Source organism: Falco peregrinus, chromosome 4 (assembly GCF_023634155.1).
Source record: "Falco peregrinus isolate bFalPer1 chromosome 4, bFalPer1.pri, whole genome shotgun sequence".
Taxonomy (NCBI): Eukaryota; Metazoa; Chordata; class Aves; order Falconiformes; family Falconidae; genus Falco; species Falco peregrinus.
This window is the reverse complement of record NC_073724.1, coordinates 20,308,459-20,380,547: the sequence shown is the minus strand read 5'-3', so window position 1 is coordinate 20,380,547 and position 72,089 is coordinate 20,308,459.

Genomic DNA, 72,089 nt, shown 5'->3' with positions numbered 1-72,089 from the left:
ATTTGATATTAATATTTCTTCCCTGGTTTCTGGAAACTGCTGTTTACTGGTAAAATATGTCAGCACTGAAGAGCTCACTGGAATTTTCCCAGTTGTGCAAACCAAAATGCAACTAATAAGCAGTATCACATGTAAAAAATAATATTTATGGACATATAGTAGTCATAAGAAATACACCACACCCCCACCCTACCCCACCATCATCACCTGGGGGGGAAAAAAAAAAAAAAAAAAAAAAAAAGCAAGCTTGATATTGAGAGCAAATTAAAATCCTAAGCACCTTAAAATGTTTGACACTTCATTTCATATCTTCAGGAGAAAAAAAATGCAGTCAGGAGGCTTATAAAGTTACTACCACTAGTAAAGAGTAAGCTTTCGGTATCAGATAGGGAAGGAACAGGTAAGAGAACACTTAGATAAATCGGCTGATTTAAAGTTCATTGAGCCTTATAGTCTTCCTTTTTAGAATTTACAGGCACAGTAGCTGATACCTCCAATCCTAGTTTTGTGGAGAATAGTGAAGGTACTGAAAAACAGGAAGAGGACAAGTCTTAACAGTGGATGGAGAATGTTCTTATTAAAAGTTGAAGTAGGACCAAACAGAGAGGCTGCTAGCACATAGGTTGATATAAACAGAGCTCAAAATGACTCTTTAAAAATTCTGTCAATACCCTGGAGAGGAAAAGGCCGTTATTCTTTAGAATTAAATACAAATTTCTGTGCAGAGAAAGGAATAAGCAGCAGGTTTCCTGATATTTTTGTGATCAAGTAGTATTTCTACAGAAAGAATGTAGAGGTTGTCGTAAATCATTAGCTTATCCTCAAAAAGGATGTCATGATGTTGCAAAAAGGTAAAGCAGGTTGCGGTGTGTCCAGAGATATGGGCAAGAGGTGTGTGTGGCATACAATATAGTACAGTCCTGAAAGATGGGACATCAAAAGCTGTTGTGCAAACCATTCCCTTTCACTGAGTCAGAAGCAGCTTTATCTAAGCAATTCCTGACATAGTTGGAAATCTTTAAACTCAAATTAAACAAATTAAGGTTGCTCCAAAACTACTGCCCCAGGTAATTTAAACCTGTTACCCTCACTGCAGCATCCTATGACGCAGAAAACAGACTGATATTTTATTCCTCATAGCACTCTTTGAAAACTGGTGTCCTGTCCTGTTTTTCCTTAGTCTTTGCCTTTTTAGACAAAATAGTGTCAACTACTTCCATTTTCTCTTGCAGGCCATATTCTGTGACTCTTCTTGCAAGTTTAGTTCCTGTTGGTCCTTAAGTTGCTTGAAATACAGCACCTGTCACCCCAAAACTGTATCAATTTTCCAATCTGAGCATTTAAATGCTAAGCAGGGAGAAAGTTTTAGGGAAGGACCCAATCAGATCTGATTCTGTGCTGAAACCTGAGTGAAGAGGAGTCAGGAGCTCCTGAGCTACTGCTATTAGTTTTGGGAGATGGCCCATGTAACTCAATGGGAGTTACACTATGCTAAATGCTAAACGTGTTGATGGTTTTTTTTCTTCCCCCAAACCATTCGTTCTTTCAAAACATAAATCCCAGAGTCAAATTCTAAGTTTTCTCAGAAGAGTGACAACTGTACTTTGGTGTTCCCACATCTATTGACTTTATTATGTTGGGTTTTTTTTTCAAAGTTCACGTAAAATACAAGCTAGAAAAATTCCCTAAACTGTTATCTAGAGGGAGCTCTTGCCTTTGAATGGAAGCTCTGTGTTTCATCACAGAAAAATATACAAACTTGTTTGAAGACTGCATTATTCCTTGTTTTAGATGTTTAAATGGAATTATCATTTCGAGGAATACTGTAAATTATTAGGTATAATCAGATCTTATATATCTCATTACATGCATATATATATATATCTTCCAGGCTGAGAGGTTCCAATCTTTTTAAAGTATGAAAGTATTGGATACCCAGTCCTTCAACAGATATTGCTTAGTTCAGTAGATTTTTTTCTTTAAAATAGCAGCTAGATACAAATAAAAAGTCACATAAACATCTTTAAAAGATATTACATAATATGAGATCACTGCCATTACCATTCATGATCTGTTTACTTAGTGCGTATGTGTTGACATCTATGAGCAATCGGTATGCATATGTGAATTATTTTCTCCCTTTATTCAGGTTCTGTTACTTCTACGTGATGTTGGGCCCTGTGATGAGCTCTTATACAGGAATTGATGCGCTGTGGTCTAATAAAGCATGCCGAGCCCTACTGAAGTTGTGTGAGAAATGTGAGGGTGTTTGGACTCAACAAGAGAAGAGATTTAGTTCTTTAGCTAAAAATTTTCTGTGAATAGGGGAAAAAAAAGCCAGCATCAAGAATTTACTTGATCTGTATTCAAAATCCTCAGCTCATACCAGGAACAATCTGGTGAAACCTCCCTGACCACTCTGCGATCAAGCTGCATCAGTGAGAGCAGGCTGTATGAAACAGTGGAGTGGTGCCTGGCTGTAGTTGTGCTCTCAGGCACCTTGCTATCAATTTTACAACTCTTTCAGCTCTCAGCCTCAAAAGGTGATTATGGAAAGACACTTAAAATGTATTGCTTTTATTAAAATTATAAGAGCTAGAGTTATGTTATAAAATTTAAGGAATATACATGCATCTTCCAGTGACCCAGTTTTATGAAATCAAATATTTCTTCAGCAAAACAATTTCTGAGACAAAATTTTAGCTACATTTTCCTGAGTTGAAATCAGTGTTATATATACATTTTCCATTAAAAAAAAAAAACAACAAACCACAAAACCAAAACCAAACAAACAAAACATCACTTGACAGATTCTTTCTTCTCTATTGAAGTAAAACAGTTCTTGATTGCTAAGTTGAAATGCACCTATCAACCTGGACCAAATAAGAATAGGTTGTTCAGATTCTAGAAATGAAAATATTTAATTATCAGTTGAAAAACTTCTGCTTCCAAGTTGATTTGAAGGAACAATATATTTATTTTAGTGAGGGGAGACCTTATGCTGTCTCATCAGCCCCATGCTACCGTCTCTATGACTGGACACTGGATGAGACTAGATTTCAAAATACAGGTGAGCAAAGCCATCAGCAGTTCTGGGATTTCTCATTTTAGACAGTTTTCAGGCCCAGATAGGCCCCATTCTAGTCATATTTATCAACATTTTCTTTATATTCATAAAGGTAAAACATGTCCTACGATGCTGAATGATAGCTAATACTCTGGGCTCTTCATGCTACCCCCATAGTTGATTCCTTGCCATGTCTTTGGGCTTGTGGAGGACAGCAAGGCCAGGGCTGCACTGTTTCTCAGGGTCACACTCATATGCACACTCTGTCTTCCCTGGAGCAAACTCCTGAGCAAAGGCAAATGGAGTGGGTACCCAGGCTGGTGTCCCACACAGAGCCAGCCCCGGCTGCAGGGCTCCCCAGACGACACAGGACTGCAACACTCTCTTGAGACCTCCTTCTGGCTGGAGAGCACCTGGCCTAGGTACTCCATCCCAAGATTGAGGACAACTGTACTGCCCTGTGGTCATGTTGCCCTTCATAAGCAGAAAACTCCAGTGCCATTTTACTATAGAGAGAGTGCTTTCCCAGGTTTGTTGGCTCCATCCTGCGTCCTTGCCTGGCCAAACAAGAGGGCAAGGACCAATTCTGCCCCATAAAATTTATCTTAGACAAGACCTGGATCACACCAAGAGCTAAAATGGAATGGGTTCTCATTCTGTTTTAAATAACTAGGTATGTTTCTGTTTGCTTGGAATCAGTCAGGTACTCTAACATGTTCCCCAAGCTTTAGAGCTCAGGATAAATAGCAAGTCCTGCCTTTGCAATGCCTTCAGGCCTTTACCAGGGTCTCAGTAGGGGAGTGGAATACAGTATATATGCTATTAATAAATCTTTCCAGTGTTGGTTGTGGGGTTCATCATGGTCATTGTCTCCCTTCTCTTTCCCCTTCACGTTCAATACTCCATTACGTACTGTTATGTAAATGCTATCCGGCTCTTCCTAGATTTGTGGGGCTGGGGGCTGAATGATGCTGCCTTTGATCTTAGTCTGCCTGCCAGTTGTCTGCTGTCTTGTACAGTCTCAGCTGTTCACATCTGTGATCGATATCGTTTTTATACACATAATGCACAATACTGGTTGTACATGCATTCTGTGTAATTTCAGGATTTCAGTCACATTAGCATATTTCCATAAGGCTTGTAGTTAACTAATATATATGACAGAATTGACAGCTATGCACTGGGCCCAAACTGATTCTTCCTATGGTTTCTATTAACTAGACTGGATTTGGTTTCTTTGTGCTAATGATTCTGTTTCAAGCAACAGACCATTACCTTTTTAAAAAAAGATTTTTGATTGAACTGTATTGCTCTATTGACATTCTGAAAAATGTGCCTAATTTTACTCACCCATATGATTTTCTTGTTTCCCTGAGAGGACTACTGTGCAAAAAGTTAGGTGTGCTGGCATGCAGGCAGATGAATCATGGCTAAGTATGGTTGAGAATAATAGAACTGTAGAGTATTTTAGGTTGGAAAAGACCTTTAAGAACATCAAGTCCAACCATTAACCTAGCACTGAGAAGTCCATCATTAAACCATGTCCCTAAGTGCCACATCTACATGTTTTTTAAATATCTCCAGGGATGGTAATTCCACCACCTCCCTGGGCAGCCTGTTCCAATGCTTGATCACCCTTTCAATGGAATTTTTTTTCCTAATATAGAATATAAACCTTCCCTGGGGTAACTTGAGGCCGTTTCCTCTTGTCCTGTTGCATGTTATCTAGGAGAAAAGACCCGACCCCCACCTGCCTACAACCTCCTTTCAGGTAATTGTAGAGAGCAACTGAGACTCCTTTTCTCCAGACTAAACAACCCCAGTTCCGTCAGCCACTCCTCATAAGACTTGTGCTCCAGATACTTCACCACCTTATTGCCCTAAAATTCTTAAATTGAAGTTGTTTTATTATTTATTTACCAGGAAAATACAAAGTCCATGCTTTTAGAGAATAACATTTTCAAATCTTTAACTGTCCGATTTCCTTTTTTACTCTTAACTTTGACAGAAAAATAAATTTCAGATTTTACTGTTAGCCAACAAATTTCTCCCAATATTTTATGTAAAATCATATTGCATTGAGCTAAGAAAAATATAAAAACAACAGGAATCAACTATATAGACAATATACAGGTGTCATCTCTTAAGGAGAGGAAAATTTTAGAACGGAGCTTGCTTCAATGTCTTAGACTTTTGATGTAGATTTGACCATTTTCTGTTTAGTTCTTATAATTTTTTTTCAGCTTTTGGTAGCCTGTGTAAACCAGAACAGTTCTTTTTATCAACATGATTTTAAGAAGGAATTTCTCCAAGTTTCTTAAAAAAAAAAAAAAAAAAAAAAAGAGAGAGAAAGCATCTACTAATATAATCTCATCACTATTTCATTCTTAGTCACACCCACATTCACCCTCATGTTTCTAAAATCCATTTTTTTCCTATATTGCAGTTCAAAGCTTCCTAACAGTACATGAACAATTCAGTTCAGGCTATACTGACAGCTGCTTGTGATGGATGTGAAAGTATGTGGTAATATGATGCTTGTCATATAAACTAAAGCTATCTTAGAGCACTTGAGAATTTGAATCTGCTTTAGTAGAAAGCATTTGTGGTATTTTAGACAAGCATACCATGAAGGACAACAGCTTCTGGGTTTGTGGCAGGATTAACTATTGGAAAGCATGATCAACTATGGAAAGTCAAAATGCAGAAGACGTAGGCTCAGAGAGAAAGTGTGTTATATATATGAGCCATTTCACTCCATAGCTTTGTATGGTATGGATGTGTATAGGACCAGGTGCAATAACATTGTGAAAGGAAGAATGTGGGCTGCCATTTCTTTACTACCACATGCCTGGGGGTGTGTGCTGCACTGGGTAGGTTCATGAGGGCAATGGCTAGAGTTCTTCTGCCCACACGTGTTTATTCACCACTTCCTCTCCTTACAGTATTTGCGTCTGTACAAGTCATGTAATATAAGACCTTTGCCCTGGAGAATATTGTCAATTGCCTGAAATCAACTTTATCAAGATTGCTGTGAAGCTCTTTGTGAAGATGCAGGGTAAAGATACTTTTCCACAGCTTGAAGTCAGTTCAGCTGAGCCTCCTCTTCCCCTCTTTGCTTGCTTTAGAAATATCTTTCCTTTTGGTATTGGCAATCTGAGGAGAAATCTATGGTTTTCCTCTTGGCTCACCAGTTCCAGTTGTTCAACTGCATCTTCTTTCTTCTTTGGGGAAACAGAGTTGGAAAGGGTACTCCAAAATCAACTACTTTCTTTGCATTGCTTTGTGCCTGGCTGTTTGAACTAGCTGAATTCCAGGCTTCATGGAGGTCACTAGTAAGCAATTTGATTTCTGAGTGAGTTCTAGGGTTTTATTTTCTCTCCATAAATGTTTCCTCAGAAAGACAGTTCTGCTGCAGAATTACTGAGCTGCAGGGATCCTGGCTTTTTTGCAATTCTAATACTATTGTGATATTAACTGTTAAGTAGGTTCCAGATGCTGGGTTTATTTTAGTTTCCCATTGACTGTTTTTTGGAGAATATGTGTGGTAAAATCATCAGGCAACAGAATTATTGTTTAGCATATGTTGTGATCAGCCACTTGCAGAGGCTGTAAGTCCTATTTAGTCCTGTTTATTGGGGACAAGAAAGGCCTAAGACAAAATATTGTTTAAGTGCTTAAAATAGGGCTGTGCATGGACTTCACTGTTGTAGAAGGGTTGATTGGTCCTCTGTAAAACAATGCATGTTGCTCAGTCAACATTTAGGATATCTAAGGGTTGAGTTTGCTCAGGGTTCTGATGGGCTGCTTCTTTAACTTCTACCCGTCTACCTCAGTTAAAGTGCTGCACTGACTTCATACCTAGGTATTCACTCATACAGACATTTTGTAGATTTTAAAATGGAAAAGGCTAAAAAAGGAAATGAATTACTTTTAACGGTGGATTATTGTTATTTTTGTGTTCTATCAATTACACAGATACAATCCTGACATGTTTATTATGCTCATGCATGACCTACATGTATGGGTTATGGAAAATAAACATGATTGTATGATTCCATTAAACCCAATAAAACTGGCTAACAAAGTGAAAGATGTGATACATATTCTGATCCCAGTTTTCAGAAATAGATCTATAATCATCTACTCTGCAAACTCCGTATCTAATGTCTTTTTTTCTTCTTGCTAGGAAACAAGGTGTCTTGCCAAAAAGGTTGTCACTCAACAATTTTGGATAATTTATTCCTCCCCTCAGTGTTGAGGGTTGACCATTTAATTGGTATATGTGCGAGGCAAAAAGCAGAAAAGTTCAGAATAGTGCCTATTGCTTTACATAATTGCTGACTGGTTTTAGTCTTGGATGATCATGTTCAACAGTAAAAGGAAGTGTCCTTACTAAGGTTCTTAGAGAAAAATCTAATAAAATATCTGAAACGCTACAGCATCTTTATGCCCTCCAGAAGTGCATTATGCAATGCAAATTAACAGTTCTCTTTCTACTCCAGGAGGAAGAATTACATGCCAGTGTCTGTTTGCACAGAATGGATATTGTGATCCTGCACACACTGGGCTATGTTATGCTGCAGTGAACACTGGCAGGCCTTTTGCTTCACAGGACAGAGAAGTTTTTAGAGATATTGACAATTTCTTTCTACAATTTCAGATCAACTATCGAAGAAGCCCTGTCTCTTGCAGAAGTCTGCTATATTGTGGTGTTCTTCCTAGGAAACCTGGCCTTGGCAGAAGATCAAACTCTATGGAAAGAGGTTTACCCTTAAAGAAGAAAGTACTGCTGTGCCTGAGGGGTGATATTAGCTGTGCATGTAACTAAGCACAAATCATTGTTCAACAGGCAGCAGAGCACGCTCCTCAATTCGAAATGATAGAAAATGGTATGTGTGACACTAAGAGTTTAGTACAAGATATCCAAAAGTATTTTTAAGCTATTAATTCCCTTTACAAAAGGTGGGTATATGTCTTCAGTTATTCCCTGCATTATGACTGTAAACTTTACAAAGCTATTTTCTCCTGCCCACCAGCTGCCTTCCTTACCTTCAGCCTTGTCTGGCATCTTAGTTCCTCATCTGGACTGTTTCAGGCATGGAGCAGTTCTGAAGCCTAGGTCATGGACAGTTTAATCTGCATATTTCTTCCCACTTCTTTCCAGATTATTTGCAAATTATCTACAAGTATGTTTTTGAATAGGACCAGAAAAAGAGGCATTTATTTTCTAGTAATCTAACAAGAACACTTTAGCACATTTCCCTAGACTTTTGCCTCTTAGATGCTTAAAACCCCCTGACTTTTCATGCAGCCAAACATTTCACTGAATAGTTAAGAATGTTTCCAGCATGTGTTTGCAGAGTGGTTTGATCTTTCAAAAAACATTTTATAGATTGACCTGGTTAAATGGTTTGAAAATCAGACTAAACTGAGATTCCAGACATTTCTTCTCAGTTGCCTTGTTACCTGTACTAGCCATGGCTGTAATTAAATACACCTTTAGAAACTCAGCTGGAAAAAGAAAGTGAACTGCTTTCTAGCAATGTAATTCTGTACAACACAACCACTCAACTGTGAGACCAGGAACAAATTTTGAAACCCAACAGAAAACTGTTACTATGTCACAACTTTTTTGTTCCTTGTTCAAGTCTGTGATGTACAATGTCCTGCCAGAAGTATTAGTGTAGGATGCAGTGGTAAGAATATTTATGGGTCCAAGTTGTCTTTTCTGTTGTGTATCTAATTGGCTACCTAAACAGGTATATCATACTCACTCTGTATGACATACTGGTGCTTTAGTTTTAATGTTAATATTAAATTCTGACAAGTTGACTTCTAAGTTGCATTCTAAAACACTGCTTATAGTAACAAGTTTTGTAGAATCAATTGTATCTAGATATCAAGGCGTAGATCTGTTTTGGTGACTAAATTCTGGATTTTTGCTTCTTTCTCAAAAAAACACTGTTATTCAAAGAAGTTTTCGTATGATTCAGTCCCATAGAATAGAGCAAATGTGGTAACAGTCATAAGACCTTGTTAAGTGTGTAGCACTGACAGGCTGGAGTGCTTTACTAACTACAGTTTTCCAGATCCCTACTCTTACTTTTTTTTTTTTTTTTTTTTTTTTCCAAGATAGAGCCTACATGTGCCAAGTTTATTAGACCCGTATCTCCCAGATGCATTCATTAGCCAAGATCCTTCCTGTCTGGAAGGGTGTTCCCGGTAAATGCAGCTTGGCTTGCAGTTGCTATGACCTGATTCAGAACAGGAAACTTCAGAACATTATCCCCTCCTCTGACGGCATTTGAACTGTTCTGGAATAGAGATGGTCATGAAGTAATCACTAATGACCTCCAATTCCCTACTTGAATGCCATACAATTTCAAATTACCAAGTTATTGCTGTGGTTTCTGTAAGTCCAATTTTTATTAAAAAGATGAATAATCAATTCAAGAGCCCATCTTAGCTTTTTGGTTTTAATTTTGAAGGAAATCATGATTATCCACGAGTTAATAGCTATAGACATCCCTCACATGATTCATAATATCAATACATGAGGCAAGAGTTAAACTCTCAATGACCGCACTTTTTAGCACTTTGGAGTTTATGTTTAAAAAAAAAATAAAATAAACAATAAAAAAAAAAAAGACCCAGATATTATGGGGAAAGGGCTTTTGAAAAGGAACTTTTGAGAGGGAACTGACAAAACTTCCTGTGATTAAACGGGGCAGGGAAATGAAATCTATATTTACGAAAACCGTAAGGTCACTGGGCCAGGACTAAGGCCAGTGATTCCACAGCCACACAAGTGGGTAGAACCAATTTCCAAAATCCCCAGACTTGCAGCACATAGGGCACAAATTTAGCATCCTAGCAGAAATTATGAAGAAGAAATAATTAATTGTGAGGATGGTTAATTTTTGATTATTAATTAAGATATAGCTTATCAGGAGAAATTCAGCTGAATTTTTGCAGAGGAAATAATGCCTGAACAACCTGAGAGCTCACTACAAAAGAATGACTGGTTTGGTAAATGAAGGGAATGCAATGTATATTGTTTACCTTGACCTCTGCAAGGCTTTCAACCTTGTCTCTCCCATAACATCCTCACGGACAAACTGATGAAGTATGGGCTAGATAAATGGACTGGGAAGTGAACTGAAAACCAGCTTAACTGCCAGGTTCAAAGGGTTGTCATCAGCTGCACAATGACCAGCTGAAAGCCAGTCATTAGAGATGTACCCTAAAGGTCGATATCGGGTCCAATACTGCTTAATGTCATCATTACTTATCTGGTCAATAAGACTTTGCATCCTCAGGAGGTTTGCATGTGACCTGAAACTGAGAGGAATGGCTGACACAAAGAGGCTGTGCCACTATTGACAGGGACTTTGGCAGGCTGGAGAAATGGTCTGAAAGCAATTTCATGAAATTCAACAAAGGTAAGTTCCAAGTCCTTCCAATGGGAAGGAGTAACTCCATGCTCCAGTACAGGTTCAGGACCAACCAGCTGAAAAGTAGTTCAGTAGAGAAGGATCTGCAGGTCTTGGTGAGCACCATGCTGAGTATGAACCAGAAATGAATGCACACTCACAGCAAAGGCAGCCAGCAGCATCCTGGGTTACATTTGGCAGTGTGTTGCCAGCAGGTCAAAGGGCATGATCCTTCCTCTATGGTCAGCACTGGTGTCGTGGTTTAGCCCCAGCCGGCAACCAAGCACCAGGCAGCTGCTCGCTCACTCTGCCTCACCCAGAGGAATGGGGAGGAGAATCGAAAAGGAATGTAAAACTCAAGGGCTGAGATAAGAACAATTTAATAATTTAAACAGAATAAAAAGATAAGAACAACAATAATAACAATAGCAACAACAATAATAATAACAACAATTATAATGGAAAGGTGGGGAAAACGATAAAATCCAAAGGAAAAGGGAGAAAGGAAAAGAAGTGGTACACAATATAGCTGCTCACCACTCGCCGACCAATGCCCAGCCAGTCCACAAGCAATGATCTCCCCCAGCTGACCCTCCAAGTTTTTATACCAAGGATGACGTCCCATGGTCTGGAATACCTCTTTGGCTTGTTCAGGACAGCTGAGCTGGCTGTGTCCCTTCCCAGTTTCTTGTGCCCCTCTAACCCTCTCACTGGCAGGGCCCAAGAAAATGAAAGGTCATTGACTTAGTATAAACATTACCCAGCAACAACTGAAACCATCAGTGCATGATCAGCATTGTTCTCACATCAGAGCCAAAACACAGCTCTGTACCAGCTACTAGAGAAGAAAGTTAACTTCGTCCCAGCCAAAACCAGGACAATTGGTGAACACATTTGGAGTGTTGGGTCCAGTGCTGGGCTTTCTAGTACAAGAGAGACAGGGATTTACTAGAATGAGTCCAGTGAAGGTCCACAAAATTGATAAAGGGACTGGAACATTTCTCCTATTAGGAAAGGCTGAGAGAACTAGGACAGCCCAACCAGGAGCAAAGGAGGCTCAGGGAGATCTTACCCATGTGTATAGATACCTGACAGGGGCAATAAAGGAGATGGAACCAGGCTGTCATCAATGGTGTCCTGTAGCTGGATGAAAAACACTGGGAAGAAAATGAAATACATGAAATTCCATGTGAACCCAAGAAAACCCTGTTTTACTGTGTGGGTGGTCAAACACTGCAACAGGTTGCTCAAGAGTCTTGGAGAGATTTAAAACGTTACTGTTCTAGTTGACCCTGCTCTGAACAGGGTGGGGCTTGACTACATGATCTCCAGACGTCCCTTCCAGTTCCATTCTCTGTTTCTGGGAAATGGATAATCAAAAATGAAGAGGAAAAAATGACAGTGAATGCATAGAGATTCATTACAGAGGTGCATCACTAACCACAGCAAGAACATCTCACTCTGTTCTGCAAAAGCTTTCATATCATTTTCCTGCACCTGGGGAGGTACAACCCCATGCACAGATACATGCTGGGGGCCACCCAGCATTAAAGTAGCTTCGTAGGAAAGGCCCTGGGGGTCCAGATAGGCACCGAGTTGAACATGAGTCAGCCATGTGACCTTGCTGCAAAGAGGTAAATGGTATCCTGAGCTGCATCAGTCAAAGTATTGCCAGAAGGTTGAGAAGGTGATCCTTCCCCTTTATTCAGTGCTGGTGAGGCCACACCTGGAATGCTGTGTCCATTTCTGGGCTCCTTAGTTCAAAAGTGGCATGGACACACTGGAAAGATTTCAGTGGAGGGCCACAAGGATGAGGAAGGGAGATGGAGCATCTCCCCTATGAAGAAGGGATAAGAGGTGGGACTGTTCAGCCTGAGAAGAGAAGGCACAGAGGGATCTTACCAATGCATGTAAATGCCTGAAGGGAGACTGGATGAAAACAGGGTTTTTTTGGTGCTGCCCAGTGGCAGGACCAGAAGCAATGGACACTGAAACACAGGAGGTTTCATCTAAACATCAGGAACCAATTTTTTTTTACTGTGAGGGTGACTGAGCACTGGCACAGGTTGCCCAGAGAGGTTGTGGAGTCTCCATCCCTGGAGATACTAAAAAAATGTCTAGACACAATCCTGGGCAACTGGCTCTGGGTAGCCCTGCTTGTTCACAGGGAATTGGACAAGATGACCTCCAGAGGTCCCTTCCAATGACAGTCATTCTGTGATTCTATGATTAAAGCTGTCAAAGAACATTAGAATGACAGCAGAGTACAAGCAAAATGCTAGCAAGAAGTTATCCTGAAAGGATTCAGTGAAGCCCTTTTGACACACACACACACACACACACACCCCAACACCACTCCCCCCAGTCCCCAACAAAACCCACAACTACAGATGTTTAAAAGCATCTATAATTTACTGAAAGAGGTGGATAGAGATGGATAGACAAGCTAGCTTTTCATAAACAGGAGTGGGTATGAGAAATGTGAACGGTGATTTCCTTCTTACTTTCCTAGTAACAACAGAACTTTTATATATTCTCCTGAGACAGCTGCATACTGATATTTGCTCAGCAAAAGAAAGTTTTTGATCTGATTTTGTTTTGTTTCTTCTTGCTGCAGAATCTCTCTCTTGGGTAAAAAGTTCCTAGAGAATCAGCTAATCGAAACAGTGTTTTATACTACTACTGGGCCACATACAGCTTACCCAGAGAAGGGAATAAGGAACAATTGTTTTGTAACACCTTCGTAAGAACTTAGAATCTGAAAAGAAAGAGCAGAAGAACTAGGCCAAATGAAAAGCCTTTTAATAGTCTTTATAGTTTTGCCGGTAGATCCTGCAACCCACAGGAAAATAGCTCATGACTGACAATTCTCACAAGCAACCCAAGTTCTCATCCTAGCCGGATGGATGCTTTCAATGCAGGGAACTGGTATCAGTTGTCACCTGAGCTATGTTAGCTGCTGACCTCAGCTCAGCTGTGAGGAATTCAACATTCTTCTTCAGATTATTAAAGGTCATTTGTCAAGCGAGCAGGGGTCTACACATGGACATGTAGCAGTGCTGTGCATAATGCAGTGCCATTTTGGCAGTAAGGTGTCCAAAGCAGAGCATTTCATTTTGATGTTTCCAGCATCACTTATCAAAGCATTGCAGAAGCATAGGCAATCAAAACTGGTGTGCTCAAACAGACACAGGTGCTTTAACCAGAATACCAGCAACTCTTCAGACTCTGCAGATCCTGCCCAATTATTTTCAATGAAACTGTTTCACTGTTTCAAGGTCAGGGATTTTCAAGAGTTCTGAAGATCATTTAGTATGATTTTCAGTCTAGCACAGGATCTGAAATATTATGAGCTATGTATTGAAACATTAACTGTTTTGCTGCTCTCAGGGCTAATTGAAAAATCTATGTTGTACTAAGATTCCAGATAATGATGTTTCTCAGTCAAGAGATACAGGATTATTTTATTTTTTTTTTTGTTATGCAGGAACATTTAGAGGTAATTAACATGACACATATTTTGCTAATTGCCCTGAAGGAAAACAAACTTATTTCCTCTTATAACTCAATTTTGCTGCTTTCCTCACCAACAAGGAACATATTAGAATAATCTTAATAAAAGGAGTAATTCTCTAGTTTTGGAGGCTTTGATGGTACATCTCTAGTTTGTTGACAAAGCCAATGGACTTCAGTGGAGAAGTTATGACCACATACATAGCTTACCTTTGTATGTTTGTGTAGAGATAGAACTATGAAGTGGAACTCAACCACCTTGAACATTGCCATGTTTGTCATGTTTGAAATAGAACAAAGACATAACTAAGGACATATTTGGTCTTCAGCTCTGCTTTTCTGTCAAATCATCTTCTGTGATGCTAAAAGACATATATAAAGCATTATTAAAGCAATAAAAACCTTTGCTGGATTTTATACACATACATTGACACACACACAAATATACACATATAAATATATGTATTTGTACATAAAGTAATCAATACAGAATTTAAAGAGACACAACACATCCTTATTTCATTCTACCTTGGCCTTGTGTCGCTTTGTTTATTCTTTGGTTGCTTAGTGACTGCCAAGTTTGAATTAAATCTCTTTCCTTCCCCTGCAACCCTCACTTACTTAAGAAGGTGGCCAACAGGAATAATAGTTTTGTTATTTATATTTCCAGCTCAGAAGCTGTCCCAGTAAAAATAAAGTGTCTTGGCATGGGACAAGAAAACATAGCATTCACAGAAATGGGCAGTGCCACTTTTTCCTTCATTCCCACCAGGGGTCAATGAAATTCAAATAAATATCATGACTCATTCCTTTCTCAAAGTTTCTTCTTTCAGTAAATCATAGATTGATTTACTGAGTGGCATAGTAAAGAAGGCTTGGAAAATAGTGAAATACATATGCAGGTGCACAATGGGAGCCGAGTTTAACCAAAACTGATTTACTAACATCTTACAATTTTATGGCTTCACATTTTTTTCCACAGAAATGTGTGTTCTTATGTCAATATGTGTTTTTGACACTAGAAGGACTGTAGCCACTAAATTTTTATACATCCTCTGTGTACCCCTTTCACTTTAAACTCAGGATTTACGAGCTGAAACTGAATTGCATACTTCATCTGCACCTTGTTTTTTATTTTAATTCAATCCCTACAATGCCATCACAGCTTCCTTTGCTTCATCTAAGCTTCATGAGCTTCGTTCTCATGGAGTCACTCAAATGCATGAGTAGAAGGAAGTTGTGTTTTGTGTTTCTATGACTACATTGCATTTAAGTGAATAAGGAAAGTTGAAAAGATGATTGAAAAAAGGTGAATACACTTTCTGTCATGTCTTTCATTTATCAGGTGGCTACTGAAGAATGTGTCATTGGTATATCTTCTGCATGAACATGGAGACAAAAAAAATGCTGACTTCAAAGTAATATTTGTGTCTGTGTGCTCAATAAGCTACCTTAAACATCAGCCCCACTGCTCCCAACACCAAAGCAGGGGTGGGAGGTGGTGGTGGGGTGTCTTCCAGCTTCCATCTGTGTTAGGGATCATCCTGCACCCAACTACATTACTGTCTTAGCTCATATTCCAAGTGTGCTTTTAAGGAGACTCTCCAGATCATCCTCACTTAATGTGCTTTGGTTTATATCATGGAGCCGTCTCAAATGCATGAGCATGATGCCTTTTAGATAAAATTAAGCTGAAAGGGCACCTGGTACATTCCAGATGTAGACAGGTATGCAGTACATGCAGTCAGATTTGAGCTAATCCAAACTGTAAATCCCTAAAGTGTGCACGGTGTGGATGTCAGCTCCTCAGCACCAGGTCTTTCACTTTACAGATCCATTATTTGTGACTGCAGATATAGACCAGCAGGCCAAAATGCAACTCTGTGATAGACTGGATGTGCTTTGAACCTGAATGGAGGAGCAGGAGGATTCTGGTGTTCAACAACTTCTGCCATTTAGCAACTTCAAATGGTGCCAAAGCTTGAATGCCTTACACACAGGAATTCTGACAAGCAAACATGACCCACATCTGCAGGTGGACCCCTGCTTTGTCTTCAAACCCCTACTCTGCTGATTCACTCTGAATTGGGAAGAAATCAGCTTCAGAAACTCAGATACCTTTTGACAAAATGCAGCTGAAACCAATACATTTCAAAAGAAACTTAATTTTGCAGAAAATGTTACAGCTGTCTCTTCAGGGCTTCTGAAGGAATGGAAGATTTAGGGCTCGAGTCTATGAGAATTTGACTACAGGAACCTTTCTATCCACAAAAGTGACTTTGATAGCTAAGGAAATTTTCCTTCTCTTGGTGTTTGTTTCAGTTTTGATTTTTTTTCACCACACTGAGAAGTGGATTTAAGAAGGATTGGGATGTGGACAGATGGTTGCTTTTGGGTTTATAACCGTTTTATAAACTCAAATGAAAATAATCATGCAACCAACCAACAGTGTGGCTGGAAAGGCTGAGAAACCCTACAGAAAGAATAACCAATGATTAGCTCACATTAAATCCTCTGTTGACACTACGTGGTGTTCTTCTCAAAGAGCTCTCAAGGCTGAAAGAAATAGAGGAATAGGCATGGAAACTGAAAATTTGTATTGTTGGCTGTCAGGGGTCTAAGGGTGGTAGTGGATTTTGATTGCCCTGAATGGCCCAACCTGGGAGCCCTGCCCAGGCCCTCCCTGCTAATAACTGAGGAGCTCCACTCAGCCTGAGGCCCAGGCATCTGGTTTTGTACTGGAGGCTGTACTGGAGGCTGGTCTGCTGGCTGTGACTCCTGGGGGGCCTTTACACCTATGTTGTCTCCAGTCTTGTGTCCTGAACTGTACTCAGCCATTGCCTTGTTCTATCTGGATTTTTAGAACTGTCTGCTGCCACCGCCCCAGGCTCCTGTGTGGGGTCCCCTCTGGCATGGTCCCTTCATAGAGCCCTGCTCTCATTGCTCCCTTGCAGCTGACTGTTAAAATCCCTTTTTGGCCTCTCCATATCCTTGAAAAGCATCTCCTGAACCCCCGCTGTATTCTTCATTGTCACATTGTAACCAAAACGATGATATAAGGTCTAGATAGAGGACATGATGGGCATCTGTAATTTGCAATAGAGTCAGTCAGAATTTCAGCATAGAAAATAAAGAACACATGTATGTCCTGGTTTTGGCCGGGATAGAGTTAATTTTCCTCCTACTAGCTGGTGTAGTGCTGTGTTTTGGATTTAGGATGAGAATAATACTGATAACACAGCGTGTTGATGTTTTAGGTGTTGCTGAGTAGTGCTTACACTAAGTCAAGGAATTTTTAACTTCTCGCACCACCCCACTGTTGAGCGGGTTGGGGGGCAGAAGAAGCTGGAAAGAGACACAGCCAGGACAGCTGACCCCAGCCTGGCCAAAGGCATATTCCATACCATATGTCCTGCTCAGTATATAAACTAGGGGGAAATCTGGCCAGGTGCTGCTGCTCAGGAACAGGCTGGGCATCAGTCAGTGGGTGGTGAGCGATTGCATTGTGTGTTATTTGTTTTTAGCTGCCTGCTGGGTTAAACCACAGCAATATATCCTTGAGTCATTGAAAATCATGACTCTACAATAACACACTGGACTTCTGAGGTATATGATGAAATCTGCATTAGCAAAGCAGTAGGTAACTTCAAGCTTATCCCTCAAGGGAAGGGACATGGATGTTTGGTGATACATCCTATTTCCTTGTGCTCTGTATTTCTCCTTTATGAAGAGTGAGGTCTTGGCCTTGATTGTACCTCTGAACTCCCAAAGCTGGGTGAAGACCAGCTGTTCAAACAAAAAAATGATGTCAACTACTGGCACACAGGAAAAAAATACAGTAAAGAATTCTGGGTATGTAGGTACATTCTGCGATTTGACATTTTTATAAGGAAAGAAAACACACAGGACATCCCAAAATCCTTCCTATTAAAAGAATCTTGGTAAGAAATGAAGCACAGAGATAGAAATGTTTGACTGGGTTTGTACTTTAAAATGAGGTTACCATAACACTTGATTAATGCTGATTGAGTCACACTGCAATTTCAGTACATATACAAACTGTTTTAAGATTTATTGTGCAGTAAAAAAGTCTCATTAGAAAGATGTGTGGATATTCAGTGCCATGTCAGTCTCCTTTTAGCTCTAGGCTAGCTTTAAAATCTTATTCTGTACTTTTTTTTGGAAAGCTGGAAATCTAAATACTTGTGTCTGACCAAATTTAGGACAATTAGATATTAATGGTCAATTTAACATATTTTTTTGATTTAAGAAAATAACATTTTAATGCTTTTAAAATTAGAAAAACGAAAAAATGCTTTTAAGGTTTTGATTTTTAGTACCCGTTTTTTGTTCAATTATGTTTGACAAGTAGCAGTTTTGTAGTTTTTTTCAGAAATGCTTTAATGTATTTCAGTGCAAATATGCTATCAGAATTTTTTTTCCAGCAAAGGTGATGGATATATTTTCTTCCATCATTCCTGGGAATGAAAGGAAGATATTCTGTGTCAGAATCAAAATATTCTGATTTGAATATTTTAATCTAAACTTTGCCACAGGACTAAGGCCAAGTTCAGATCACTTGCTAAACAAATTAATTGGAATCTTTTGCTTGTAGCAATATTGGTTTGTCCATGACTCATTTTTTATAGTAGTATGCAGGTTACTTACATATGTTAAAGCAGAGCTTGTTGGCAGTTACTAGATTTTACACATTATAGTGGATGTCATGTCATCTTCTTATCCCCACACCTCCTATGACAAACCTTCTCCAGTGTCAGATGAGCCCTTGTCTTCAAGAAATGTTGGGTGAGCTACAACCTTCATGGACCAATTTGTAACAGAGGCTTGTGATCACCATTTCCTATGAAGCAATCACTCAAATTTAAGCCCAGGGGGCTTGCAGCTTGGTATAACTTGCCATATTTTTACCTTCTGCTGAAAGCAGACAGCATCAGCTAAACAAGTCAGTGAGCTACACAAAATTATTTCATGACAGAGCTGACATTTTGAGTAAGGGGTCCTCAGATTAGTTAGATTTGAAGTCCCATAATAATTGTTGAAATACTTTGTTATTGAGAAAAAATAGTAAATATTCATTTAACATGCAAAGAAGGTATGTTGCATCTGATCAGAATATATGGCAAAAAAAAATTGTTGAAGCTGATTTAAGAAAAACAAACAAAAAAAGTTAAAATTTCTACTAAAGGAAAAATGAGTTTTTAGGGGCACATTGTTTCCCTGGTCACCCATGAGAAAAAAGGTTTGTGTAGGCATGTGTTTCTTTACTCTGACTGAATCAACTTGCTGATTTAAAATAAATCGGTTAGATAAGAGGTGTTCACAAAGACAGTTCAAGTCCTAAAAGTTTCTGAAAACAAGAAGACAGGTAGAGAACAAGAGAATGTGAAATATGCTACGGACTATGTATACTGAAGTGTTCACCTGCTTTCTAGATATGGGGAAAAATCTGATAAGACTTCACGCAATGTTCTACTTGGTGGTGGTTTCCGGGCTTTGCTTTATCTACAAGTAGATCTAATTTATAAAGAAAATGCCTAAATCCTCACAACACTATCCTAAATTTGATCAAGAAAGGAGATGTTTCCCTGAATATTTTTAGATCTATGCCAGAAGACATTTTCCATGAAGAGACTTCCCACCTCTCTCCCACTGTTTTCTTTTTGTTTGTTTGTTTTGGTTTTGGTTTTGGTTTTGGTTTTGGTTTTTACTACTGTGTCTATAAAAGTAAAAAAAATAGTTTTATGGAAAGAGATAAATTGATGAAATGCAGAGGCCAGGGAACTTTGACTGTGAAGTATTAAATGGGAGAAGAAAATAGCACATGGATAATCTCTGCCTTTTCATGGAGAATAATTTCTTCAGGTTCACTCCCATCCCTTGTTCTTTCAGACTTTGGAACCATATATATGGTTTTCTCCAAGACTTTCTTTCTGATGTCTTCAAGACTAATATCAACCAAATGTTGTGCTGTATCTATAAGAGTGATGGTGCCCGTTGCTGTCAACAGTAGAGATTAGTTTGTGCCAGCATGAAACCAGGCCTTTTAGTGAAATATTAACCTCTTCAGACATGATAACCACTGATAAGCAGGCATCCTCTTGAAATCAGAGCAGGAGGTGAGGTTTGTGTGTCAGAGCACACTGTGATATCCTCACCACTTTGCTGGTGGTTACAACTGAATTGGCTATGTAACTGAAGCAGAAAATCACATTGCTTATTCTTGGAACTACTATTTTAGTTTCTTGAAGAACAGTCAAACAAGATGTGTTTTTTACTCTCTGTATGAATTTTCCTTAAGTATCACAGCCAACTGTAAAGTGATTGTAAAGCCACAAAGTCCCTAACCAGTGAGCCTAAGAATGACAGTGTGTCACTGAAATTGGGAGTAAACCTCTTAACACCAATGTGGCATTAAGAAGCAGGCATTCTCTTTATTCGCCACACTGGATGCAAACATGCACACCAAGTTACTCGAGGGTACTTACTCTATACAGTACAGCACTTGCACATCCATGGTGTATTACATACTCATTTTCATTCATGCACAGAGTTGGTTACAAGTTTTTCGCTCCTTATGCAAATTCATACACACCCTCAGGCAGCACTGCTGAAGTATTTTACCAGCTGCCCCTGGTCCCCAGGCTGGGGTTTGCCCTCTCTCAGCCGAGCTGGTGGGTGGTAGTGGATATTTGAGTCTGAGGTCACGATGTCCCACTGCCACAGTTACCTTTGTCCTGCTTTCAACCAACTTTCAGTGAATTTTAACACTTTATCAACTTGCCTCCTCTCAGGCGTCACTTGGAGGCTTCTTTCCACACAGCTTAAGGTAATGGTGTTCTTCTCACCATCCATTCCTTGTTTCCCATCCTTCCCAAAGCTGACTCTCTTGATCAGAAGTGCCTTCGGTCTTCACTTTTAACATCTTTAGAGACTCAACTTGGCCTAAACTTTGTGCACAGATTTGTGTACCATACAGATAAATGCTAAATCAGTTTGGTAATTCAGGAGTTTAGACAAGTGTGTAGAGTCTCTGGTGTGTTCAACTGCTGCCAGGAGCACTTTTCTCTAGTTTTGTTTATGTCCTCCCTCTGGTTTTGTCTGCAGAATTAATACCCGTGAAATGTTTCCTGAAAATAACAATACACTGTAAAGCTTTTGTAATTATAGGGGGATTTGGGGATTTGCTTTGTTTGGTTTGGGTTTTTTCTTGGCAATAGGTTTAGGGATTATTCTGCTTTGAAATGCTAAATAAAATACTCTTCTTTAAATTATATCAATATAAATCCTGAAGTAAATTATTTTTTTTCTAAGTAAAAAGGAAAATTACTTAAGAGGAAAAAGAATATCTACTATTCTCCTGTGTGCCTTTCCCCATGTCATGCACATCACACTCCCCCATTTACTACAAAAAATTTCATTTTGCTATCTGTATAGATCATCTTTAAACTTTTTTCTGTGTGTGCTTAGATTTACATGACAAAAATATTTACTTAGGAATGTTAAGATAAACCATCAGTGTCCTGGTTATTTTTATCATAGTACTAGCTGCACTCTAGAACAAATAATCCATAAAATGTGTTTGTACATAAAATGCGTTACCTTTTACCCTTGCGCTGTCCAACCCTATTTTAAAATTAGCTCTATATGAACGTCCAAATGTAGCTAATTTTTAGAAAAGACAAAGCTTATGGAATACTCTGTTAAATGCTTCCAGTAGCCAAAGCACTATATATATGAGCAAGAAATCCACAGTCACGTAGGCAAGCCAAAGATGATTTATCTAATAAAACCATTTTCTTTGGATGGGTTTTAAATAAAAGATTATATTTTGAATTAGGTCTGAAAGGTGAAAAGGAAGTTATTGTCCTGATTCAGGAAGAAATTAAATCCTGAAACTTTAAATGTCTCAAGGATGTTCTGTCTTTTGTCTTTACCCATATAATAACTGTACAGGAGTCTAATCATGTTCTTTATTAAGAAAGAGGACATCTAACAATGCAGCTGGCATTTGCTTTCCTATCTCTTTCTAGAACTTAGGTTGATTGAAAGCCGAGAACTGAATCATACCTTAAGTGGCCCTAACTAATGTAGAAATCTTAAAAATGTGAGTAAAAATTGACCAAACAATTGACATGAAGTTATTGTTGCTTTGATAGAAGCAATAATGGCCACTATTATAGGAAACTGAAACTGAAAATATTAGCTTAATTTCATGCTTTTGAAATTTAAATTATTCAGAGATGCTAGAGAGTACTGGGACAGGTGTTTAGAACTGGTATTTATATAAAAGTAAGATTGCACACTACACAGCAGTGTTCTACATATATTTTCTGTATTTTTGGAAAAGTAGATTTGTACTTCAATATTGAAATACTTAAAAAAACCTTAAGATCTTTAATCATAAGAATATTTGAAGTGCTTGTTAAAGTAGTAATAGATTTATGAATTTTAAAGAACTTCCTGCCTGCAGTGAAGGTCATCCATCTGATGCCTGTAAATGTTTTGAATAAAGCTTTCTTGTGTATCACAATATTGTCCTATAGAAATGTGGCAATGCTAGGTCAGGTGAAATAAAAACTACTGGATATTCTGCAGACTTTGTGACAAACATTGTATGTCCCTTGCTGTATCAAAGTCCTTCAATACCAAAAAAGGCACCAAGTATTTTTAGTGCTGAAGGTTCCCCTTATTTCCACATCTGAGGAATAAGATGCACTACAAAGTGGTCTTCACAATAGTCATTGCAATAAACCATGGCTCTGGGAATTTTCTCACACCAATACAGTTCTCAGTGGCCTTGCCTGGTAATGACCAGTGCTAGTGTATAATATGAGACTCATGTGTTAGCATTTTCAGAGGAATTTCCCAGTCTGCCTTGCCAGTATTTACCATAGTACCGTGGAGTGGGGCATTGAGGAGCAGAGGGTGCTGGAAAGAGCATTCTACAATTTCCTTTCAGCACATTTACAGCTATTTTTTCAAGCTCAGCATGTGTGTTTTGGAGGCAGGAGAAGGCCAGGGCACTCGGATTGTTGTCTTAAATGAAATTCCAATCAGTCTAAAGGCTGGCTCTCTAGACAGCCGTTAACTTGCAGGTGTGCAAGACTAAAATGTGCAACGTGGTTAAACAAATGAAAGCCAGGCTATGATTATGCAGGCTTGAAATGTTTCTTACTAGGGAAGGACAGAGAAAGACATCTATTCCAACATACTTTCATGTACATACATAAAATTAGAAGAGAAATGATGAGGCTTTTGGCCAAAGCAGTTTCAAATCTGCCATGCCTACTGTACTTAGATGAACTTGTACCGGGAGACCTTATTTAGGATAGCAGCAGAATCTGACACTCACAGAAACTTTGCCTGTAAAATCCCTGTAAAGTCACATGTTTGCTGCTACCCATTCAGGACATCTCATCGATGGAACATTAATTTAGAACTGATTTAATCTCCTGTCTTTGTTTGTTTGCTAGCCCTAAATTTTAATTAATCTGAAATGATGTTCATTTCTGAGAGCATAATGAGAATTCTTGAATCTGTTTAGCCCAGCACAGTAAGTGGGCCTGAGTGGCTGACATTCAGTACAAACTCAGTCTCTAAATACCTATGTGCGTTCAAAAGAATGAAGAGATCCATTAAGAGTATGGAAGCTTTTACTTATTAGGAGTATATTTCCCAGCCGAGGACAACATTACTAACCCCAGAGCTGGAGCTCAGCCCTGAGATCTCCTGCAGCGATATGCAACACAGCTGGCCCACTGCTGAAGATAAGAACAGTTTTGCTGAGGTAATACTCATTACAGGATGTCTTTCTCTTGTTTTTGTTTGCCATCTGGTTACAAATGGTTGTATTTTCTCAATGCATGTGTTATTTCAAATATTTGCCAGAAGAATTCTGATTCTTAGCTTATTTCCATGTGTTGTTTCTGTCTGCTATCTGATTAAAGGTTATAAAGCAAGCAGTTTGGTTCAGTTTCCATAGTAGATGGGATGTTCATAATCAGCCCAAGACTTAAAGGAATCTGGGAAGAATTTCTTAAAAACTTAACATAAACATTGCTGAAAGCAAGCACATTCCACATTGTGATGGAACTAGGGATACTGCTTTTTGTCTAGGAGTGTATGTGTGATGCCTACAACTATAACTGAAACTGTCCTGACAAATTCACAGTAAAATGAAGATTACCTCAATTTTTCAGATGAAGAAACTGAGGTAAATGCTGTGAACTGTACAATTTCATGCAGGAGGTATACAGCAGAGCCAAGAACTAAACCAAAACCTGAGTTTTAGACAAATGCCTTAGTCACGAGCACATCTATAACCAGAACAGTCTGTTCTAAAGACCCTTTGAATTTGTTTCTCTCCTTCCCATCAGTCTGCTTGTCATCAAAAATGAACCAAAGAAGGAACTGGTTGTGAAAGGAAATACCGAGGTGGATTTTTTACAGTAAATTCAGATGTCTTTAGTCTGTAAGAGCTAAAACAGTGTAACTTGGCTTATTAGACGAATGAAATGGTTACATCAAAAAGAACTGATTTTAACCTACAGTGTAGCAAGTGGATGTTTCAGTACACTCTTGCCAGTTCTCATGTATTTTGGTTGGAAAATGAGGTCAATACAAGGTGTTCTTAAATATCATTTTGTTTTTTACTACATGTCAGCCAACTGACACAGTGGATTTCCTCCCCTACACTATGGTTGACTGGTCTTTTCCCGCAATCAGGAAAAACATTGCTTTCCCATCAGACTTTTAAGTAAGCATACATGAGGTTCATATTTATTTTACTAGCTACACAAACCTGGAACAAAAGTGAATATTCTCAGTCTATGTGATAGTTGATAGCAAAACTTTTTGTGGTGGTCTCTGTGTTTGCTCCCCAGACAGAAGTGTGGGAGGGCATATTATCCACCCAGGAAATACATTTTTCATAGCCAGAACTAAAACTTAGATTTATAATTAGCAAGTGGCAGCTGGATATATCATTTTAAAGTAGAATTTTTATAATCCCTTGATAATAACCAGAAAAAACTTTAGCCAAAGGGATTTTTTTTTTTTATTTGATTCAGACACTGGACCGATGAAACACCTTTTCCGGAACAACATCTGTAAGCAAGAGACTCTCTGACCTTTTCTTAGGATTCAACTAATTTGCATTTAGACCTATGCTCTGTGGCCAGACTGTGGCTTCAAACCATTATAGATGTCAAAGAATGAAAGAGTCCATCATAGAGAAAGTTTTCATAACAGCTCCTGGAGGTGAAAGCCTGAGTCCCCTCCCCATGTACCACCCTTAATCGCTGACAGCTGTGCAGTAGGGACTCACTGCCTCTTTTCTGGTGTCCTAAATCCTCAGGCTGAGGGCAGTGTGGGCCAATGGTTGGAGCCAGGATGGCCAAGCTCACACGATGGCTCTATCTGTTGCTGACTTTGTGACCTTGAGAAAGTGCTTCCCTTCTAGCTTAACTTTCCTTTTCTTCAGGTAGTGTTTGTGTTTTCAGCTTTTGATGTGAGATTTATGGGATCCCCTTTTGGATCAATCCTAAATAATATGTCCAGAGTTCTGCTAGTTTCTCTTTTAAACAGGAAATAATGACCATTAATATTAAGATTCCCTTTTTACAGATCACATGGCAAAACCCCAAAGTTTATATTTACTTATTTAAAGGACACCAGAGGTTGCCTGATGAGGCAGAAACTTAATACAGAGCCACATGACCCAAACTAGTTCCTTGGAGAAAATCTTCAAAAAAGAAATATTGCTGGCTTTTGTCTCTTCTGTGTTCACATGCTCTCATCTGACTCCTGTGACATGTTTATTTCCCAAGCAGTTTGTCCTTTTCAATCTCAACAACACTTTAAAGGTTTACCAGGGGGCGAGTGGCAGGGGAACTTAATTCACAGATCTGCTTGTCCTACAGCTTTGAGATACAGTTCTTCCTGTATGTGACAGCAGGAATGGAAAGAGGATGGATCTATGCAGAGAAGAGACTTAAAACTGTGATCATAATACATTTCAGTTTTAATATTTGAACTTTTTTTTTTTTCCTTTTCTTGTCAAATCTGTTATGTAAAAGAATCCAAACCATTAAAGACTGGAAACAGAGAAAAGGTTAGCAGAAAAAGATAATACACATACTATGTGAGCAAATATGTAGAATATAAGAGAAAGAGGAGCCTGAGGAGCCTGGGGCATTCTTCTGCTCGGTCCTAGAAATTACATCCATTGTTGAAAGAGGGCATCAGGCACTTCTTTCTACTTAGTTGTATCTGAACAAGCACTATAAGTAAATAGGTACAAGTTGAAATCTGCAAGATAAAAGGAGTAGGTGAAAAGTTTCACTTTTTTTACACAGCTATGACAAGTGAGTGAAAGTAAAGGGACCTGGGAAACAAAGACAGAAGGTAACCTTCCAAAATCAAGGTAAAGGAATTCTGATGCAGAAGCAATGACTTAGGAAGCAGAATATTGAAAAGTCTGCTAGTGTTTGACATCCTCTACATCTAGGAGCTGTTAATCTGAGATATTTTTCCTCTCGGTTTTGCTGGAAAAACCACATGACCTCAGCTGGGAAAAAACATTTCTTATTCATTTTATTTAGCATAATTTCACATGAAGAACTTCTTGATAGTCAGAGCAATTTTGGTTTCCTAATGTGTTTCTAGAAAATGCTGGTCAGCTGTTTTCAAAACTTTAGTTATCTAGATTACTGTTCCTCACCCATTTTTTTCAAGACACAGGGGAAAAGTTGTTCATGCTTTTTTATTTCCCCACAGTAAATCTGGTGTCCTAAATGGCAGATCTCATGGCCCTCTGTCTCTCAAGTGTGTTGTTTTGCCCATATCTTTGCATCTAAGTATTCTGAGTCGTTCCAACAGTACTTTACCACAGGTGATTTCAAGAACAGTGCATTCTTACAAGGACTTTAAAAGTATTTCTTAAAGGTGGAAAAGTTGATTTGCTTTTCAGATTGTGAGGGATTTAGATACCTAAGTTTTGTTTATTTCATCTTCTAATTCTGCATAAAAAATGAGGGTGAAGGGTAAACACCTGGAGTTCAGTTCCTGGACGACAATACATGTGCTTGTCACCAGTTGATATTAAAATAATAGTAAGTATTTCTCTCCTACTCATCTTTCAGTATCAATAAGAAAGGTAGTGTAGCAGAGTGCATTGGCATTACACTTCAACTCAAGACTGTTTCTGACCCAGCCTGCATTTGGAGTATGAAGCCAGTTAACTAACTTCATCTGTTTCTGTTCTACTTCCCACTGAATATCTGTCCTATGACTTTGAATTATAAATTCCATGAGTCATAGGTTGTTTCTTATTAGCCATCTAGAGCCTAGGTCAAGGTGGAGCTCTCCTATCTTTATAGTGGTTCAAATAACAATGCTAAGTTTCTGTTTGCTGTTCCACAGGATCATGACTGTGATTGTTTACACATTTATTTTGGTTATATCTACAAATTTTTAGGAAACTATTTCATCTGCCTGCACCCAGGCATTTATCTGTCTCCTCCTAGAGAGATTCTTTCCATTCATTCTCTGCTAAACCTATAACACCTTTGCAGAGAGTATCCTCTTTCTGCCCTTCATAATTTGCATGACATTCAAAATAAAGATTTTTGTCATAAGCCCTGCAGCTTCCTCTGCTTGCAGCTGCCCTTCTTAACGCTGGGTGTTTGCTTGGTGAGTACCAGACAAAAAAGTAGTGAAGAAACATGTATTGGCCCTTTGATTTGATCACAGGACCTTCAATTTCAGCTTGACCTCATCTCCTTTCAACCTGTTTTGCAAAACAATGTTGGTTGGAAATTGGAAACAGGGGTAAAGGGTGGTGCTCCATATTTGTCCTCTGCAATTCTTTACCTTTTGCTGGTACTAATCTTCCACCTGATGACAATCTTCAGTGTACTCATGCAACTTTAATGATCTATGTAGAGGGGTTAGTTCATTCCATGTAATGTATTCAATCCTGCAAGGTGTGCATCTTGTTTTGTCAGTGGTTTTTTACTGACATTTTTGGAGTTGTTAAAAAAATGCTCAAAATCACCTAGAATGAAAAATAGGAAGTATTTAGGACACTTCTGTGGGAAACATCAGCTCAGGTTGCTGAAGAGAGGTCTATAAACTAGTTAGCTCAGGTAATAAATAAGAGCAAAACAAGTTTGGGGCAGACAATTCTATCTTGTCTCTTAGTAGATGAGCCTACCAAAAGGCTGTAGACTGGTCCTCAGTCTCTTGGGTTCAAAATATTATGTCTGCCTGATGTAAACCTGTTATGTTTACAGATGCAGAAAAAACACTAATAATATGTTCCAGGGAGATTTGGGTTTGAGAGTCTTCTCTCTTTTTCTTGGAGAATTGCACAGGTAATTCAATGCAATATTAAAGCTTTGTGATACTGAGGGGTGCAGAAATTTTTTATCCTTTACTGCTTTTACCTTTCTGTTACATTGCAGTTCCAAGGGATCTTTTTTTATTAACATGATGCAAAATAGTACCAGATGAGAGGACAGAGGGAGTAATCTCAAATATTTTCAGGCAATGGGAAAATAATTTCCTACTTGTATCCAGGCAGGATCTATATTTCTCACAGGTGCCTTCGTTGCATACATTAATAACAAGACAGAAAAACAGCGAAGACTGTGTTTATCTTCTTTCCTCCACCTGTGCTGAAGAGCCACACTCTATAATACTGAATAAACCAGAAAAGAGATTGCTGGGAAAGTTGGGTAATCTTATATACACATCATTATGAGGTGAGTTAAGATACTGGACTTCAAATCATTTTACAGCCTAGGGGGAAAATAAACTTTCTCTTCTGGGTTGGCAATTGCATGAAATGTAGGCTTTTTGTGCAGGTTTTTTTTCTCCCTTAAAAGATTTATTCTCCATTTCCTTTTCATAAATCCCAGATGAAACTTTTAAATCCAAGTTAGTTTGAAGCCACTGAACTTTTGTAAGATTTGCTCTAGCATATTATTTGCACTGAACACAGAATTCTGAGGCAAGAATGACTGTGGACTAGAATGTACTGTATGCTTATGCCAGAAGCTTTGAACTCAGGTACAAGTGAATCATTTCCAAGTAATCTGGCCCACACAATGGAGTATTTCCTGCCTGGATGAATTACATGCTGCCTGGGTGGGCTCGTGAATGGTGAGAAAAACTCCAAAGATAAAAAAAAAAACAACAACACTGCTCCACTTAAACCAGGAAAGCAACCCAGTGAGGATGCCTGAAACACTAAGGAGTACTGCAAATGTTTCAGATTTGTCCTGCAATGGGCTGATCAAAGAATATCTGAAAGGCTGCAGCATGTTTTGCTTTAGCAACCACACTCATTATCTCCTACTTTCTACCAGGTATATCCAAGCACTCATTTTGTCTTGTCCTGTCAGCGTCTATATGGTAGATTGAAAAGAAGGAAAAAAGTATATTATTTTAAGGTTTTACTAGTGAAGTGTGTCATTTGAATGTCTGCAGTGATTAGGTGGAGGTTGGGGAGGGGAACTGAAAATTTGTGGGGTAGGTTTCACATTTCTGGACCTAGGGTAATTGCCACCTGATGAGAGTTAGAAGTTTCTGTGGGCTCATTTCTCCAGATGCCAAGCCCTGTTGGGTGCGTGATGTTGGGCCTCAACTGGCCACTGTATTCAGTGGGGCAAGCTCTTGCTGTAGAGCATCTTTAAACTGCTCTGTCATACAGCCTGGAACCTTTTATGTGGGAAGGACCATCTAAGAAGTGATTCAGCTCATGAGGCAGATTTCTGGAAGTGTGGCTGCAGGAAGGAAAGGTTGGTGGGGTTTTTTTGCATAAAGGGCAAGGTGTCTTCCTTAGTGCTAAAAGTGAATTACTTTTCATTACTTACTTTCAAAGTGTTCGCTCTGGTGAAAAGCTGAGGTTTATCAGCAAACTATTGCCACCAGCAAAAAACTAGTTTATTCCTAACACTGTACAAGCTAATGATAGGCAACCCACAGCATACATGTAAGCTCTCAGAAACCTTTATGTCTCATTCAGACAGCTGTTCTACCGCCTTCCTGGGATAACTGCCCTCTCTTTCCCCCCCCAAATGCAGATGGTTTGGATCACCTTCCCACAGTATAGACCAGCCTCTCAGTTGGTTATCACTGAGAGAACAGGAACATGCCATGGAGAGTTCTACTGCATCATCATTTCCAAGGGATTAGGTTGAAGTCAATTTGTTTAATTTCTATGATCCAAGCATACAGATGAGCTCATAATGTCATTGAGGAATCGGGCTTTTGGGTCCCAAGGTTCCAAACCATAATGTTATCCTTCTCCATTTATTATTTTTGAGCTAAAATTTAATGTAACTGAATAGTTTTATCCAAGATTAACAAAAACCAATCCCTCATCTAACTCCATCAAATTCATTGGAGTTGCACCAAGCATGAATTTGGTTCATTATGTGTTTTCTCTGAAGACGTTAATCATCTCTAACACAACTTCACTGATTTAATGTTTTGGACAACACACTGATGCAAGCAATTTGACAAAACCTCGGAAACCATCCTCAAAAATTTCCATAACTACTTTTTAAAAAAACACATAAATGTCCTGCAATTGAGCAGAATGAAACATCAGGCCACAGAACTTATATAGCAAATTCATAAATATCTGATTTTAAGGAATCACTTAGCACTGAAGTTTCTGGCAGTAACTTTCCTCTGAAATAGAAGTCTGTTGTTCCTAAGTCTTACTACTGTGACTTTGAATGCGATCTATCAGATCCTTTTTCTAAATCATTCTCCTTCTCTACAGTTTTGGTACTGAATGTGATCTGCACTGTGAATAGGACCTTGTTTGGTCTGATATCCTAGAAGCAACAGGCTGCAGTTAAAATGTAAAATGTTGTGCCACTGAATAATTTCCATTTTCTGGTGATAGAAATTTGAAATATTTTTGTTCTAATGCATCAGTTGAGTTTTTCAAGTCTGAACAGATTTCCAGGTTTTTACTTACAGTTATGTCAAAATGCTTGAATTCAGCTTTCATTGACAGTAAATCAGCAGGTTTTATTCTATGTGTATATGTATAATGAGGTGGCTGTGTTTATTGTAAATATTTAATTATTATGTGAACTAAAATTACTTGTATTGAATTTGGAAATTTGGAAATGAACCAAATGAACCACGACAGCAACACTGTCTTTGTTTCACTGAACGGGTTGTGCTGAGGATGAGGCTTCTCAACGCTGATTCTGAATTAAAGTTGGAAGGACAGGTAGCTACCAAAATCCTGAGAACTTTCTTTTAGTAATGCTGAAATTTATGCCTGTTTCATTATAATTTCCCTCAAATATAGAGGCAACATTTTAAATACAAATGCATGTAGTATTCTCTAATTTTGAGTCCAACAACTTGGCCGAATTGGTCAGTTTCAGTCTTTTTCATTGTAGAATTAATCGATTAAGATTGTTCTTCCAAAATTCAGTTGTTGAATGTATATAAAAACCCTTATACATCCAGGAATAACTTGGTTTGTATATTTTTCTAGCAAGGCAAGTATTTAAAGAATGGAAAGCTGAATTGGTTGCAGTACATAGGAGAAATTTTATCACTGGCTGTAAATATGAGTTTCTGGCTTCATCTAAATGTCAGTGTAGCTTTTTTCTGCTCTTTTTACTTGACCTTTTGATTTCAAGCTGTACATTACCTGGGATTACCCCTTGTTTAGAGAATGAACACCACTTTGCTTGAATGGGTTTCTAAATATTTCTAAGTACAAAAAATAGCATCTTTATAAAACTATAACTTACTAAAAGGTACTTGTTAGAACTTGAACTCATCAACAAATATATTAGAGAAAATCTTTAGACTGAGCTCTCTAATGCTGAATGGCTTTGACACAATGAAATCTTTTATCTTGGGTATTGGAGTGATGCATGTGACAAAAGAATATGAAAAATGAAACATTTTGTTTGCTTTAGGGCAAGATTTAAGAGAATCTGGGACACAAATGTTTTAAATCCAAAGAGATCTCCATAGCAAAATGATTTGGAAAAGTACATAAATTTGGGAAACCACCAGAAGTATTATGATTTTTTTTTATGGAAAGAAGAACTATTTATCCATGGAGCTGACTGAAAATTCTGTCCTTGGCTCCTTGAAAAGTTAATCCCTTCTTCTTGATATAGCAATGAAAATTATGGCAAATAGCTGTATACACAGAACTGTATATTTTGTCATGATAAAAGGAAAATATACCAGAACTAGATTTTCAGACAAAGCTACTACTTGTAGTGAAAAAAACCTCAAAAGCAGCATCCCTGTGCCTCCCTTTCTCTTACTTTGAAGACTCAGTGAATAAAATATACTTTAAAATGCTATGAGGTTGTTCCAGTAGCACTACAGCTCTGCTGTAAGAATTAATTGCAACTGCAGCATCTGTTCAACAATTTATTTTTCCAGTATGGACCAATGCTCAGGAGTTTTTACACAGATCTAGGTGCTTTTAGTTATTCTGTGGTATTTTGTATGAATAAGAAATCTAAAAAGTTTCTCCTTGTCTCCAGAGGAAAATAATATTTTTTACTTACAATTAGAGTTGTTCCCTTAATCTCAGTTTAGTTAGTCAAAGATCATTTCCTTTTTGAAGGAAAGTCCTTAATTTAGAAGAAGCCTGATTCAATATATTTCCCAGAAACTTCCCTCTAAACGGGAAATAACGTTTTCTTAATGTTCACATATTTGAAACTGGTCTTGTCTACTTATTCTTCCTGTAATGAAAGAGGAATTCATTCAGCACTCCCTACTCAGATTTTCATTATCTCTGGAAAGTCAGAGTCAAATATTTTAGAGGATATTTATGAGAAAAGGGTAGTATTGGGAGTATTTGAGATATCTGCCATGAATTCAAGATGAAATACAATAAATAAAATGTTTGTCAGATACTATTCAGTCACTGAAGGAATTTTATTTTGAAAAGATGAATGACTAAGGAACCCTGATGTGCTTGTGCACAATGGGGGATGAAAATCAGCACCCTTATCTCACAGATGAAATAAGTGAGATTGTATATTCTCAGGTGAAATTTGCCCTGTACGGTCTCCTCTGTACTAGAAGCATTTTTAATTTAAATTTACAAAATTGTTTACATGTTATATGTCATTATATAACCACATCACAGTACAATCACCATCATACACTTTAAAACTTTTATTTTTGTGGTTCAAAAGTACCATTAAGGATGGTTTGGGTTTTTTGTGGTTCTTTTTTTCTAGAATAGCCTCTGTCACCTGCACCAACAAAACTCACAGATTCGGAAGTAGCAAAACTAATTTGAGCCTGCATTCTAATGTGCAGGTACTATCCTATGTTTAGGTTATCTAATACTATACTTTTTAAAAAAAAAAAAACAAACAAACAACTTTCCTTAAGGTATCTTTTAACATCCACTGTATGATGACATTCCCGTTTAATGAAGTGCATTTATCTACATACCTCTTTTTAGTCTCATGAAATTCTGTTTATGTTTTGCTGAATTTTAACAAAAATGTCTCTCACTTTCTTCCTTGGAGAACACTGCTAACAAACTATAATAATTTGGACACTAAAGTATCAACCTCATCCAAGACCCATGGTAACAGGTTTTTATTGTGCATAGTTTATAATATGTAGGGCTTTTTTAAAGCAGTTCTTTTTTACCGTCATTCTGCCTCAGTCACTATAAGAAACATAGGCCAAGGCATATATTCAGAAATATAATTATACACAGAATGTAAAACAAGTTTTTATTAAGCTTTAGCCTGCCTGTCTTTTAAATTCAAGTGCTACTGTCAAGTTGTATCCATATTTTTATTATTATTAATCCAAATAGTATATTAGGGTTGCAAGTCAAAGATTCAGAATTCAGTAATCACTAAAACCAAGATAAATTTCATGTGCCTGTTTCCCCTTTCCTTCCTTTTTTTCATCTTTCAGTCTCCTCTCCCTTTTCTCTGTATCCTCTTTCCAGAAAAATAAGCTCGGGTATCTCCTTGGACCCTCCATTCTCTACTCCTTTTGCTAAGTTGACTAGAAACCAACAAATAAGCATCTGTAGCAAAGGACATTGCTGCTTATGCTCTTAGTTTGTGTATTTGTGGTGTTACAGTGTCTCACACAGCTGGAGATATTTTCAAGGTATTCAGCAAAATAAAAACACTTAGAAAATGTATCAAAAAAATTAGCAAGTGTTTAATAACTTACCTGACAGCAAGTATTTCCTATTTTTAAAATGTATTGACACACAGGACAGACTTTTATGAGAACATGAGCAACTATATACGGTCATGTCACGACCAGTGCCAAGAGCTTCCCCCAAATAGTGACAGAAGTGGAGGTTTTGCATAATTTGCATATTTTTTTTTTCATAATTTGAAAATTGGAGGTGGTGAAAGAACTGTTATCAAATGGAGTATTGGACCATTAATTGTAAGACATCAGTCTCAAAAGAGTTCATGTCCATTCACTTAAGGTCTTTTTCCTTAGACCCAGTAAAACTACAATCACAGAGCTAGTTCTACCCAATTTTAGCTAAAGGAAGATGAGATTTATTTAAATATTTATAGTAAAGCCATCAGCTAAAAATCTATGGTTTGGTTGGTGTTTATTAGCCATAAATTATTAATTATGCATATGATTTCCCCCTCTTTTTCACTATAAGCACACATACAAGTATTTCTCTACAGAGGCATATATTTGGGGGAATACAAGGTGCAGTTTTCTCAGTGTAATATCTTTATTTAGTTAAAGCTTTTTAGCAAGCAGACTGTTTTTAGGAAATAGGCAGAATAGAAATGCCTCCCCAGCCTTCCCTGTTTTGCCGTAAGGATGGAATATGCTCCCTCTTTTTCAGGTCCTCAGGTGCACAGCACATCCTTTGAAGGCAATAGCTTCAGATGCTTCCTTTCCAACTGCATTCTTTATTCAGCAAAGTTTTCTATCTGATGCCTGCATTTCCATGGCCTGAGACATATGCTGGTTTAGTCTCTGGATGCCTGAAGAGAGCTGCATGCCAAGGTGTGTTATGGTGCCTACTGCCAATCTAGGTGCCATCTTGAAGCTCTTCAGAGCAGTTTGAGGAGCCTTCACTGAGATGAGCCCACACAGACAGGGAGATTGCTCTTGTCATAGCGGTGTTTGTTACACCATAATGGTGGGGATAAGAGTGGGATACATACTTGCTCTTTTTGTCTACTTGCATTAGTAGAATGGAACATACTGGGGAGACCATAGTCCTTGCCAGCAGCTAGTGAGTGTTACTGTCGCATTAGACGTAGAAGGTAGTGGATCTCCTTGAAGTACTATTACAGTTATAGCTTTTACTTGTACAACACTCTGTGTCACCTCGCTGGGATGCAAATGTGATGGGAATTTCTGAGCTTCAGCAATGCCTCAAAAACATGAAGATAGGTGGTAATGCATAGCTGGAGTCTACTGAGAAACATTTGACTGCTTTTGCTTGATTAAGTGAAAACAGAACTGTCTTGAGGGGCCCATTATAATGATATCCATCAGATGCTAAAGAAATTAGATCAGAAGGGAAGAGGGTGGTAACACTAATGCTCAACGTGTTGCCAGTCCAACTGGATTCACAACAGCTGCAAGCTAAATGTTATTCACACCATTCAGGCCTTGAAGCACTTTTCAGATATGTCAAGTTTTCCAGTCCTTAAAAGCCAGTTCTTTCACCATTTGGTTCCTGATTTACACTGGAGACAGTTTGACTCATCACTAAATTATCTTCAGGCTGTAATACTGAGGGGATTATAAATAACTCCCTTTATAACTATTAATGCCTTTACATGTTGTGTTATTTATCTTTCTCAATATATATATATTACTATTAAAAAAGAACCCATAGACCAGTAGAAGAATATAAATGGTTGTCAAAACAGCCTGTACAGTGTACTGTACTTATTATGGACAGCTCCATGGATCTTGTAAGTCAGCACAATTGTTATTAAGTTACCCAAGTTAGAACTCATTACTGTTTTACTCGACAGAATTCAGTTTTGGACCTGGCAGATCCGTTTAGATAATCTTAAATTCCCCTGACACTGTAATTATTAACCATTTAATTCTAATATGGTAATACTCAGAGTGGAGTTTTTCTTCCTCATGCTTGCAGCTATGCTGAAGTTTGATAACATTAGTTGAAGAAATTTTATACTACAGGAAACGTGGTGTGGCAGAAGACTGGGTTTATTTGAAATGTTGGTGTTTCAGAACTTTGCAATAGCTTACAGCTTATTGTTATATTGTATATTAACTTGAAAATGTGAATTTTGCAAACCGTATTTATCCAGCACTTTACACTGAGAGGGTTTTTACAATGCATTTGCAGATAATTGTCCATCAAAAAAAAAAAAAAAAATTGAAATGCCCGCCTTGGAAATGAGTTGATTTCAATCTAAAAGAACTATGAAACTTAAGTTAAAAGAAGGTAATGCAAAACAGAACAAGACACTTATGATGATGGTCTTGAAATGTAGTCACATAATTTTGCATACCCCAAATGATATAATTAATTTTCTTTCTTTTCCTGACACTTCTGTACACTGTACCTTGCTTGTATGTTACTTAAGAGTTACGGGGTTTTTTTGTTGTTTAAGTTTATTGAACAAAAGCTGTCTCTGACATGTATGTAGAAATGGAACAAATCCATTAAAAATTCCCAGGACATTAAATAATTCTAGGTAGCTAGATCACCCACAAGTAAGTAAATAGGCCATCACTCTGGAAAGGAAAATTTACCCTTGGTGGAGAAGGATGATGTCAGGAAACATACAAAATGAGCATACATGTCTATGTGGCCTAACAAGTTGTACCCACAAGTGCTGATAGAGCTGGCTGACATCACTAGGAGGCCACTCTTAACTAACTGTCTTTGAAAGGTCATGGTGATCAGGAGAAGTAAATTTCACCTCTGTCTTCAAGGGCCAGAAGGGAAACCCAGGGAACTACAGCCTTGGAAGTCTGTACTTAGTCCCTAAGAAGGTGATGGAGCAAGTGATCCTGGAGCCTATTTAAAAATGCATGAAGGACAAGGAGGTGATCAGCGGTAGTCAGGATGGATTCCCAGTGGATAAATTATGCTTTTCCAACCTGGTAGCCTTCTACAATGAGCTGAGTAGCTTGATGGATAAGGGGAGAGCATTGGATGTTGTTCACCTTGAATTTAGTAAGCTTTTTGATGCTGTTTCCCATACTATTCTCATAGACAAGATGACAAGACTGGTTTAAGTCTACTAAAGGGCCATGAAGATAATTAAGGGACTGCAATATCTGTCCTGTGAGGAGAGGTTGAGACAGCTAGCACTGTTGATCCTCGAGTGGAGAAGGCTCAGGTGGATCTTATCTATGTGTAGAAATACCTGAAGAGGGAAAATGAAGATGAGGGAGACAGTCTTTTCTCGGTGTTGCCCCATGATAAGACAAGAGTCAATGGGCACAAATGAAAACATGAAATTCCATCTGAACACAACAAAATATTGTTGGGTTGTTTTGGTTTTTTTTATTGTGAGGGTGATCAAACAGTAGAAAATGTTGCTGAGAGAGACTGTCAAGATTGTACTAATGAAGATATTCAAAACCAGACTGAACATGGTCCTGGGCAATCTGCTGTAGCTCACTCTGCTTGAATTGCAGGGGCTGGACTAGTTAATCTTGAGATCCTTTTCAACCTCATTGAATCTGTGATTCTGTTATTTTTTCCCTGTATATTGCCAATACTCTACTTAGGCCTTTAATGTTTTCTAAACACCAGTTCAATGATTTGTACTCAATGTAGCTTTGAAACTAAGCCAGAGAAAAAGGAAATATATAACAGCGACCATAAAATACCTTGGACACATAAAAGTTCAGGAATGAAAAATAATACATAGTCTTATTAGACATGACATTTTCTGGGGACAAAACCAGTTTATTGTGTAGCTGTCCAATGTAGACGATTATATTCTGATAAACATTAAAATTGCCTAGTCTGGGGATCAATAAAGGGTTCATTTTCTTTCAGCTGTATACATGGATCTCAGCAATACAAAATGCTGGTAATTTAATTTGTTTCTCCTATCCACATTTTCAAATGTAAGCTGTGAAAATATAAGCTAACATTAAGAGTTTCCTATAGGGGGTAATAGGCAACGTGTATTTATATGCATCATAGACTGGAAAGCTGAGCTATATGACTTCTAGAATGCTCCAATCAAATGAGAATAGTAGTTTACAGATTTAAAAGGAAAAAAAGCTCTAAATATACTGTGTGTGGGTCACAATTAGCAACAACCATTTTTTTAACAATGAAAGCAGTTTGGTTTATATCAAACCTAGTTTCTGTACCTGCCCTATGTATGTCATTTGCTTTGGTCATGTACTGCCATTGGTTTCATCATCATTGACTCTGGATACTGTTGTATTCTGACACAACAGATGTAAACAGCTAATTTGATTCACTTTGATCAGAATTGTTTATCACAGGGGATGAACATCATCGCTGAAACCAACTTAGTTTATCTAAAAGAAAGAAAAACCAGACCAAGATAATTAGAAACAAAAAGCCCATGACCCTTCTACCTCTTTTTCTGTCTCCTTCAAATTCCAGAAGCTGAGTTGTTCTGGCTTTTCACCTCTCTCCATGCAACCTACATTGCTATCAAAGAACAAACCAGCCCCTATTTTCTATTTGCTTCAATGAAAGAGTCTGATTCATAAAGCTTGGCTTTTATTCTGTCCGTAGACTCTGACAGTGTCTACTAGCACTGTGTGCTTGATTTCATTCCCCAAATATAGGCACTTCATGCACTTAGCTACCCTTTCTGAGTCTTAGCTGCTGCTCCAAAGGGCAAAGATTTTCTGCAGATCCTGTGTTGCATCTGGCAGCCCCAGGTTGCCTCAGATGCATCTCAGAGAGAGCTACATAGCTATGTTTAGGCAAAATTGATCCCCTGGATTCAGTGTATGAAAGTAAGGCATCTTGTACCTTCTTTTTGTAACATCCCTACAGTTACTTCCAACTTCCAGTCTTCAGAAACCCAGCACTTGTTACAGTCGGCCAGATTTAAGAAAAAGATAGTTCAGTGGAGCTGTGAATCCCTGAAGAAATTATTCCATTTTAAAGTGTACTAAGACAAGCAAACTTTGCAGTCTGGAGATGTATTCAACTGGCTGGAGTGGCAGACCTGTGGAAATGCTCATTGCTTACAGAGGAACCCCGAGACATGCAATAGAATGTGCACCAGCCCTGTCCCCTCCAAACACAGCCAGTGTGAGTCTGACAACCTGAGCTTTGGGGCATACCAGGGAGCACATCTGATATGTGCAGCGTAAATGCAGATTACAGGCTTTCTCAGAAATGCAAAAAAAAGTAAATAGTTCAATATTCTTTTAACTCTTCAGCACTTATGGGGTTTGTCAAACAGCCTAGATGGCATGACACTGATTGTGGCTTAACTAGTGGAATTTCACAAAAATGCCCTGTAAAACTGCTTAGTATTGATAAGCAATGTGGTTCAAATAAGCTGTATTGTGGGCTAGAGTGTAAAAGTGCAGAGAAATTGTATCTTCTGCGAAGATTCTCAGATATTTTTTTTTTCAAACTTAGTCCTGTGATGTTCATACCACCTGCTTTTGAAACCTGTGACCAATAGACTTCTATATGAAAGAAAGGAGCTATTGTTCTACAAAGGGAAACAGATGAAACTTAACTGGATTTAGAAGAAAACAGAAAGAAACTGTTTTAAGGGAACAGAAATTATTGATAAGAGAGCAATTTGGCACTGTAATAGTAAAACAGTTGTACCTGAAGAAGTACCTTTAGAATAGATGCTGAAGTTTCCAACTCCCTTTCATAATTTACTATATTTACTAAAGAAGTAGGGGAGAAAAGGTGGAGAGCAATGCAAAAAATAGTTATGAAAGTAGTAATATCTGTCTAAAAAAAATGCCAAACTGATCAATTTCAGGTGTTAAAAAGTGTTTTATATGCTTAAGTATTGCTTGTACTACCACAAGCACAATGTTTAAATCCATACAATTTTTCTACTATTACTTATTTCTAAAAGTGCAATTATAGGTCACATCGTTCTGCCTTCTGACCAACTGTCTTTACTATTGATTTGGCAAGATGTCTTATGTTTGAGGCATGAGAATGAAAATTGATACATACAGGAGACTTTTCCAATTTGGCAAAGTCTTTCTGGCTTTGCTCAGTATTTGGACTGAGAACATCAGCAGCTTAAACTAGCTGTTTGCAAAATAATTTGGGCCTAGATGTGGAAAAATTGCAAGGGCACAGTGTGGGATTCAAACTAAGCAAGCTGAGCAGAGATGATGGGCAAGACGCAAAGTTTCTTAACTTACAGTGCAAGTCTGTAAATGACACCATGGTTGTTCATTATTTGACCTGAGGTCACCAACACCTTGCTGTAGCTGCCAGACTCACTAGCTCAAGTTGCCATCAGGCAAAAGTCTCGCCATCTACCTCCACTGTACAGATGTTTTCACCTCGACGCTTAATGCAGGAAATAGGAATAGCTACAGAGATCTTTTAACTAGCAAAATACAGACTATTTAAAGGAAAGATCAAGCAATTTTCAAATTCTAATTTGCATCACAGGATGACAGCAATTTTGATTTATGTCTACAAGTGATTTGAGAAGTAAAACATTATTTTGAATAAAGCAAGAATTATGTTAGAAATGTAGGGATTGAAAAATGAGCTAAAAGGAAAAGATGAGCCATTGAAAACAGAGGAAAACATTTCATTTTCCCAAGAAATAACAGTTTCATTTGGTCTATTAATTTACACATGCATAACTACATTTGAATTATCTGAACAAATGCTGGTATTTCCTACAATATTTCCATTTTCTTTGGGAGCTAGCTTTTCAGTCTTGGAAAGCATTTAGTTTTATAGATTTACACTTTGCAACTGAAACATTATAAATGCAAGTTTGTCCTCTGATCTTTTCTGAAAATAAATTCAGAATATTTTAAAACTTTTGAGTATGCATATTCCAAAATAGACAAAATTATTCACTCCTGCCTTCATCAAATGAATAATTTGTCTTCATTCAGAAGATAAGGTCAAGTATGAAGTAATCCTGTTGCATACTGACGGGAAGGTTTGGTTTGGTTGGTTTTTTTATATCTTTGAGTATTTTATAGTATTGTTGTATAGGTTGTAAATCACAGGAACAATAAATAGTGGAATTAACATTGCCCTTTAATTGGGGGGTAAGTCACTGTAATTATTAAATCTGAATCAAACAGTGGATGAATGGCATTATTATCCATTCCTTCTAGTGAGCAACTTTCAACATGAAGATTGCATGGAGGTTTGGGAGGGTTGGTTGGGGGAAAGTAGTATTCAAAAGACAAAGCACACACTGTTAGGTCTGGCTGACATAATCTGTTCTCTCATATAATCATGAAATGGTTACCCATTTGACTGAAGAAAAGAGCAATTTGTTATTAAGTGAGACATTCTTGTACTGTTCTGCTCCAAAAGACTAACAATAATTCTTGGATTTATAAGAATTACAGAATGTCTGTAGATGAGGTTGATTACCAAATAATAGATTAAATCATGCCTGTCACAATGCTCAGTGTTGCCACGTTGGTGCATTGATTAATGGTATTTGGCAACTCTCTGAATGGCCACTTGCCATTCATTCATGGGTACCCTCTGGGGTACAATATGAGAGTGACCTGTTGGGAAAAAGATATATATATATATTTTATTTTTTTTTTAATGTGTCCATTGTTTTTACTGTAGTAACAGAGAAACACTGGGGGTGGGTGAAGTCAAGACTTTGAGTTGGCTGTTTCTTAGTGCATACAAATTGAGGAGGGGGAAATCTAAGGAAAAATCACTTGCAATCAAGACAGTACGATTTGATAGTTTACATCATGATTCTAGATGACATAATTGTTTCTTCCACAGCCCTGTAAATGTCATATGGTTAAAAATAATTGGGGCATCAGTAATTTCTTTTGATATAGATACATAAATTTCTGATGGAAATTTTGTCATAATTTTGTTGCTCTATTTCAGTCTTTCATTCAGAACCTTAGAGGTCTACAGGAAAGATTGCATCAGTTCGTGTCACAGCTTAGAGTGGTGGGGAGAAATACTGTCTGCCTCTCCTTCTCCCCACTCCTCTTAGCAGCAAGGGGGGGGCATCTTTCAGACATGGTCTGGGTAGGGCATAGAGATTTTATTTCCCCTCAGGTCTCTGCCCTAATGAGTAGCAAAGGATGGAGCAGAGACTACCTAAGGGTTTTTTCTCAGATGAGCAACTTGAGTCTATTGTACTTTCCTCCTACATTGCATGCTCTTACAGTGAGTTTGGATGAACCCTCATGAGCAGTGAATTATTAATTTAATAATACATCAAATTTTAAAGGAAAGTTGACATATCTTGACCTAAAAAAATATTTTATCTCCAGACTAAAAATATTTATTCATTTTTTCAAGTTTCATGCAAACTTCTGCCTTAAATCAAAAATTGCACTCTAACTGAGATCTGAGACTGAACATCACTTATGTGAATTGTGTACAGCTGACCTTCAGCTGGCATTCATACATTTCTAGGCTTTCCAGGGAGCTGGAGATAAATACCCAAGACAGTTGGAATCACAATTTCTTAGAAATCCATATCAAACACTGAAGAATCTTGTCATCATATGGGCACTTTGAAAGATGAGAAAGGAGGATTATTTGATGGCATTATTTCTTCTTATCCCCTGCAATCCCCCTGCACTTCTGCTCTCATTTTGTTGCTGGTTACACTATTATCCTCTTCATTCACTTAGTAGCACTGTCCACAGATATTTTGCTTATTAATTCTCACTTTATGTACTTCCTGGGCTACTTATTGTTCCTCCTAAGCCATCACAAATGTAACATTTAGGGTCACCCAACTGAGACACTGAAATGGAGAAGCAACACTTATTCTGGGCCTCCAGTGTTGAAGCATAATGGCAGGTTACTTTTCAGTAACTTAGTCGTTGTCTACCTGGAACTTAGTAAAGGCCTTTGACAACATATCCCACAGCATTATCCTGGAGAAACTGGCTGCTTGTGGCTTGCGTGGTTGTACTCTATGCTGGGTTAAAAACTGGGTAGATGGCCAAGCCCAAAAAGTGGTGGTAAATGGAGTTACATCCAGCTGGCAGATGGACACAGGTGGTGTTCCCCAGGGCTCAGCACTGGGGACAGTATTGTTTAGTTATCTTTATCGATGATCTAAACAAGGGGATCAAGTGCACCTCCAGTACGTTTGCAGATGACACCAAGCTGGGCAGGAGTGTTGATCTGCTTGAGGGCAGGAAGGCTCTGCAGAGGGATCTGGACAGGCTGGATAGATGGGCTGAGGCCAATTATATGAAGTTCAACAAGGCTCAGTGCTGGGTCCTGCACCTGGGCCACAACAGCCCCACGCAGCACTACAGGCTGGAGGAAAGGTGGCTGGGAAGTTGCCTGGTGGAAAAGGACCTGGAGATCCACCAGTTGATGGCTGGTGGAACACAAGCCAGCAGTGTGCCCAGGTGTTCAAAAAGGCCAACAGCATCCTGGCTTGTATTCAAAACAGTGTGGCCAGCAGGACTAGGGAAGCAGTAGTCCCTCTGTCCTTAGCACTGGTAAGGCTGCACCTTAAATACTGCGTTCAGTTTTGGGCCTCTCACTTCAAGAGGGATGTAGAGGTTCTGGAGTGTGTCCAGAGAAAAGCAACACAGCTTTTGAAGGGTCTAGAGGACATTTTATGAGGAGTGGGTGAGGGAACTGGGGTTGTTCAGCCTGGAGGAAAGGAAGCTCCGGGGAGACGTTATAGGTCTCTGCAACTACCTGACAGGAGTCTGTAGGCAGGTGGGGATTGGTCTCTTCTCCCACATAACATGCAACAGGACAAGAGGTAACAGCTTCAAGTTATGCTGGGGGAGGTTTAGATTGGATATTGGGAAAAGTTTCTTCACCAAAAGGGTGGTCAAGCATTGGAACAGGCTGCCCAGGGAGGTGGGCGAATCTCCATTCCTGGAGGTGTTTAGAAACCACGTAGATGCGGTGCTTAGGGACATAATTTATTGATGGACTTGGCAGTACTGGGTTCACAGTTGGACTTGATCTCAATGGTCTTTTCCAACCTAAATGATTCTATGATTCTATGATGCTTCTATAGTAAGTGGTGTCTTCTTTATCCTTCATTTCTTTCCTTTATTGTGTTTCTTACTAAGAAATTTTGGCTAAGTCCAGGACTTGCTTGATTTGCAGATCACCACGGGCTTTTCATATAATATACCTTTTCAAAGCAGTTCCATGCTTGTTAGTTGTATGAAAAGCTGATTTATACTTCATGGATTTTAAGTGGTCATGGTACATCCATCACTGCTATTGAAGGTCATTGGAATCCACGCATTTGGGCTATAGGATACTAGAGCTACATGTTAATGAGAAATGTATTTGAAAATACAAGTGTATTTTGAAATGTTTTCTTGCTAAATGTAGATATCTTCTGTTTTTGCAGAAACTAGACTGGTTTTTCCCCCTTTTTTATTAACCTGATGTGGTCTTTTTTGTTTGGTTGCTTTTTGGATTACAAGAAATCTGGAATTCATATACAAAAAAAAAAAAACCCAAAACAACCCAATTCGACTTTAGAGGTGGGCTTTCATCTGAATATATTGGCACTCAAAGTGAAAGCTGCAAAATTGCTACAGTATATAGCCACTTTCTTATGCATCATACCTTGAATACTACGGTGCAGCTGCCCAGCACTTCAACTACTGTTGTGGTCTCCTCTTCCACTGAAGTCTGAGAGATCCTATGATTTAGCTGGTTTGGAAGAATCTACTGGGAAAGAATAATTTCCTTCACCTCCTGAAATTAATGGCATTTCATAGGAATTCCTTGACTTCAATGAAACCAGAATTTCCCTCATATCTGTGGGGCACTTTATCAATGAATTCATGCTTGAAAAATCTCACGCTTAATTTTGAAAAGTAAGGATTTTTCCAAAACGTCAAAAGGTTGATTGGGAGCCTTTATGAACTGCTGGCCCCAATTGATTACATAAAATAAGAAAATATTCCTGTCATACCTTCAAATAACTGTATTTATTTAATTAATTTTGATGTGTTCACAAGGAAAAATTTAAGTATCTCTTTCTGTCGTAGACAGTCTTTGGGACAAAGTTGGTTTCCAGGAGAACGTATGCATGTATAATATCAGATAAGTTATTCTTTGTGGATACGGTATTGAAGTAAAAGAGTTTATCTGAACTACACTTTCCTTAGACACCACCTGTGGAGCCTCATGGAGAGAAATGTTTCCTCTAACTTTTTCTTTCCTCTTCTATAACTGTTAGTTACTCTGTAAAGTCTTAAAAAAAAATACAGGGTAAAAAGTTATTTTCACGTAGATCCATATCATGGAGATTCATAAACCCTGATCTTTAATGTTCTCCATTCATAGCTTTTCAACACACCAGGAGCTCAGCAATAGACATTAGGATTTTCTAGGCTTTAATGACCTGGTATTAGTAATGCCAGTTACACCTACTCATTCCTTCATCTCAAGGGAATGAAGGCAACATATAGATATTTCTGTATTTGGAATTGCTTGCATTTCTCCTATGTTAGTTAAAAACCTGCTGCTGGCAACAGCAGCAGCCCTCCACCAAGTTCATCACGTGCTTCTAATGGGAGTATTTTGAGATTTAGAAAATGTGAAAATCCAGGAGCCACAGAATCACACAGGAACTTCTTGATATTTTTTCTTTCTTTTACGAATACTTGCAGGAATAGTAGTAAATATTAAAGGTCTATTTATATATTGCAGCCTTAAGCATTCAGCTAGACATGTCTTTGGAAAGGCCTTCCAGAGGACTTTGAGACCTGAGAGAACAGTATGTTGATATATTTAATGAAATAAGTATGAGCTGAAAATATTAAGTACTGTCCACACATATTTTTAACCAGATGATGTTACAGCCTGCAGTGTTCCTGAGCTGAAATCTACTCAGGGATGTAGAGATGAGAAAAGGTAGCTTCAAGCCAAGTTTATCTTTTATAATATCTGAGGTGAACTCTTAAATCGATAGGGGCGACCCTGGTTTCCTGAGGAAGCTGATCAGTATCTTACCAATTTCTTGAGGAATATGTGTCCTATCCTTGCTACCCTTCTGTGAAGCGGTGACAGTGTGTATTTTGGTTTTGTGGCAAGGTTTGGAGGGGGAGGGACTACAAAGGTTGGCTTCTGTGAGAAGCTGCTAGAAGCTTACCCCGTGTCCAACAGAGCCAATGTCAGCCGGCTCCAAGATGCACCAGCCACTGGCCAAGGTGAAGGCCATCAGCGACAGTGGTAGCACTTCTGGGATAGTGTATTTAAACAAAGGGAAAGAAACCCCAAACCCTAAGTGGAACAACAGCAGTGGAAAGAGGAATAAGAATATGTGAGAAAAACAGCTCTGCAGACACAAATTCAGTGAAGAAGGAAAGAAAGAGGTGTTCCATGAGCATCATTTATAGCGAAAATATTTCTCTTTTTTGGGGAAAGTACATGTATTGCTGTTATAAGTATTTCATGTTTCCCCAAGCTTTCAGAGGAATAGTCCTAGAGGCTATTTTTCATCTGTAAAATTCGTCTAATGTTGGCCGTATTTTTCGTATTACCTGTTCAGAAGACTCTGCAGGGAAATTTATGGTTTCTGCTGCTTGGAAATATCTTTGGAGTGTGTGATCTTGTAAATGCTTCTACAAGTCAAGAGACCCCAACTGAATTGTTAGCTTTGTTATGGAGGCATGCAATCATCTAGGGCTTTATCCAAATCCCTCTGAAGTCAATTCACAAACATAATAAGGATTTTGACAATAAGTATCTTTTCCTCGTCATCTGTGTATGTAGTCTGCAAACCATGAGGCCAGGACTGTCTGTTACATTCTCAGTACAGAGAATGTATTGTAATGGGACACTGTGGCTGGAGAATGTAGGACATCCAGTAATAAGAAATATTTTATCCCATTAAAATAAAATTGATGGTATTAGAAACCTGTTCTATCTATGGAAGCATACAGAGTTATGACATGATTTTTGTAAAGTTCAGCTATTTTCATGGGATATAGTCCCAGAAAGCATTCCATCTTCTTAAAAGATAACTACATTGAAGCTTTTAAGATGTGTGGCTCTCTGCTAAGTAGATTTTTATTTTACAGTTTCCAGGTCTGGCTGTATCCCAGTTCATTTATTTCCAACTGGGTCCAATTTCCAGGGGAAGGCAACTTCCTATCGTACTTTTTGTCCAATAAAGGTGAAAATAATGTTCTCCAAACAACACTATTTAAACTGGCATGCACATGTAGCTAAATGGTTTAATTCAATTTAAATAAAAATGTACACTGGCTGGAAATACTATGAAAACTGATACTCCAAATGGGGCAAAATGTTAAGTGTTCATTGAAATGTAGGTTTTAAATTGTCCTTGTTATCAAGCATGTTTTCCAATTCAGATTTTTTTGCCTAAGTGAGCATATTTTCAAGTGTGCATTAAGAACAGAAATATGAATTCATAGTGTCAGTTCAGAGGAGAGTTTACCATGTTTTTGCATTGATTAACCAATATAAACTCATCTTCCCAGTTTTGAGATCATTTCCGTATTTCCATACTTGCTATCTAGCTATTTTATTTAGATAGCCCACGTTGCTACGACATTGAGTGATGGACCAAGTTTGAAGACTTAATAGTACTTACATACTTGACACCACTGCAAGAAAGCAGCATTCCTTCCTCTCATTTATAAATGAAAAACTGAACTGCAGATGCATTTGTCTCAGACCACAATGACTCTCAAGTCAAGGCAAATCTCCCTGAGTAAAAATGCTCGCCTCAGACTGCCATGGAAATGAATCTACATGGACTCTAACTTACTCAGAAATGCAATCTCATGTCAAATTTAGGCATCTTTTAAGGTGAGACATCTTTTACAGGGAATAGAATAAACCCACTGTACAGAATTCCCACATTCTGTCTATGGAGTGAAGAACTCAGAATTTAATGAGACAACTTTGTGTTAACATTTTCTCTGAAAGAACTGAAAGGCAATTTAAATTCATTCTTAAGGAATAAAGCAGGCTCCTTCCTTAGAGTTGACTATCACTGAAATTAAAAACTCAATTATCCGAAATCTTGAGCCTAGTAAAAACATGATTTTTTGATCAGAAAACAAATCATATGCACCAAATCTAAAGGAACTAATTCTTTCTCTTTTCCTGGTTTAAATCATTTAGTTCTATAACCTTGTTAACTTACTTTGTTTACATAGTGGTAGGCAGGAGAAGAAAAAAGATATCTGAAGAACAGCAAGTTTTCCAAACACATTATGTCATTGGAAAGGACCCTAGAGATTTATACGGAAGCAGGAAAAAATAAGTATCTAATGTGCTCAAATGAGAAATAATGAAAACAAGGAGAAAGTTGCTAAAGTACAACAAATAAACCACATTTATCTTAAGATGTTGGTGTGCCACTCACAGTACCTAAGCCCTTCTGATATTGATTTTGGTGGTTTAAATATAAAATGCAGATTTATTGCTTGTTCTAGATGGAGTGAGGTCTGTTTAGCACAGATAGGAGGAGGTAGGGTGCAGCTGTTGTAAATTACTGCAAGTTTATTTCTGGTGAAGGGTCTTTATGAATCACCTGAAGTATTTCTGTTGGTAATGGGAATCATCAGCTCTATAAGGTAAATGCAAACTTCAGTATGTCTCTGACTAGATCTTTGACTAGGTCTTCCTGGAGGATCCTCTTTCTGTAAGTGAATTTCTTTTCAGGGATGTACTATTCTTTAAAATGAAACATGATCCTTCTTTTCTGTGTTAATATATATTGTGATTCTAGATTATCTTCATACTGAACAACCATGTGGACTTGCTCATTTTGGTTGTATTTTGTGAAGAAAAAAACTCCTATAGTGTTCAGCTGCTGTGGCTTGAGATCCTGTCAGATTCTTCTACTGGCCAAAAGGGTGAATTTTTTTTTTTATTTTTTTTTATCACACTTATCCAGGTGATGCATGAAATGATAGGAAATGCTTTTCCACTTAACTATGTTTTTTTTAATTAACATTTCAAGGAAAAATAACATCTAAATACTGACATTTCTCCTATGTGTTAACAAATATATGTATGGTTTTCATTCAAAGGAAAGTGATTTACTTCTCCTTTCTACAATAGTCAGCATACAAATTTTGTTTGGGGAAAAATCTAGAGATTTTCATATTCCGTATTAATGTTCAGTCTTGATTAGTCCTACCATACAGTCCTCTGTGACCTACCAGTTCCTAGACCTCAGCATTAGAATTAAAAGACAGGAAAATGAAAATTGATGGCTGCCAAAAAAAGAAGGACCTGGTTTAACTGTAGTGAAATCTTTATCAACTCTTTTTTTTTTGTTTGTCCTAACAATCAGGTGATGTTACACAGCAGTGTGAGATGCTCATCCTTTTGACCTTTCTCATTCTGAAGCAAGAAATATTCAGATTTTCATTGCATTTCCGGTTCAAATAGTGTCTGTCAGTTTTATTTAATTGTATTATTGCTGACTACACTACTGGGCATACTTGTATATTTAGTGTAGTGTCCCTGAATCATCCATGACCAGACAACTGTGAGGTCAGTTGTAAAAATATTTGGCTTGACCTGAGCTTGCAGCTAGTGAGATCTTGGCCTGTGTTTTATTTGCTATTTAAGTAGTTTTTGTTTATTTTCTGTGCTTAATGGATATTGAACTTGACTTTATTGTTGATAACAACATGCAAACTGGCACAGCCCTATTTGCAATGATACCATTTTCTTTCAGTCTGTCTGTATTTAAAAAAAATCTTTTTCTCCTGAAATACAAACAGTATTATTAAGGTTGATACAGATTCTACTCATGTTCAAAATACTGCTCTAAAGGTTCATTCCCTGTGTAGGTGAGATGCTACTTGTGAAACATACAACACTGTTAAATCCAAAATGTTAAATCACATATATATACATTCATATTGACTGACTGAGGGTATTACATATCCAGAACATCCAAATAAGTTTTGCTTTAAAGGCAAAAATTAACACTTTTTAAAATGAAAGGAGGAACGGCATTGCACAGACTTTTGTCTTCACTACTTCTGATGTGAAGCATTTTAACCCAGCACAGAGAAGTGGAATGATTATTTTATTATTTTTTTTTTTTTTTTAGACTCCAGTAGTTGGTGATTGAATCAAGTCTGCCCAGTTTTCTCTGATATAGTCATGTTTCATCAGGATAGATATTACATTGTGGTTCAAACTCTAGAAATTTCCAAACATAATCAGAAAGCCAATTGCCTGAGAGAGAAACAATATATTTCACACAGTAGGCCAGTCTTGGTAGTGTGGAAGTCAATGACAGAATTCCCATAAACTGCTCTGGGGACAGCATTTCAAACAGAGAAACTGTCTACAGCTACTTGTCCTTCTAATAACAGTTTGTATTTAGAGTTCCTGTCACTTTTATTTACAGAAGTAACTTAGGGAATCAATCTAGTTCCAAAAAAATGCATTTAAGTTCATGTATCACACGGATACTGAATGCTGTACATGCTGTGGTCTTTGAAAAACATCAGTGAAGAAGCAGCTATTGTATTTCCATCGAACACTAATCAGCCTAGAAATATCAGAAGCTACCCACTGTAAAAGTCCTAGGGCTTTGGCAATGTATATCATTGGCTTTTGCATGGTACATGGGTATTGTTCCAGCTGTCCCTTTAGGGAATTTTTTAAAGTACTGCTCGGAAAGTGTTGATGTTTTCTACCATGGGTGGCAGCGAGTTTAGGAACTGGCCATAGTAAGAGAAATACAAGCACATTACAGGAAACTTCGGCCCCCTTGTCTTAGCCTGCAGCACAGTTTTTCCTACATGTGATAGACTTGGAAAAGATTGAAAAGTAGTTGTTGAAGAGAGGGTGAAAGAAGATGCGTAGTACTGTCTGCACAGTGTATTAATTCTGTGGGTAATGTTAAAGCTGTTTTATCTATGAATTGTTTGTCTGGAACCCTTTATTAAACTAAAACCAAACAATTTTTTTCCAGATTTATAGGGCTGAATACATGAATACACTTCCCGCCCCCCTGCCCCCCACCCCCCACCCCCAATGGCATGCAAAACACTTTGCAAGGCTAACATAATTCTTACATAACTTACACATACAATTGTGTCTTCCATTCAGTTGCCAAACCGCACCATTTTTTAAATGAGCATCCTATTACTATATATTGCTATAATATAACATAGGGAGCTGTCATTAGTCCATATTTCTAGACTTTGATATACAGAAACTCCTTCAGCAGGCAATAAGAACTTCATAAAATGTTATCTTGTAAACAAAACTAAATCAAGAACAGATTCAGAAATAATGTGAAAAAACATTTGAGGTCTGTCTCTCACCCAGTACTTGGCAGATTGCAAATTAGGATTTTGTTACAAACTATGGAATATTATGTATAAATCTGCTGGTTGAGAATTATGCCAGCTCCTCTAAAGTTAAGAATCATTGAACAAAAATGTTCAGTATCCTTTATTGGCATATATGTATTTGTCTATCATCACCACTTATCTAAATTGCTAACGGTTTTGTTTTTAAACCCCTGTTTAGTAACCAGTTTTTCCCAATTCAGGCGGTGAATGTTGTAGCTGGACTGAGATTGCTGTCAAAGTGGAAAGGAAAGAACTATTAGAAAGCTTGGCCTTTACCTTTAATTAGACACAGCTTCATAAATTTATGATTAGGTATCCTGGTAGGACACAGAATAGTACCCTTGAAACTTGGGGCAATTTACAGTAGCTGTACTGAACCATAACAGTGAGGATTTGGTCTTAATTCCATGTGTTCCTCATCTCATGCTGATAAGACTGTTATGCAAATGTTCATTAGAATGGTCTTAACTTAAAAACAAGTAAACCACAAAAAGCATCCAGCAATTAAGAGCATTAACGGCCAGTCGCTGCATGTTGACACTCAGAAACTTGAAGCACATCAGAAATGTCTGCAAGAACACTCAGGTTTAGACCCAGTGCTACAGGACAGCTCCCTTAAAAGATCAATGGCAACCTCTGAATACCTTTATGGAATTTGTGCCAGTTTGAGGACCTACGACGAGCAAAAAGTTTGAAGTTTGTGTGTGATGGAGTGCCAGGTGCCATGAACTCCTTATGCAAGGGACTGAGTTGGCTGTTTCTGCAGGGGTCATCAAGCAATTACCTCCTGAGAAGTCTTATCCTAGGAATACTGTGTGGTCTCTGCAGTTTCCTAGAAAAACCTTTTGTCTCTTTGGCACTAGAGCAAAACTTCTACCAAGTAAATTCAATGCCAGAGTGTTAATTCTACAACTTGCTTTGACTTTTAGTAGTAACGCTGAGGGAATTTATGATGCTGCTGGCTACACCCTGACTCCACATCAGGGTGTGGATCCCTGGCCCATCCCACTCAGTGCATCAGTTTTTCTAGTATGTAACCTTACTGCAAATGGGTAAGTTGCCAAACTGAGTAAAAGCTTATGGCCAAGCTGTTATATCCTTCTGCATGCTATTTCAGATACAGTCTATATGACCGCAGATCTTTCTCTATGGAGACTGTAGCATCAGTTGTTGCATCAGAAGGTTCTGACAGCAGCTGCAACCGAATATGGAAAGTCTTGCAAGAACATATGCTGCTCTTTTTTCCTTTTTTACTGAGATGAATCTGTACTTCAGCAAAATATAAGTATAGCATGTAATAACTGGAACGGGAGCCAGAGAAATTTTTAAGCATTTTCATACCTGGTGTTCTGTTTCAGGCTTAACATAAATTTTCTTTTATAAAATATTTATGTGATTGCAGTTGGTATCAGATGCTGTGGTAAATATAACCCATAGCTTAAAAATAATATTTATTAAGGGACTGAAAGGAATAACCAAGGTAAACAGGATTTTAAGTATACCAACCAAAAGCTGAAACAATTTTTCAAGTATTACCCATAACAAGGTTAACTGATACTAAAGCTCTAAATTGTCACTTTTTTCTGTCATGTTCAGAAAGTATAGAATGTAAAGTGTTCAAAGTATTCTATAATAGTATGTGTTGTAAGAATTGCCATAAAAGTTCAAAGATAACCAAATGGTGGCAGATTCATACAGAAACTATCACACTTACCTTTAGGACACCTTGGCCTATTACTGGTGTTTTGTGAAAAGCAATGCTTGCAGTACAGTTTTTACAATATTTTAAATATAGGGTCTCAATAAGAGCTGGGGATACATACTGGTTGGAGGATGGAGTAGAACTTATCCTGCCTTGAATTTAAGTTTCTGGGCTAAATCTAACAGCAGAGCAATTTTTTTCTATTTACTCATTGGCTAGTGCAGTCAAAAGGTCATTAACTGAACGAGCCTGTAGTGTCTGTATGGCTGCATGATCCCAGCCATTCTGAGTAGTCGCTGGAAAAGAGATAGCAGAAATAGCTAGACTTGAAAACCATTATCTACATTATTTTGGTTTTGTTCTTTTAGACAAGGAGACAAACATCATCTCCAGCGGAGTGGGAGAGTAGGACTCTTTTTACTGTGACTATGCTGTCGCTCAAAATCAGGGGTAAAATTGCTGTAGGCTTCCTCTTTCCTAAACAGACCCTAGGGAGGAAAGAGTAAGAGTGATTTTGTTGGTTCCCTTGCCTTTGGTCACTCAGGGAAAACACAGGAAATGCTTTCATTTCAAATAATCATTCCCTTAGACAGTCCTGTATGCTGTGTTTCACCTAAAGCCCTTGAGATAAACTTGTTGAGGGGTTGCAACATCCAGTCAAATTCAGATTCTGAGCTACAGCACGGGACCATGTAGAAAGAGATTCATGCTAGTGTGTATCAGTGATCATGCAACTGCTGGAACTGATGGGTAATACTGTAACTTCTGTTTTCTTCCCATTTTTCCTACTTGTAGATTTTAAATGATGAATAACAGGAAGCTCTTACATGATTGTAGGTACTACAGGAGCACTCCTGTATCAAAGGGTACATTTATTTATTCATTCTGGATTTATCCATCTGTATCAAAATGAAAGCAAAATCCAACATGTGTTAGTATGTAAGAAGAATTTTACTTTACATACGACTATTTGGAACTGTTTATATCCACTCATTCTGGGATCTGTGACCTGGTCCATTTGTACAGAATTCATCTGTATTTAGCTTGGACACAGTACGAGTGCGAAACTCGTTGCAGGCTACCTATAATCATGACATCATCCAAGTTTTCATTTTGGGTCAGATGCAGCGTTGCTGTGTCCTCTCTGGAGCCAGAGCAAGTTGAATAACATTCACTATGTGACTGAGTGTCTACTATTTAATGCTGCAAAGTTTGTCCCATGGTAGCACTAGTGAGGATCTGAATGTTCCATTCTCTCCCCTGATCTGGCAGGAACAGCAATGCAGACCTTATCTAGCCCAAGCAGTGACATATACTTTGCTAGGGAATAGGAATCCAATTTCATTTGTGCATAATTATGAGGACAGAGCACATTAAAAGTGAAGTAATCATTCTTTCACCAGTTCTGACAGTATATCAAGAATGGAACTAAAGAAGTAGATTTTTTTTAACACATGTGACTTTGTATGAGGTATTGTTCTGGCAACCAGCCTTCATGATGGATGAATATTATTTTTTAAAGTCTGCTATGTATATAAACGAAATGTGTGATCTGGACTCCAGTAAATATGTATAACTTTTCTAAACACATAGTACCAATACTACTTTTATACTTTCATTTGTTGTTCATAACATGTTTACCACATGCCTGTGCTGCTGGCATCCTGCACAGAGGCTGTACAGTGGCTCTAGTTTTGAAGTGGTAGCACACCATATAAACACTTAACTTGGGAAGGTGGTCCTACTGCTCTGTATTCACCAGTATGGAAAGAGAAAGTAGATGGGTTAATTGGTTTAAATATCCACCAGCAGAACAATTGATGTCAACCCAACTGTGTAAATCTCTGAGAAGATGCTTCAGAAGCCAGTGTGTTCACAGTATTCCCTAGATGCTATGCCTCCTTTGACAACAGCAGTCAATTAGCGATGTCGGAGGTGTGTGCTGGTTCTCAGTGATGGTCTGTTGTGCTGGAGAAGTCCTCACATGCTGGATACACCAGCCGAGTTTAGCCTCACTGTAACAGAGAATGAGACAGTTACTGCTTTTGTTGCTATAAACAAATCTGTACCAGAATATGTTATTCTATTAATGATCTTCTGAAATGAAATTATTTAAATAAGAAACGGTATTGTTAAAGGAGAGTTTAGAGCTCAGCTGTTGGCCAGGATTTTAGACAACAGATAGTGGAAGAAGTTTATACTCCAAAGATTGTCTAGCTGCAGAGAGTAAGGAGGACCGTACTATGAAAGTTTCTCAGCATTTAAAAAAACCGGGGATTTATTACTTGTCTCCATTGCAGATTTGAAACAAGGGCACTCAAAGGAAGTAGCATATTTGAAATTTTTGTTCCTCTTACTGAAATAAGTTGAATATCTGAGGGTATGAATGTTCCAGCTTGGCAACACACAGAGTAAATGTAGTAATTCACAGCATAGAACCTGTAAGTTCAGAATATTATCTGAATTGTGATTTCTGATAATGATGCTCTGCAGTTCTAGATTATTTTTTAGCAAATTCTCAGTCAGATATTGATGTGGATTTGAGGAAATTCTCTCAGATCCAGCAAGTGGTTCTTACAGCTCTCTATTGGTTTAATTTTTATTTACACATTTTTGAGATGATTTTTTTATGTTAATTTTTTTTTGAAGAAAATAGATTTCTGAACAAGAATATATTTGATATTCATAATAGGGGCCAAATAAAAGTCCATTTCTGATGTCTGAATTTAATATACGCAGATTGTGAGAGAGTCTGCTCTCTGTGGAAAAGAATTTGAGGTTTTGAACCCACAAGCAGTTTGACTTCATACAGACGAAGATTCAACTGACTTCAATGTGAAGGGTATTGTTTTGAGCTGTTTGCCAATCAGGATTATGACAATACATGATATAAGGACTTTAAATAAAGTACCAGCTTTCATACCAAACTGTTATTTATGCAGAAAGAAAGAATGAGAAACAAAACTGCACAACTGACAGGAAACTGGAGTTTCATGCCCAAAACCCCAGATGGCCAGAAACAAAATCACTATTGCAAACTAAGTGTTTGCCTGTTTCTACTTTAACCTGAAAGGAACAGCTTCCAGAAAAAAATTACTATGGATCTCCTTCAGTCTTCATCCTCAAACCATGTGCACGCTTCCAGGAATGAGCATTTGTTTATTCCTATAATAATATATGATTGCATCACAGTATAATTTAAATCTGTGCCATTGTTTCCATTATAACCTCTTATTTACAGGAGCTTTCAAAAGCAGATGTAAGAATTGTAACTCTGAGTTGAAATTTGCTGAAAAGTTACTGGTTCAAAAAAAGCACTTTTCCCCTACAGGAACACCTTTTAAAGTTGTTGATTTGTGTTTTAAATATGCTGTAGTTCTGCAGCACTTTTGATCAAATTAATTTTGATGCCCTGGGTAACTGATGACTTTTCTGCTCTACTGCTTGACTTTCCTAGAAGATACTGTTCTTGAATCCTGTCATTAAATTTCCCATACAAGGACAGTGTAATAGTATGTGCAGCCTAATCTGCTCTGTGCTTAAACATGACACAGTTTGTCTGTGCTTCCACTTTACATGGACAAATTTCACCCAAAACCAGTAAGGATTTTAATGGTGCTAATATACATTGTGAGCATGTGGCAATTACAGAATTTTCCATAAAAGCATCAAGTGGCTTCTGTACTTCGTGTGACCATACAAGCCCCATAAACCCATTGTTGGGGGTCTTGCCCAGCAGGCATTCACAGACACAGGCTCACTGCATTTCCCCTATTAAACTGCTGCCTTCTGTAATTGCCTGCCTGTAGCGTGCGTATTTGCTAATGACATAAGTGAAGAAAACATGCGGTGTTTTATATGCAGAACAAACAAACAAACAGTAGTGATTCCTGCTGTGAAAACTAAACTAGGAAGGTGTAAGTCAGTGAGACAAGACCACGCACATGCACACACACACTCACACACGCACAAGCAGGAGAGAGAAAACTGAAGAACGAAGTTATCTGACTGGGATTCCTTTGTAACAACTGCGCTGCTGCACATGGCTTTGTGCACAATTCTTTACAAAGACATTCTCACCCTCTCCTGCCACAGCTTTGATGCTTTGTATAGGCTTTGCTATTTTATTGCATGAAAGGATATTTGTGCTCCACATCCTGCCTTGGCAGCTCCAGGCTGTCTTTTTTGTGTTGGGTATAATCCATACAAAGATAAAGTGACAGTCACAATCTTAACACTCTTAGGAACTTAGGGAGTCTGTCCCTTGCACCAGTTGTGCTTTCTTGGTTTCCCAAACCTTGGCTAGGAGGTGGTGGTAGGTGGTGATAAATGCACACTCCTAAATCTGGCAGGTGTATAGGGGTGGCTGATTACACCACCTTAACATACGACAATGTTTGGGTGTAAGGCAAGGCTGTGTTTGGATAGTTGGCACCTAAGCGCCAGAAGAACCCTTGGTGTGACAAAATGAATTGACCTCACATTAGCCTTTAAAGACAGCCCTGGTATGCTGCAACTGGAGCTGGTGGGGCAGGCAGGCTGCTGCTGAGAGACCCTGCCTTCCCTGCCTGCCTCTAGAGTGTCAAGGGCAGAGTCCCATGGAGGTTGCAAACCAGAGCCAGGGTGGGAAGGAAAGAGGTGTTGCTCTGTGCTGGACTTGGACACCACTATGGAAATTAAATCTGGAAGTTGTATTGTTTCCCTCTGTGTCCCATTAATGATTGTTACTAGGCAGCTGCAGTGGGACCCAGCCAGTGTGGAGGCAGTTCCCACAGAAACCCCACATGACTTTTAAATTGGGCCATATGTAATGTGTTAGCACTGGGTTGGGGGTGGGGTGGGATGGAGTGGGGTGTGAGGTTCCTAACTGAAGGCAGCCATGCTGAACTCCAGCTGGATCTATGGTTTTGCTCAAGGCTGATGGAGACTTTAATGGGAATATTGACAGATGCTTTATTTAAACTGGGGTAATCAAGAGCTACTGGAGCACATGGACAGGCATACCACAGCACTTCAGATGGGTGGTGTGATGTAAAAAATAACAAGGTCTATAAAATTCCATGCTTTGTCTTAGCATTTACAAATTATCATTCTTGTACACTTGTAAATCTTTATACCTTGAGATCACTTTATGTAAGGTTCTTAAATAGGGAAAAGATTACGTTAATACCCGCAGTAATCTCATCCTTCAAGCTTCAACTCAGAGCAGTTTCAAGAAAGTTTTAAATAAAATGCATTTTTGTCCACTAATGGTCTTTATAATTTAAATGGATATTAAAAAGGGTTATTTACCATCTCATTTCTCTTCCACATCATTGTTCAGTAGTGATTATTTCAGGCTATTTTATTGCTATTACCCTTTTAAACAAATGTATCAAACCAATCTATCTGAAACACAGTCTTTTCTTTGCCAAAAGCTACCCTCTTGTTATTTTCCTACAGATTCTTCGACAGCTGTTAACACTCTATATTCTTCTGGAGGAACATGTATTCATGCCACCATTTACATCCCTTTTGGCTAAGACTTGTTTTCTTTCACTGCATCCTGCAGGGAAGATCATCATGAATTCCTTTGTGAAACTGCTCTACAAAGCACATCTCTCTGCCTTCAAGCCAACAAAAGCAGCTTGCCCACTGGATTCCCAGCTATATGCAGAGTTACTACATTTTTGTTTGGATATTCTAACTATTTGAGCTAATTTTGCACTTTTGGACATGATGAAACAGCTGCCACCTGCTAGGAGAGCAGAGGGGATCTGTAGCAGACCTTACAGTATTGTTAGCTTCAAAACTTTAATGGGAAGCAAAAAGCAATGAGATTCCTTAATTCTGTGCCTGGTGGATAGAGAGAAATTTAAACCCATTTTCTCTTCGGTATTGTTTATTGGTCTACTTAGGTGCCCTTTCGTAACTGTGGAGACCATTTCATAGCACCTAATTCTCCTCACTCACTCCTTCTAAAACATTAAGGTGCCTGAAAGGGCTTTATGAAATCCACACTAGAACTATGCGTCCCAGGAGGTAAAACTCCTCTCGTTTAGATGGTCTACCCACTCTCCTCTCCTACCTAGTCCCTGATACTTTACACCACACCATTAGGTGTGGGCAGGGAAAAGATGCTGCTCATGATTTTGAAGGTTAATCCTACTCTTTTATTGCCTTTCTGTGTCATCCAAATTCTCTGATCGGCTGTAAAATGACAGGAAAAATTAAAGAAACTATCCATCACTGGGATTACCCCAGGTAAAATGTCTGACTTGAGCAATAACAACACTGTGAAATTTGTTTCATGTTTTCTGTTAGTTTATAATTGTGGTAATTCTACCTTTTGATATTCTGTATTGGCTGTTTTACAGGCCTGCTTGTCATAATTGCACACTGCTTCTGGTATGTCATGATACTCTGCTACTGACTAAACAAGCAGTTAAGAGATTCCCCAGCTCTGAAAAGACCAAAACCCCAAATGAAATCTTAAAGCTTGTACTGAAATAGATTAGTGAGTTAAAACAGCAAATAAGAAAGCGGTTGAGCAAATCTGTATATAATTATTTTTACAAACAAAGTACAAATCCTGAAGAAGTAAGATTTAACTCTGTGTGTGTATACATGTATATTAGCATTCAGTTTTGATTCATTTGCTGCAAGTCTGTCATTAATTCATTAGATGCACCTTTCCATTAAGACCCATTCATCTTTGAACTGGTTTCTGCCTCTCTCCCATCCCTCATTCCCAGGATAGTCTCCCTCAAAGACAGAAGGAGGGATGATTTGCCCTATTGTTTTTGTTAGATCACTTTTGAGTATATTGATTAGGGAAGCATCTGTCATATGTAAGAAATGCATTTAATCTGAAAGAGATTTCTTTAGTATAATAGCATTAGCATGATGGCAATGAGCTGTGAGATGGAATAAAGTTGACGCCATATGTATCATTGTATGTTGAGGGGAGTATCCTAGCACCACAGTGTTAAAAAGCATAGTTCTCAGGGACCGTAACAGATCCAGGCATTCATTAACAACATAACATCTGTGGCTTATAGTCAATATCAAAGCCAAAGTAAATTAAAAATGTGTGACTGTAGATGTTATGGGTAAGATTTTAAACAAGTTTTGCTCTAATTATCGATGATGAGTTTCATCATGTTTACCACATTCTTGGTTCAATAACTGTGTATCCCATAGTTTTAGTGTACTCATCTACCTCCGCGTTGCTTTGCTTCAGCTAGGAAAAAGTGGCTTAATGTTAACTGCAAACAACACACCTTTGCTGGCCTCCTTACCCACCTCCCACCCCACCCCTCCAGAAAAAAAAATAAAATTAAAAGGATGTTTTCAGCCTTAGAGATACTATGATCTGCAAGAGAGACTTCCACCAATAAATAATCCCTTCTATGATAATTTATCTGTTTGCATATATACACACGCAAAGTCCTGTTTTAAAGGTAGGAATAGTAAAGTGATATGTTACATCTGTAAATAGTGATGCATTCAGCTGTTCTTGCTCCTGAATCAGAAAAGATTCCTACTACCTTGTAGAAGCTTTTCCATGAGTAGGAAAAACAGCATGTGCAAAAGCTGAAAGTGGCAGAGCTGAGGAGAAAATGGAGTAACAAAAGTTAAGGAAATCCTGGTAAAAATAAAATTGTGGTTGCATAAATAGTAACTAATGTAAAAGAAAAATATGAAATTACTGTGATGCAATCCTTAGCTGCCATCATAGTTCGTTTTTCTCTAAATATATTTATTATGTGTCAAGTCTGTGCCAGCACTGCTGATATGAATAAAATGAGGAGGCATGGAAACATGGATAAAATGTTATTTTACATATGTTGGTTTACCTGTTTAGAATCCTTATGACCATATGAGTATTCATAGAGCAAGCTATGGAATAAATATACTGTAATAGTCATGGTATTTTAGTCTATAAAACAAGATTCATTCTGTCTTACATATCAGAACATATGGTAGTTGGATGTGATGGTACAAATGCACCCCCATGGTGCAAAGAAGGCCCAGCATAAACTTTTGCTGAATGTTCTGTTTAGAATATTCTAACGCAACAGCAAAAATGAGAAAAATAAACAAATCACTGTCTTAACTGAAAAAAACCCAAATAAACAAACCAAAAAAACCCACCCAAACCCTGTTTGCTCACATCTGTATTTCATGGTTTGGATCCAGAGTGGAAGCAAAAGTGTTGAAATGTCATGCGAGTGCCTGTCAGAAGGAGAAAGGTTCATTTCCAGTACATCTGGGTCCTTGGGCTAAACCCAATGCTGTTTTCCTCTCTGCCTAGTACGGCTCCATGTGTCAGACTAGACAGCTCTCTTTGGTTAGTGTTCCAAGAGAGCTGGTGTTCATCAGAGAACACTGGTCAGCAACACTATGAACTGTAGCAGATGCAAAGTGACGTCTTAGCCTTGCTGATAGCAGTAGGGAATCTGATTTAATCTCTGGGTTCACAAACATCTTGGGCTTCACTGAATCTCGTTCTGGCATTCTGTTTACCATGTACTGCTGTGACAGGAGAACAAAAGCAGCAAAAAGTTTGTTGGTTTTGGAATTCCCCTTATTAAAAGACATATGTGACGAAGGATGACATGTCCTTCAGAAAGGGTGTGTGCCTGCAGTTAATTTTCTCCACACTCTGTAGTTCAACAGTGTGCCAGGTTCTCCTCTGAGGGACTTTGGGATGTTGTTATTTATGCTAGGGATGATTCTAGTCTTCACAAAATACATCAAGATGTACAAATGCACATCAAGCAGCGTGAGCATGTCTAAGTGTTCAAGTAGAAAACCAAAGCTAGTCTGAGTGCATTAAAAGTATCTTTTCAGTTCAACTTCTAACCTGCATGATACAGCTAGCAGGGATAACAGAGACCTGGCAGTGTGGACTATTGCCTGTTTAGTTAAATGACTCTGTGTTACATAGTTTATTAAAAGTATAAAGTGTGGGTACTGGAAATAGTGCTGCTGTGTAACTGCATCATTTTCTGTTGGCAGTGGTTCCTCATTTTTATGATTTTTTTTTTTTTTTGTTTTCCCTGCTACTTAATGCTTCTGTTGTGAGAATGACTATGTATGCAATAATAAATAATTAAATTCCAGGAGGACTGAAAAATACTTTGAGGTTAAATTGGGGAATATGGAGGTCTGGGAGAACAGAATCATGCAATAACCCCTAGAATAACACTATTTTATATATGACCTCTGATTCATTCTATTATCAACACCGTTTGCTTGCACCTGGTTGCTCCCTTTGCATTTCCTATTCTTCAGCCTATAACTACTATCTACTGCTGCTTTCCATTCAAGTAGTGGTGTCTCAAAGATATTTATTATCCCTCTCCACAGATAAGTGTGTGTAAGTTTCTGGTGGCTGATTAGTTAAACATCAGTCTTGGAATTTTTTTTCATTTATGTTTTGAAACTAAAGCACGTGATTTCAGGATGCTGTCCAATCTGTCCAATTTGAAGAACACTGAGAAAAAAAAACCACAAGCACAGTATTTCTGTCTTCTGTTTTGTTTGGGGTTTTTTGGTTGGTTTGGTTTTTTCTTTCCTTTTTTTTTTTTTTTTCTTTCTTTTTTTTTAATTTATTTTGTGGCCAAAAGAGAAAGAGAAGTTGTAAGTATTTCTTCTTTCCGTTTCCATGTCAGTACTTAAAACATAAGCCACTTACTTCCAGGGAGCGCATGCAAGGGAGTCCTCACACTTTCACAGAGGTTCTTTACTACAACAAAGATCTGAAACTATAAACATCTTTGCAGAGTCAGGTCTGTACTTTAAGAGAAGTTAATGTCTGCAAAACACTTATTGGAATGATGGAGAAAAGACAGTGGAATGCTTCTTACACGTTGAGACAATCTGGCATTGGAATTAATCATATGGCCATCTGTCTTTGGAATGAATGTACAAGTTTAATTACATAGCTTAGAGCTGCATAAAGTTGTAAATACTGCTGCAACAGTTACTAACTTCAATAAAGCAGAGATCTTGGACACACAACTTGCTTTTAAGAAGAGCTGCAAATTTGTATCCTAATCGCATCAAAACCATTGTGAATTTGAATTAAGTGAATCAGATACAGCACTGGTAAGTAGAAGAATCAACCTCAAAAAAAAATAATACCTTCAAAATATGGAAACTTTTTACTGAGTTTTCTTAATTGATGGAAAGAATAACTTGATCTGTTTGGTTGCTTGATGAGGAATTATGCACATAGCTGGGGATACTCTGGTGTGTGTAGATTGTTCCCCTCAGAGCTGACACTTAAAGGCAGAGAATTCTCCAGATTTAAGTGGGAGGGTTATTCATAGGACACGAAGGTTACTAACATAAGGCCTCTGGTCCTTACTGAGTCAGGTTTCACATAAAGTGGGTCAGCTGCTCTGTTAAATATATTAGTCATCTATAGCCAACCATATTCTACCATCAGTATGGTAGAAAATAGAGAAAGGAACGCAATGAATGCTTAATTTCTGGGTTGTGAACAGCTTTGCTTATCAGGCTGAGTATGTGGTGAGGAAACAATGAAAACTGGGTCTATTTGACATTATTCACTGTTTCCTTTTTGTACATGTTCCATCACAGTATTTCTTATTCATGGCCTGTCTCAGGTTTGAGTTTTTAATGTTTCATAGTTTTGATTTCAAATGCTCAAAGGACATATATTTTTTTGAAATTTTAAATAATTGTTTTCTTTGGACTTCAGCGGGGTCCCATGAAATCATTTCCACTACTGTTTGATTCAATTAAGGTTCACTTCTTTGGAAAGTTGAACAACTGACAAATTTAAAGTAATAGTGTTCATTTGGTACATATCCAAAAATATCTTAGTTTTGCATTGTGGCTCCTTTGCAAAAATTATGGCCATGATGATTCTCCAGGATATTATCACACCTATGTTATTTATTGTGCTTTCAGAAATGCTCTGCTGTTATCTTATATGAGCTGGCTCTTCTTCCAGTGTATAAGAAAAAAAAGAAACAGCACTGGCTGAATGTATGTCACCATGCAATTTATCTCACCAGGAAGTGTGAAGGCAGTCAGAAATATCCCCCTCTATGCAATGCCTTTCTGTACTCAGATGTCTCCCATATGCCCCCTCAGTAGAACTGGAGCGTGGACAGCATGAAGCAGCTAAAAAACTAACATAAGCATTTAGAAGGATCACTGTGATTTCCTCCTCTTCTTGATAAGCATTCAGCTCTTATTTTCACAGGGCCCACAGGGCTTATAACTATGCTAATACAAAGGTCTTATTTTATTGGTTGCCCTCATCCAGCTCAGCATCATAAAATACCTTTCCAAAAGCACCAGACTGCTCAGATGGGGGCTGAAGCCCTTGCTAGAATAATAATGTATGCTCACAGGTATATAAATAAAAAGCATGGCTGCAGGGTGAAAACTCAAAACAGTGTCATCAAAGCCTATGCATCCAGGTCTATTCCAAGTTCAAGGTGCAAGTGAGCAGGCTTAGAACTGAGCTGTGTGCTTGGACTTCACACCTAAAACTTTTAGAGAGCTTCCATTGGACAATTTAGAAACGATAAGTAAGAACTTAAAGTAAATTTTATAGTTAATTATGTAGAAAACTATAAGAAACAGACTAAGTTATTATCAAAACTTTCTGGCATAGGAGAGATGACAGCTGGACAGAGGTGTTTATTGGGCTTTGTTCTGTATAATTCACACATAAATGTGAAATATTCACATTCATTTGAAAGTAAAATAAACATATTTGAAATTTGCAACTTTCAACACATGCTTTTGAAGAAGAAGTTACAATTTCTCAAGAACTTAGTTCCAGGCAATACCTGTGATTGTAGCTTAATAACTTTTCAGAGATTTTTAAAAAATGTTGGTTACTGGTAGAGCATTACTGTGAACCTTCCCCAGGCAGCCTCCAGGGTTTCTCTGCATCTTACCTAGAGGAAACGTCGATCCTTGGTAGCTTTTTCCCTTCTGACACTCTTAGGCAGGAAGAAGATGGAACTTGCGTCAAGCATCACAAAGTCACAGGACAATCTTGGATTACAACCATTTTTATCCATGTTATGTGCACTTGAGTAAAAATGTCTGGCTGAAGAGTATGTTTAGACACAAAAACACCCCTATATAAAAATGTAAACACACAAATTCAAAAGTCTTTCACAACAGATGTATGCAAGTAATATGGACCTTATTCAAATGTTAACAGTCTAGCCTTGCTTCTAGTTAAATCCACCACATACAACTTGTGTGGATAGTAGTATTACTTCTCTTCGAAGCAGAAACACTTTGCTTGACAATTCTCTTGAACTTGCAATTTGTCTTCCTAGCTCACAAAAATAATGAATGGAGAGTACAGGTACTTTTTAAATACATCTTTGTTTATGTGCTCACATGGCAATGCTACCATGAAATTATTAAAGAGGCATTAAGGGCATCCTATTTTTCTAAGAATCGTAGCCCAACTAGAGCCTTCTTTCCATGCAGTAGCTGAGCCTCAGATTCTGACTTCTGCAAAAGAACAAAGCTCAGCTAGCCACTGCTGTTTGCAGATCATTGTTCCCCAAACATTTTGTAACCAATACTGAATACCAATGCAAGCATTTTTTCCTAGACTTAAGCTTGTTCCCAAACTGAGGGAACAAAGCAAAACAAAACAAAAAGCTATAAAAAAAGCATCACCCACAGCAGCAGTTAGAACTTGGTAGACATGTCTGCAATTAAGGTTATTTACACTTTCATTATAAACTTTGTTCCTTTTTATTTTGCCAGATTTCACTGGATGGGCTGAATTTTCCACACTTGCTTCTCACTTCAAATGGAATTTTTAGGGGAGTTTCAGTGAAAACCACCCTGCCATTTCCAAAAGGGAGATTAGAGAAAAATAGGTTGATTTCCCAATATTAAAATTTATTTCTTTGGAGAGCTGTAGTACTTTCATGTGTTATAGGACCAACTGGCTCTTTGTCATCTCAGTGAGAATCTACTCATGTTCAGCCAAGCTTCAAAACTTTGAAAATTGTTATTTTAACATGCTCAGTAAAGTTTCAGCAAGGCTTCTAGCTACATTTTCTGATAGCTCCCAACAAGCTCACCTTGTCCTAGTTCCAATAAGCTTACTGCACTACAGACTTATAGACTCAGAGAACTAAAACACCAATAATTCCCTTTTGGCCTGAATGGAAGGCATGTTGGACTGAGCGTGAAGAGGAGCCCATGTGTTTTCCCTTAGCTCCTTCTTTAGCTGGGTTTCATTTTGTGGACAATGTGATTTATTTTTATATTCCCCTTCTGAATTTTTCTTAATAGGATGAATTTAATTTCATCTGACTTTGAGTGTGTAAGCATAGGTCTATCATACAGCTGTCCCATCTCCTCTTGTAGTCTGTAGTGAGAGACAGGCATGTTGAAAGTCCATTCTTCTTATCGGTCATAGATACGTAACAGAAGTTTGAAAAATTATGCTCTCGGCTATCTTTCTTTTCTTCCTTTGACTACAGTGGAAGACAGACAACTAGCTGAGGTAAATTGTCCAGCCTTCAGCTGGCAAAATTAGACCAGATTATTTCCACCCAAACTGAAGATCAGCAAGAGAGGCTGACAGGGTTGAGGGAATGGAAGGGGAAAGGGCTAGGAGACCACATAGTCGCAGCTACCAGTGACAGTACTTAGCCATTAGAAAGCCTAACAACAGACATGGTAAGTGACCTGTGATTTGATATCTTTAAAGAAGGAATAACTTACAAAATATACTTGAGTTGAAATAGGAGCAACCGACACAATGCAAAACCACGCAAGATGAGGACACAAGGGCTGCAGCATGCAGACAGCCCAATCAGATGTTCACAACATTACTCTGCAGCTTTTGAATCTCAACTAATAATCCTTTCCTGTGACAAGATCAGAGGCTCTTGATGCTTCCAATTTGACTACAGTGCCAAATATTAAAATGGGAAAAAGAAGAGATTGTTTTGGTTTTTCTTTGAAGTGTCCCTTATAAATCAGAGGCAAATTAGTTTTTCTGTATAATAATTGTGTATATTATAAATTATATAGCTAGAATGACTGAAAAAATAAATTGTACTGCAGTCTGCATCTTTTTTTCAGAATTTATACTTATATTTGCCTTTCTAAAGAATTTTTTCTATGAAATGTCTGCTGGAAGAAATACTCATCAATTTAAATACATTGCACATCACTAGATTTCTACGAGTTTGTAATGAAACACAGTATCAATACTGGCACAATACAGCAGTAAAAAAAACCCTTCAGAATAAATTTGTATTCTGTACAATGTTTTTATTTGCTTATAAGTGATCTTGCATACATTTACTCATTTTTAGCAGATGATTTCTATGTTATTCTAAATAATAGCAGTACTGTGTTCTGATCCTTTTACTGTTGTATCATAAGTTGCTGTTCTTTTAAAATGAAGAACATGTAATAAGGTTCTGATCATTCTTTGACATGAAGTGCTTTAATAAACACAGCATGCAATATGACACTGTCACTTTGTGCATAAATTTAGGCCCTGTCAGTGCTGAATTGTCCAGTAACCCTTGCTGTTTTGCGTTGGAAACTGTGAAGCTTAGATTGGGTATTAGGAAAAAATGCTTCACGAAAAGCATTGTCAAGCACTGGAACAGGCTTTCCAGGGAAATGGCTGAGTAACCACCCATGGAGGTATTTAAAAGACAAGTAGATGTGGTGCTTAGGGACGTGGCTAAGTGGTGGACTTGACGGTGCTAGGTTAATGGTTGGACTTGATGATCTTAAAGATCCTTTCCAACCTAAATATTCTATTATTCTATGATTCTACAAGCTGCGAATTGTAGACAGCAGGCTGTCCCTTTGAATTCAGGGCAGAAAGTGTTCAGATTTGAGGTGGTTCTTATGACCTTAGTTCATGATTCCATAATTTGCTTCCAAAAAAAATCTTTACTTCTACACGATTGATTTTGAGCTTTGCTGTACATTCCTGATGCATCAGAGTAACAACAGATTAATAGTGTGGGCTTGAGACTTTAAAGGCCTTGGAAGTAAAGACCAGGACACTGAACCAGAGTTGAAATTTTACAGAAGTGTAACAAAGACCAGTCTGAGGTCTTTGCAGCACTGTGAGCAAAATGACATCTGAGTCCCTAAATACTACCAATTCCATGAAAGAGTTAAGCAAAGAATATTAAAGAATATTAAAGACTGACATTCACTTAGAAAGGTAAAACTGAGAAAAAAGTATCTCTGCATCTTTCCACCACAGCTGAAGCTTAGACAGAACAAGAATGAGAAATTAACTTTTATTCAAACAGAATTTATACTGATTTTTCCTTCCATGAAATATTTATGTAAGTGAAAAGAATATATATGGGGATACCTGAATTGAAGATGACCAAAGGATTCTGTTTCCCAGAAAAATCCACCTACTTTCTGTTAAAATCAGCACATCTGTTAAAAAAACCCCAACAACCCCAAAAACAACAGAAACCCAAACCAAAACACTTCCTTTTCTTTTACTAGTGACGGTGGCCACAAATTAAAAAACCATGCTTCCTTTCAGCAGCAGCTGAGAGGAGTTCATTTGGAAAAGTTTCTAAACCTTGCTGAGTTCTGAGGTAATATTTGCAGTTTTTAATATAATTATTTTTTGGCATTTATGAGAAATACTGCCAGCATTACTTACTGGACAGTGTCTTTCAGCAAGGAAACTTTAGAAAACTTAAATTTTCCCAGTACTATGTTGAAGTAATATGTAATATTTTGCTTTGTTTTGTTTCTTATTCTGAAAAGATGGAAGTCACACTGAGTTTGGGATCCAAATACAACAAATCTGCATTACTCAGAGAGAAAAAACAAAATACAGTTATTACATCCAGGAAATCAGATTTTCTCCCCGTCAGGGTCATTATTTTGAACTATTTGTGTATGCATTTGTTTTCAGTGATGAACAGTTCATATTATGATTAATCGACCACATAGGTTCAATGTAGGTTTAAACCTCATGGGTTTTTTTTTTATTGGCTTCAGTAACTTCCTGTGTTTGTGCCATTCATCTCTCCTGTCTAATAAACTTCAGTCTCAGTGTTTAGATATCCTTTTGGTGGTGCATTTGCTTCTACTTGGAAGCACAAGACAGTTTGTGGTTTCAGCTTCTTGATATGGTGAACTTCTGTACCATTCAGACATACCTTGACCAATTGGTATTTATCAATTCTGGTAAGGGATTTTGATTTCATTTAGGCCAAGTTAAGCTTCATTCATCTCATAATAATTAATCTCTTCAGACCCTTAGAGTAAAATGGCGGTCCCACTGAATTTAGTGGCAAATCTGAGAGTGAAACCAATAGTTGAAAGAGCTGACAGAAAAAAACCCACCTCATTAACTGGAAACATTTAAAATTTGGTTCCAGACTGAATGTGCTCGAGGGAAATCCCACAGTGCTGGCTAGTTAACCAAGTGTCTGGAAATGCTGCGGTTACCAGCCTGCTTCCCAAACACCGTGTCAGAGCTCTGCAGCAGGGAGAGCTGGGCATCCCACAGCTCTCTGGCAGTGAAAATAGGTGCTTTTGGGGCAACTGGGTTGCTGTGAAGCTGTAGGCCATGGAAATACCAGGGAACCACTCCAGAATTGCATATTCCACAAGTGCTGATAGTGATGCATGAGGAACACCAGCAGCTTTCCACAAATGTATACAAAGCTTCACACCCTTCCTCTCATTTATGTAATGTTTGCACTTCAGACAAGAAGTCAGCATTTTTCAACTTAATCCTGTTTCACTGAACAGTACGGCCAGATCTTATGCTAGCAAGAACCTCAAGCAAAAGTCCCTGATGGTCTTCTTACAATTGTCAAAGTAGAGCATATCGAACCCTGATATCTTTCATAGTTTGATGAAAAACAGCTACTGATATGTTCATCTTCTAATTTTAAAAATATTTCTTAAAAATGTAGATTTCCCCCCCTAATTTGATACAATTGGATTGTGATGGCATACGCATCCAAAATTTTTTTTAGGATGCATTGTTGCAGTTCAAATACTGGAGTCTAGTTTTGAGGAAGGATATGGACTTTTAGATTGGGCCAGCCTACCACAGATGTGAAGCCACTGAACAGGAAACAATTTGAGTTTTGTTGTGGCTACGTCACTCTCAGTACTTTATCAGGTGGTTTAAGCCCAGGTTCACTGATGAAGACATTACACTGCAGTCACATTGTCTGAAAACTCATTAGAGAGGGGCATTCATATTCTCTTTTGTATAGACCCATCACTGTTGGGTAATGACTCATTCTTGGGACTCCTAAGAACTATTACGATATAACTAATAACACTTTTCATAAAACATCAAGCATCTCATATTCTCAGTAGTTTAACTACTTTTGATACAGCTCAAAATCCTTGTTTATCTCCCTGCCAAATAATAACCCAAGCAACATTCACTTTTATAACTTCTAAAGACTTTCCACTGTAAATAGAACAAAAATGCCTATGCTACAAATTCCAGTGAAGAGCAAGGGCACATTATAAATATCTTATAATTCATTATTCAATTAATGCATCATGAAAACCAATTCCTTTCTTTAAAAGTTCAAATGAAATTGAATTTATGATTTTTTTTCCTTTCAATTTGAAAAAGCACACTCACTTTCTTTCTGTTTTTTCTTCGCATTTGCCTCAGGACTGGTGTGGAAATGAAGACTGAATACTTCATCCAAATTCAGCTGCTGACAGGAAGCACTTGCACTTGAAATTTTGTAAAAGTCTGTTCTGGTGAGATGTGACATTGCACTGGAAAAAAAAAAAAGAATTAAGACACAGATTTTAGAGTAAAGGTTTTTTATACTTCTAGTCATTTAAACAGAAATGAAGGTGCATTCCTCAACAAGGTAAAATAGTTTACCTCTTAGTCAGAGAAGACTGTTTCATTTCTCAGTCATAATGGAGGGACATATTGAAAGAAGCCAACAAAAAAAAGACTTGAACACTCAGCTTGGAAGGAAATTTAGAACGTAGGTCAATGCCACACATATTTTTGAGCAATGCAGTGTACTAAATAGCTTTTGTATTGACTTGAAGAGCCAGCTCATGCATTTTTAAAAAGGCAATAAAATGTGTAACATCGTGCAATACATATGCCAATGTACTACTAAAGGTATTTTTATTCTTTTCAGCTTTTTCTTCCTACTGTATCCAGGCTAAAGGTACAGTCTTTACCTAAGTAAAATTTCATTTTTGTTCCTGCTTTCATCTGCTTTGAAGACAAAGAGCACTAGAAAATTTATGTGCCTTCAAAGCAAATACAGGATACTTGAAATCAACTATGGTAATAGATAAAATATCTGGATAACTATAGCACACCACAAAAACAAAGAGAAAGACAGGAAAGTTTATCATAACCAAACTATTACTTATCAAGATACAGGTTTTTTCTTACCTCCTGCTAGTTAACTGTGACATTAAAAGAGAAGTACGTAACTTTTCTCAAGTTACCTGCAGCCCTGTGCCATCTCACTTTCTGTTGTCATGGCAAAGAAAGATACCAGCCTTTGGGGAGTATCAGGAGGGAATCATATGGAGCTCAGCCTTTCCAAAAGCCATTCTTCTTGAAGTTTGTGGGCATCAGGGAATTTATTTGGACTCTGGAGTAAATGTTGGGACTTAAATTGTGAGAGCATAACGATATTTGAATAAAGGGAAGAAAGCCAAGGTTGGCAGAAGTCTATTCTTCCGGAAGAAATGTAAAGGGCAGCAAGTTCCATTTTCTAAACATATACAGAGACAGAGAAGTGGGCTAAGCTAGCTCCCTCCAAAAAAAATAGTGATTTCAAACTCATTTTCAAACAAATAATGT